This window comes from Ostrea edulis, chromosome 1 (assembly GCF_947568905.1).
Source record: "Ostrea edulis chromosome 1, xbOstEdul1.1, whole genome shotgun sequence".
NCBI classification, from domain to species: Eukaryota; Metazoa; Mollusca; class Bivalvia; order Ostreida; family Ostreidae; genus Ostrea; species Ostrea edulis.
Genome location: NC_079164.1, coordinates 36,232,843 through 36,293,790, shown reverse-complemented (window position 1 = coordinate 36,293,790; position 60,948 = coordinate 36,232,843). Strand labels below are relative to the sequence as shown.

At 35.0% G+C, this 60,948-nt stretch overlaps 4 protein-coding genes across 10 annotated transcripts in view; 1 reads left to right on the top strand and 3 right to left on the bottom strand.

The window, feature by feature from the left end:
* Positions 1–274: 274 nt before the first annotated feature.
* Positions 275–8,951, bottom strand: LOC125657970 (uncharacterized). Its single transcript, XM_056147326.1, has 3 exons — positions 8,800–8,951; positions 8,467–8,524; positions 275–707 (listed from the first exon to the last, which is right to left on the bottom strand). Exons 2-3 carry the CDS (start codon positions 8,522–8,524, stop codon positions 460–462), a joined length of 306 nt encoding a protein of 101 aa, XP_056003301.1. The 5' UTR covers positions 8,800–8,951; the 3' UTR covers positions 275–459.
* An 8,241-nt stretch (positions 8,952–17,192) lies between these two features.
* Positions 17,193–23,885, bottom strand: LOC125657984 (uncharacterized). 3 transcript variants are annotated; one of them, XR_008798074.1, is made up of 3 exons: positions 23,772–23,885; positions 22,351–22,408; positions 17,193–17,658 (listed from the first exon to the last, which is right to left on the bottom strand). XR_008798074.1 is itself a non-coding variant. In XM_056147314.1 (3 exons), the coding sequence occupies exons 1-3, from the start codon at positions 23,507–23,509 to the stop codon at positions 17,429–17,431; spliced, it is 327 nt and encodes a 108-aa protein (XP_056003289.1). In that variant the 5' UTR covers positions 23,510–23,583; the 3' UTR covers positions 17,193–17,428. The 3 variants fall into 3 exon arrangements, 1 of the variants encoding a protein (XP_056003289.1); XR_007363546.2 differs by lacking the exon at positions 23,772–23,885 and adding an exon at positions 22,734–22,754; XM_056147314.1 differs by lacking the exon at positions 23,772–23,885 and adding an exon at positions 23,471–23,583.
* Positions 23,886–46,158: 22,273 nt separating this feature from the next.
* Positions 46,159–48,937, bottom strand: LOC125669298 (uncharacterized). 3 transcript variants are annotated; one of them, XM_056147294.1, is made up of 3 exons: positions 48,887–48,937; positions 47,518–47,579; positions 46,159–47,204 (listed from the first exon to the last, which is right to left on the bottom strand). In XM_056147294.1, exons 2-3 carry the CDS (start codon positions 47,570–47,572, stop codon positions 46,861–46,863), a joined length of 399 nt encoding a protein of 132 aa, XP_056003269.1. In that variant the 5' UTR covers positions 47,573–47,579; positions 48,887–48,937; the 3' UTR covers positions 46,159–46,860. The 3 variants fall into 3 exon arrangements, with proteins under 3 accessions (XP_056003269.1, XP_056003265.1, XP_056003262.1); XM_056147290.1 differs by lacking the exon at positions 48,887–48,937 and adding an exon at positions 47,658–48,061; XM_056147287.1 differs by lacking the exon at positions 48,887–48,937 and having other exon boundaries at positions 47,518–47,647.
* A 9,815-nt stretch (positions 48,938–58,752) lies between these two features.
* Positions 58,753–60,948, top strand: part of LOC125657999 (lipoma-preferred partner homolog) — a 23,754-nt gene continuing 21,558 nt past the window's right edge. Inside the window, exons 1-4 of one of the 3 annotated variants that reach the window (XM_048889007.2) lie at positions 58,753–58,866; positions 58,967–59,005; positions 59,153–59,243; positions 60,075–60,236. In XM_048889007.2, coding sequence (XP_048744964.2) covers positions 60,098–60,236 — 139 coding nt within the window. In that variant the 5' untranslated portion in view covers positions 58,753–58,866; positions 58,967–59,005; positions 59,153–59,243; positions 60,075–60,097. Of the gene's footprint in view, positions 58,867–58,966; positions 59,006–59,101; positions 59,132–59,152; positions 59,244–60,074; positions 60,237–60,948 lie in introns of those variants that run through there. The other 2 variants (XM_048889015.2, XM_048889024.2) reach the window with 2 other exon arrangements.

Below are 60,948 nucleotides of genomic sequence, written 5' to 3'. Positions count from 1 at the left end.
GTAGGCAGCAAAAATAAAATGTATATATAGCATAAAAATATTTCAATCACATTCATGTATACATGTTTCAATGCTTTTTGATATAAAACCCTGGGAGAAAATTCATGTAATGAGTATTAGACCTGATCAAAACATGAACATTACAAAATATGTACATACATGAAGCTGCGCTCTCCCAAACGGTAGCACCGTCAACATATTAACTTCATGTTTCACAATGCAATTTTTTTTTTACAAACGCTTTGTAGAACAACTGAATTCAACTACAATCAAGTATGAATTCAGAAAGAAAAATTTATTACGCAGATCACTACAACATATGGTGTTTGCACAAAATTGTCCATGTATTTAGTTTGTTTGGTTTTTAGTCGAATCTCCTTTTCAAAATTTGCATGATATCAAGTATGTTCTTCACAATGAATAGATATAGAAATCGGCAAAGCTTCAAAATAATACAGCCTATCTTATTTTCATGAAACAGTAGAAACAAAGTGATAACAAAGTCAATATCACACTTCCAGTTATCCCTGCAGTTCCATTCCCAGAACCAGACCCTGACCCGCTTCCTCCGGAACCACTTCCTCCAGAACCACTTCCTCCAGAACCACTTCCTCCTGTACCACTTCCTCCGGAGCTACTTCCTCCAGAACTACTTCCTCCTCCTGTACCACTCCCTCCTGCTCCTGGTGTACTAGCAGCACCAAGCCCTGTAAAGCAATGAATTAACTAGCGTTGAGAAAAACACATGGTACCGAAGCTCAGTCCCTCATGAACTTCCCTTATGAATATATTTCATAGATATTCAATAACTGGTGAGGGCGATTTTCAAATTACCCATAATAAATGTCAGCAACTGCACGTGCTTTTCCGTGTCGGTGAGTATCTGAAAACATTAGTTCGTCAGCGAAAGATTTTGGGACTTATTTCCCGTCGTGTCAAATTGCTGTTTTATTCTACAATTTGCTATTTGTGAATATATAGGACTGTTGGCAAAGGTGGGGATGATAAAACAAGATGTGGTTGTAAAACTCTGGTGCGTCCGTATGAAAGCAAAGGTAAACTCACAAGGAATACACATGAGAAATATAACAGGCCTATCACTAACCATTCTAAAGTTATGACCTGGGTGAAACTTTTTCAAAACGTTGTCAAACTCCAAGGTTAATGACATAAGGTGAATATTTGGGTATCAAAATACGTCTTGTCACAACTAATAAGCATGTGAAATTTGAGAACCCTATCAATAAACATCCAAAACTTATGCCCAATGTTGGAGTTTTTTAAGAATACGTCAAACTCCAAGGTTAAGGTCACAAGATAAATTGTTTTGCTACCTGAAGAAACGACTTGTCACAAAAAATACGCATATGAATTATGAAAGCCCTATCACCATCCATTCAAAAGTTATGACCAAAGTTAATGTTTTTGCGGACAAACAAACAGACAGATAGACCGATTACGGGAGCATAAAAATCTCTCAATGTCATGACTTTGGTCTACAAAAGAGAGCTAATTAGATTGCACACACAACCATGAGATCATCATTGATCATATATATGTCCAAAAGAAATTCTGTAACGATATCAACGTCGTAGTGCAGATGACGTATCCGATTAACCAATTAAATTGCACCAAATAATTGGCGTTAAAATCTACATGTAGGGGTAATAAGGTAAATAGCAAATACCCTGGGGTATATTGAAGTGCGGGTATTATTCTTCCGATGCTGAATATTTTGTTTTATCTTCTTGATTTCAATTAGGCATCATTCAAACAGATGTATAAGGAATATTTACATACTGTGGAAAACATTAACATTAGTGAATTTCTTAATTTGTTTCCTAGAAATGAATATGTCAACACGGTAATTATATCGACAAAGACTAAATTTTGTAACGAGATAGGATTGTATAAGGTGTCTGAGTTAAGATGAGAAATTATGGTTAAGATTCTAGGGTTGTAGGATTAAGGGTCATTCCTAGAAAAAGGGCTAAGGTTAAGATGGATTGATCCTCATGTGATTTATTAGTTGAAAGTGTAAAAACTGTATTGATTTCCACTCAATATAGCTAATAACCAAATAAAATGTGTATGGTGCCACATTTTTAAAGATGTCGGACATACAATAATAGAAGTATATGTTAACATCAGAAAATCACACATTTTCGTTATACAGAATATCGATAATAGATAAAAACTTGTTGAAATGACAAATTTTAAATGTCAACAGTCTAAAAAAAAAACTAGTTAATAGAATTCCTCTGAATGATATATTTCTAATATGCGCAAATTTTAATTTAATAAAGATTTTTGCAAAATCCTATGATATCACATGTGGATCGATCAGCCTTAAAACATACAGTTACATTTTAGACACAATTTTAAGGTCTGTTTATAGTCAACGTAGATATTAGATTTATTACCAATTTGACACCGGCAATTCATTTTTTGTTGAAAATTAATGAACAAGATTGAATTTAAAGTAAATAAAAGCACAATTTATCATCTTGTGATATATCAATGCCGTAGTGGTACATCCCTCTTAAGACATGATATTCGTATATTCTTTTATTTTCCATATATAATTGATTAATTGAATATTGTTTAACGTCCCTCTCGAGAATTTTTCACTCATATGGAGACGTCACTACTGTCGGTGAAGGGCTGCACAATTTAGGCCTTTGCTCGGCGCTTACGGCCTTTAAGCAGGGAGGGTTCTTTATCGTACCACACCTGCTGTGACACAGGACCTCAGTTTTTACGGTCTCATCCGAAGGACTGCCCCATTTAGTCGCCTTTTACAACAGGCAAGGGAAACTTAGGATCCATGCTAACCCGGATCATACATATTTGAAATACGAGTATATTGCATATTATACATGTACTATCATTGCAGGAAGGTATTGTCCCTTAGTATTTAGTATTGTGATACGTTCAACTTACGACTACATTGTTTATATATTCTTTGAGTTACTGTACAGTTTAAATTGCATAAAGAGCGCTTCTTACACTGATGCTTAAAACGTTATCCACATTAGATCGGTAAAGTTGGCTACTAGTAACTGGCTACTTAAAAAGAGAAAAGTTGGCTACTAGTAGCCAGCTACTTGAACAAGGAAAAGTTAGCTACTAGTAGCCAGTTACTAGTAGCCAGCTACTAAAAGTAAGAAAAGTTAGCTACTCGTAGCCAGCTACTACAAAATATAAAAGTTATAATTACTGATAGCCAGCTACCAGATAAAGGTTAATGAGTTTGAAAATTATTATCTATCAGATTTATTTCTAAAGAGGACGAGGAGTCATATGATATTTCATGCTCAATTATCCCCAATTACATAACGCTGCAATGCAAAATACGAATAAACTTTTTCAACTGAGTGTTTATTTTAAAAATGATACTGATTGAATTCAGACCTTCATTCATTTGATATACCATCCATTTTGAGATCATTGCTACTTTTACAATTTGATTCGAGTTACCCTGAAATTTCAACATAAGTGTGAATAATGTTGTAGATGTATATTCTTTTCAGTCTTATGTTAACACCCTGTTATGTCAGCTATGTCTATATTCTATTAGGAAATGTGAAAATAAATCGATTTTTAAAAAAATATTGTGATACATTAAAATACATATACAAAACTGCATCTTAAAAGTACATGTATAATTAATATTACTGGTTATAAAATTCTACTCCTTATTTAGTACAAGAATCCATTCTAATATAGGGCATTATCAAGGATATGTCCAGCTAGCGTGGGACCCAAATTATTTTATTTAGCATTTGAAATCAATATATCCTTTATTGTTTCTAGGTATTATGAATAAACACTATTAAATGTTTAAAATCAGATAAACACGCCGATGCCTCAGGGAGCGGCAAGCATGTACAGGTGATTCTCGATAACTTCAAGAGAGCTTTTTGAAAACTTTTGAGATCCAAGGTAGAGAAAAATCCGGAAATTAAAGGTCTTACCTTTGTAGTTCAGATTTTATAGTAACCAGATTGCATCAGGGAAAAGAGTTCCAATTCATTTCCCATAGACCTCAATATTAACCTTTGGCCCTCTCACTACTTAAATATATCGATTTTAAACAAATGACCGCAAACATTTCAAAGTTCATTCCAAGTGTTGATAAAAAATGACAAAAAATATATTGGGTCCCGTGCCTTTTAAAGGCCATATTTGTACTTTTTTACAACACATAGCAATCTGCAGTAAATTACACACTTCATTTTAAGCACACCCCTACCATGGTCATTTCCGCAGTCATTTCTCGATTTTGTGCGATAATTTTTCATCCTGACAATTAATTTGAACCTCTATAATATTTCTTTCAATTCCAAATAATTTCACTCTTGATATTAGCCAATCACGCAACACCTAGACATTTATACCTCCGCTCAATCGGGCGTACACATTAAAAAAAAAAGGAAAAGAAAAGAAAGAAAAACCTAAATGCTACAAACATAGGTGAAAAATAAGTGTCTGCAGTATCTGCGGTACATTAGTCTCCCTCTTGGTACTGATATCTTGGATGTCTTGTTAGTGTTACACCTTTCCGGGTCTAAACCGTTGTCGTTACGGCATGTTTTTCTCTATTATTGTTCCGGCAAGTTGTGAAACCGATCAAATTACAAAATGAAGAAGATTTAAATTTCATGATCCCCGGGGTTGCGATTTTGACCCCAGGGCGAAGCCAAACTTGGCATATATAGTGTTTATGTGTAAAAAAAAAAAAAAAAAAAAAAAAAAAAAAAAAAAAAAAAAAAAAAAAAACCGTATTATAGATTAGATCTTTTGCCCTGGACCCAGACCCCTCGCCGTACAATAGGCGTACACATTAATTAACTCAGGCTACGCCACTGGCTCCGTATTTCGATACCCTACAATTCCAATATCATTATTCATAGGAGAAAGAAATCCAGGAGAATTGACACTGTACGGAATTTGATATTGCATATTTGCAACATCCTGGGGTTGTTTTGATATGTTGTGCTTCTTTTTTTTTTAAGGTAATTGAGTTGATTTCAACAACACAGAACGAAATTTTAAAAGAAAATTAAAGTGTCTGTATATATTTGTTCTTTTATACATCAAAATAGACATATATATACATGTATACATATTTACAAGACGAATGTCTCTTAATGACTGCACGAGCACAATCGTCACTATTTCATTTCAAATTACTTTCTTAAAATTAATGTCTCGATATCAAGTCCAAACAAATCGTAAATTTCAATAAATAGGTGGATTATATATAAGGAACCTAAAGCTCATTGGGCGTCTCCACTCTCAGCCAATGACAGGTAAAATTGGGTTGGCTAAGTGGGAATGGGTTGGAAGTGGAGAACAAAAGAATTTAATCAGAGATAGCTATAGTCTGTTTTTCATATTCTAGATTTAATTTAAATCCAGCATTTAGTAACTGGAAATTTTAAGTAAATAACAGTTTTATTCTTTTATTATTGACCTTTCTTGTGCTGATTATATCATTTGTCTTTATTGTCATTTTTGTTCACACTTTACGAATTAATTATCTTAAATTGGGACTTAACTTTGATATACTCTAAAATACAAGAACATTTTTTCTAAGTTTTTGTTGAAAAACAGCATTTCATGGCCATTGGATCTCTGAAAATGTTGACAAAGTGGGAATAAAGCGCACAGTGTAATGTTTTATCTGTACCTCTTTATAGCATTGCTATGATAGGGGGGAAATCAAAGCAATCCACACACTGGATGTATAACGGAAATAACAATCAAAATATATAACATTGTAAAAATATCAAAGAAGTCAGAGAGTAATGTTCATTCATAAAGTAAATTCATATTGAAAAGTGGATAGACCTAATGTCTGTCTCGATGAAATCTTAATGTCTTCTATGAAAAGCTAATGTCCTTGATACAAACATCCATGTTTATATCAATGAAAGGTGAAGATAACGAACAGTGATCAATCTCATAACTCCAATAAGCAATACAAAATAGAGAGTTTGGGCAATCACGGACCCCAGGATATGCCAGAGGTGGAATCAGTAGGAGTAAGCATCCCCTATCTACCGGTCACACCCACTGTGAGCCCTATATCTTGATCACGTAAACGGAGTTATCCGTAGTCAAAAACAGTGTGCCAAGAATATCGCGTCCAATATCATCATTTAAGATCCTCTGTACACTACTCAGAAAAACTTCTCACACACATTAAGAGCAATTCTCTGTAAGGACCAAAATATTGCGTCACGCACTGAAAAATTTTCCACTATAAATGTCATCATAAAAGAAAGGGGAGGGGGTTGTATTGTAATCTTAAAATAAGTACTATATCTGACAGGTTTATTTAACATTAACATTGTTAAATTCACCTACTTTTCAATATTTAAGGTTATAATAAGATAAATGTTCTATTTATTCTAATAGTGTTCCAAACATTTGTTCATCACGTACATTAAAAACAGATTGTTTAATTCATGTGAATTATGAAAAGGAAACTTTCAGTTTCTCTCTCAATCACCTCTCTTTCTCTCTCTCTCTCTCTCTCTCTCGCTCTCGCTCGCTCCCTCGCTCGCTCGCTCGCTCGTGTTATATTAGCAGTGATGATAATAATACTGGAACAATTGCACATGTATTGGAAAATGAATTTTTATTAATATTTTTTACATGCATCAGATATAAATTTCTAGTAGAAAACTTATCAAGAATTGGAATATATTGTATGCATATGTGTATGTATGTGATATTTGTGTGCAATGGAGATATTCATTCTACATGCAGTTTTAATGTGATTTAGGTTATAGGTTACATCAACTAATGTCAAGTAGCCAGACATACATAACCAGGATGCACAGTCAGAAGGAATCCAGAGTATTCAGATTTGTCAAGTCAGTTTGGAATAACCTCAGTTTAATGATTTTATCAAGACTTAAAAGTTGTTGGGTTTTTTTTCAACTTTTGTCAGTGCACAACAATGCTTTACAGTAGCATTAGGAAGCAAAACAATGTGAACTTTCATTATCTGATTATTGAGCAGAAGACACAAAGTGAAATCTTACAAACAGTACTTGAAATTCGGATTAAGTTCTTAATTTGTAAAGTTGTATGATAATTTTAGGTCAATATTTACTTTGAAAAAAAGTGGATGTAAAGCTATAAAACTGAAGTCTAATATTCAATGCTAAAAGAAAGCACAGCAAATATGCACCACTATCTTTATGTTTCCTGCACTCCGTGTTAAATCTAATAGTTAAAAGAATACATCTTTAAAACTGATTTTGTTGAAAGGGTTGCTATGGCAACTAATTTTTTTTTCAATTGATATGTTGATACCTGCAATTCTGAATTAAATTTTATTTTGAAGTTGAATTTGAATACATGTATTCTGATTGTTGAAACTGGCTGGTTTATCAATTCAATATTAGACATAATTATATTGTATATTTAAGAGTTTTGTTGCCACAGCAACCGTTTTATCAGTTATATTTTGATCTCTTTATGTCAATTTTACTGTTGAAAAATTAGTAATCAATCATTTTGATAAAATAGTCTTGTGATTATGTGCATAATAAAAATATATTTAAACTTTAATAAAGAAGGAAATTTGAAAATTTGAATTTTATGCATTTTTTGTATGTTTATAGAATTTTCGTATATGATTTGCCCACTGAGTTTATTCCATAATATGAAATACTGAGGTTAGTCATATGCAGCTATAATATGCATATTGCTGTAAGGTGCTGGCTTTTCCTGTGAATAGGTGATGAACATAGCAATTTTCATCAATTTTTGTGCACTTGACAAGGAGCCGTTCAGATGTGTTTCCATGACAACGTTAGCTGATTCGTTGTTAACGATAAAACTCAAACTTATGTGAATTTTCAGCTATTGATATGTTAATTTACCAATACTGATTTCAAAGATAGAGAAGAGTTGCTACTAATTTAGTTATTGGGCTTTTAAAAATGTAAGTTTTTACAATTATGGCTATGAATTAGAGTGCCCCCAAATGTCAAAATCCACTACCATGGTTTCCATGGCAACCATGCATCACAATAATAAAATATGTTTGATTTCTGTCATTTTGTGGGGTACTTTCTTTAATCTGTAAGTTTTATCAAAATCTGAGACCATGTGTGCCGGACCCCTTCAGAATTTTTGTGGTCATTACAGAGAATTGCTCTTAATGTATAAAGTATTCAACCCTACTATCTTCATATTAGGGTGCAGGCTTTCCTAATTCAATATAACACTTCTAGAATACCCCAGTCTATAATGTTTCTATGAAACAGAGAATTATATTATCAAATTAACAAACCTTAACAACTAATGTTATACTGCAATGAAAAACACCGTTATCAATCTCATGTTTAAATAATTTTATCAGTTTATGAATCATGATAATGAATTAGTCCTCTGATGTAAATATTTTGCCACCCAAAAAAGATTTGACTGAATAAAAATTACCTTCGTGTACGAGAATTAATGTCACCATCAAAACTGCGAAAATCTCAATTCCCTTCATCTGAAATTATTGTTTTAAGATACAGTGAATGTACAAATTTATTACTTTAAACTTTTTTCCATTTATATTCTAACAGTGAACTTTATTTACCAAATTAAGTATCATAATGTTGGAAACCGATAGTTAATTTTGTAAATTGATAAATGAAAACACTGATATATTTAATTGACAAAGTCCGCTAATTTGAATTGTGAAGTCTAGGATTTCTTGGTTAAATTTAATAAGAAATAGGGGATCGTAACATTGCAACATTGTTTTATTCTTAAAGGTCTTACCTTCGTTGATTTACTCCTGTCCGTCCGCAGGACTGACGTTCGACGTTGTCTTTTATATGGTATCGGGACCAACTGTTATCGCTGAGATTACCTGTAAATACTCTTACTGTTTTCCCCAAATTTGAATGTAATTTAACTGCCTCATTGAAACTCGCCTTTTAAAACATGATCTTCTGGAATCTAATCAAATTTGATTAAAATATTTCACTTGCATAGATGAAGATATAAAACGCACTAAAATGGACAACGATACGAAAAACAGTGAATTGTCAAATTTTCGGAATGACCTGTCCCTTCCTAAGGACGATATAATATTTACATAAAAAATAAAACTAGATAAAAAGAAAGCTAATATTACAACTAAAATACAAATGCTGATAACAAACAAAACGTCTACATATTAATGTAACGTGTGGCAATAGAAAAGTCTCCACACTTGTCTATAAAACTGATAATAAAATAAATAAAGCTATGGGCGAACGAAGACGAAGGAGAATAGCTGGTGAATAAGCTGTTTGATAACTAGACAAATAGAAATCAAAGAAAAGAATCGGCGGGGATGAGACCTCAGATACTATCGTAGACAATGTGTTCAGGAAATTAGACAGTATGGTAGACAATTTGAAATCAAAGGCGAGAATGGGTGGTCAGACTGTGTTTCAGAAGTCAAACACTTTCGTACACAGAGTTGCTAAACAGGCTCTATTTGAAAAAAAAAAAAGTATGTCAACGAAATGCAAAAAAGGAGGAGAACGTGAACTTGTGCACAACTGTCACTGCTTTTGATCTGAAAGTGTCAACTCCAGCCGTGGTTACGACATCTGTCAATCTAATTAAAATCAGATCCTAAGAAGTCTGGATTTAATTAGGTTACGACATCTGCCAGAGCTACAGATTTATATATGGAACAATATCCTTACATATTGTTGATCCCGAAGGTCTTAAATCCAAACAAATACGGAATTATCTCTAAGAAATAAGGCAATGATTGACAACGATGTGCGACAGGTTTCGACAATACCTAGGGTCTTTCTTCTGTGTGTGAGGCTTTTTTCATACTGCAAAGATGAAAGTTAATGAAAAACGTTAATTTATCAACTGATTTATGTGTGAATTGAGTTTAGCAGATAAATTTAATGAAATTACTACTCTCTTCTTCCCTTGTGAGTGTTGGCATTAGCTGGTTATATATTGTTTAACCCCTTCAAGAATTTTTCACTCATGGAGACGTCACCATTCCCAGTGGATTTTCGCTTATGCTCAGGTTTTCTGGCATTTTAGTATATGAGTTGGTTGGATTCCGTTGTATTTTAGATCAAGTGTGTGCTGTAATGTGTATTTGTGTGGAGGCACTACTAAAGAGGAAGTTGTGTACTTATTTGTGCATTTGTAATCATTCTTCCCTTGACAGAAAAGATGAATTTCCACTAAAAGTTACTCAAATGAGCAACAAATGCTATTCAAGACAAAGAAATTTCAGCTCTCTTTTTTATCGTGAGACAGGGGACACTATAAATTGCTCGGCTCTAAGTCATTCTTAGAGCTTGTTCTGCGTATGATCAGTTTTTTAATCGAGGCAGGCTACTGACAAATAAGTTGATGGTACAGGGGTTTCAACAGTCAGCCTTTCGCAAATTCTATGGTCGTTATAACAGTCTAGATGGCAAATACAACCCATCATCGAGTTAACTGCCGTCTGGCGTGTTTCATACCAATTGTTAGGCAGCTCTTGGCACATCGATTTTGACTACGGATAACTCCGTTTACGCGATCAAGATATAGGACTCACGGCGAGTGTGTCCGGTCGACAGGAGATGCTTACTCCTTGTAGGCACCTGATCCCACCTCTTGTATATCCAGGAGTCTTATTTCAACTTCAGAATACTTGTGTGTGGAATCAGAGTGATGTTTAACAAAATAATTTTTGGATGACTGATCACTAGATATGAATTATATTTCCGTTTTCCATTTTTGTTGAAGAAGCAACTGTCTATAATGTCAAAAAGTCTCGTCTTTAATTCATCGTGAGGATTTCTGTATAACCCCATTCTGTCAATATTTAACATTTGATATCTCAGTCAATGGGACGACTGAATATTAACTATCGTATCTATATTGGATTGAAAACTTCACAAAAATTCTTACAAAGAAAGGCGCGTGTACATTGCAGGATCCAGTAAATACAGTATCCTAGCAAGTTCCTATGTTTATTCCTCACAAAACTGTTGTAATGGAAATCTTCAGATGCATTGTGACATATATGCGAGAAATGGCATAAATCAAATCTGGATTCTCAAAAAACCTAAAACGTGTCAATAAATCTGATATCACAGAACGTTTTCAAAATCAACTGTTTCAACATGCACGGCTTCTCAACAAGGTCTTTCCTCACGATGAATTAGAGACCAGACTTTGACATTAAAGACAACTGCTTCTTAAATAAAAACGGAACTCTGAAATATTCATATATTGTGATCAGTCATCTGAAAAATTACATTGGTAAAGATCAACCGGATTATTAGCACGGGTACACTAAAGTTGATATTTAGAATATGTTGTTAGAGTTCCTCATTTATATGGTTTTTTAAGATCAGGTCTTCCAACACTGTTGGAATTCCCTTTGGGGAAAATCATGTTACTTTATTTGCTGGCTGTTTATGAATTCTTATGAGACAGAATTTATTCAAAAGATTCTTTACGGAGAATGAATTTCTTGCTTTGCTTTCAACTCGATATATAGATACATGGGCGATATTTTATCTATTAACATTATTCACTTTCATTCATAGGTCGATTCAATAAACGCCACAGAGTCCTCCACAACTGCTTCATACGTCTATGTTCACTAAAACATCCAAATATGAAGCAGTTGTGGAGGCCTCTGTGGCGTTTATTGAATCGACCTGATATGATTTCGAATGTTATCTGACGTGTGTCATACCTTTTTTAAAATGTTCTTGATTACGGATTACTCTGTTTACCCGATCAAGATAGATAGCTCACGGCGGGTGTGAACGGTGAGTAGGGAATGTCATCTCCTAAGCTTCTTATCCCAACTTTGTTTCCAATGTTTCCAGGGGTCCGTGTTCACCCTATTCTCACTTTTGATTTCTTAATGGGAATTATGAGATCACTGTTATCACCTTTTTCAAAATCACAATTTTCAAGTAATCTCCCCCTTGGAATAGGGTACGATTCTTCCATAGACATAAATCCTTTCACCCAAACATACTCTCGTCTCAAGTTCTGTTGAATTTGGATTACTAGCTATGAAGATTTATACATTTACAACGCGGCATTCAAATACAATTATAATTATTCATTGCTGAAAGATACCTAGGAAAATACAGTTAATTTTATCTAACATGAACTTTATTTTAAATAATTTCATGCCTTTGATTTTTTCATCGGCGAATTTGTATCACGGGTGTTATTTTTAATTTGGAAAAAATATTATTGTATGCATCATCGTATTGTTTTATGCATTTCTTGAGACTTAAATAATGGTTAAATGCTTTCCAAATACCGGTATCCTCAAAAACAAAGTTCATTAATTGTTATACCAGAAGTTCAAGATCAAGAAACAATGAAAATTACATGTATTATTGTAGAAACTTTCTCTATGGTGTTCCTTACATTTTATTTTAGATGCTTTACGAGAGTTATCAATATAAAAAGGTAAATAATCCTATAAACCATGTTATTTGTCTGAAGATAACGCCAACAAAACTTCTAACGTCTTTAACTTCTCTTTAGTATTTAAATTCATTTTTAAAATGAGATTTTTAAATATAGATTTTCATAATCATGAAAAAGTGGAGTGATCTGTGTTTAATACCATAATTTAATAAGAATACAACATCGAGGACAGGACAACGACGGACCCCAGTCAGAGGTGGGATCAAGTGTGTAGGTAGGATTAGGTGTCTAGGTGATCCAATATTGACCATCTGTTAACTTACAGGTAACCGTGGACTTATCGATCACTATAGATATCTATAAGTTGTCTTATTATTCAAAACGATTGTCGTTATTCTAGATTTACTGTCATCGCTGACACAATATGTGGACATTAATATGGACCTTTTATTCCAAACGATTGTCATTATTCTAAAGTAACAACGGTATCACCAACACAAAATATATACACTTATATGGACCTTTTATTCAAAACGATTGTCATTAACAATATCTATCACCAACACAAAATGTCTTTTCAAGGCTAAAGACGCCATTTGTCTCACATCACTCCTTTTGAATCTATCGTGCACAAGAATGAGTTTTTATACATTGTACCATACTCATAACGTTACACTTTCTTTACAATGAGACAACGCGAACATTACACACGTATCCACTGTATGGTTGAAATATGATACAAATGCATGTTTCAATATTCCTTTAAAATACATTAGTATGATAAATAATATTTGTTTCTTTCCTAACATGGTAACAAATTCATGGTATAATTAATCTTTTGGGTGTCATTTGGACTATTTTAATAGAGACATGATATGAAGTACAATTTTATGAGAGTTTTCATGTTTAGGCAACCCAACGGTTTTACGGGATCGGGCATTTAATCAGTTCAGAATAGCACATTCTGTGTAGAAGGATGAAGATCAGATGGTTTAGTATTAGTGTAGAGATACGCGAAATGTCACCTCCATTGAATTTCTACATATTAAAACTTAAGGTTGAAGATCACGTGAATTATTCATAACGGCGATGTTTTTTTGTTCAGTTACATTCATGAAAGGCGAAGGTAACGAACAATGAATAGTGATCGATCTCATAGCTCCAGTAAAAATACACCCTTGGAAATACCAGAGGTGAGATAAAGTGCCTAGGAGAAGTAAGCATCCCCTGTAGACAGGTCACACCCGTCGTCAGTCATATGTCTTGATAAAGTGAACGGAGTAATCTGTAATTAGAATCAGTGTGTTGAGAACGGCGTACCGATCGGTATGAAACTGCTTCATACTTCGATATTTTATTGAAAATAAATATTATCGGCAAACTAACAACTCAACTTTATGACAAAAGGGGTCATTTCAGCTTCTCCATCGTCAACTTCTTATATTCATTAGCAATTATCCATTATCACCTGTATATGGTGTTTATATCTCTCAACTGATTCGATACGCAAGGGAATGTTCTGTGTATGATTCATTTCGAAATCGAGCAAACCAATGATAAACAGGATATTCTACAGTCTTGTTTAAAGTCAGCCTTTCGCAAATTCTATTGTCGTTATAACGATCTAGTTTGCCAATACAACCTGTCATTGTGTCAAATGCTGTCTGGCGTGTTTCGTACCAAATGTTAGGCTATTCTTGGCACATTAATTTTGACTACGGATTACTCTGTTTACCTGACCATGATGTATAGGGCTCAAAGCTGGTGTGATCGACAGAGGGTGCTTACTTGTCCTAGGCACCCGATACCACCTCTGGTATATCCATGGGTCCATCTCTCTATTTTGTATTTCTTATAAGAGTTATGAGATTATTATGTTCACCTTTTCATCTAAGAGTTCGGGCGTTGTCTAGAGTTTTTATCAACTTTTTCAATTTTTTTTTTTTTTCAATTTTTACCACCACTTGTGAAAGTCGGGTAATACTGTCGAAAAACATAACGGAATCTGATTCATAAGTTAACTCTCTCTCCTTTGATTAATCGCATAACATTTTCATCAAATTCTTTTAAGGTTTAGTGTGTTTCCATGTAGATAATTTTGTTCCAATTGTAAAATATCGACATGTCATTCTATTACTGTTATTCAGTTAGGAAATAATTATACTATTTTCAGTGAGAGACCAACCGAAGGGATCTAAAGAATCTTAAACCTAGTCATTGACCCTGAAACTCTTCTGTGTCTTTTTAAGTCTGCATCTTTTACATTCGTATGTTTAGAGATATGAGACTACTTGCATTAAGCCCCCCCCCCCCCACACACACACACAACTTGTTACGGGGGGGGGTATAACAAAGCCTGCGCACATTCGCCTGTCACTGATCACATTTGAAGTTTAAGTGTAACGAGGGCTGACTAATCACAGTAATGCTCCACTGAACATTAGCGATATAAACAGAAACAATATCCTAGAATCTGAAGGAAACTGCAATAGAGCGTGCCTGTACCAACACCCACACGCACATTCACATGTCGCGGTTCAAAATCACAGTTTGTATTTACCGTAAGTTCAATGAACACAAATAAATATGCACAAGCTATAAATCCTTGAATAATATTCCGAAGGAATCTAAGAAATTTGTTTAGTCACAGAAGAACTTCAAACTGATGAAGTGATGATATACAGCTTAATACTGATTGGTCCATTTGATCACGTGATGCACTAGATCTGCCAGATTCTAAATATAGACCCGATAGCTACGATACAGAATCAACTTATATAAACTATATTTAATTAATAACTTAAATAACAATTACAATCAATGAACTATTGCGAATGCGATGCCATTCCCGTACTCGTATACTATGACGTGGGATTAGAAAAAAAAGAAAGATACTTTTTATATGAGGACGCCGTTTTCAGCGTAGAAGTTTTATTTTTTAATTTTGATACACATTGATAAATTATTTACCATTTGTTTGTGCAGATTATGGTCTTTTAACCCAGTTAAGTTTGGCGTGTTTCTACCAATAACGTACCTTGTTCTTTGAAAAGATATGAACTGTTTAAAGTTCAGATTGTACAACTTTGTTAATAATTTGATGTTTATGGTACTTAATTGAATAGCAATTCCAGAATTGAACTATCAAATTTTTTTCAGCTATTTTTATATTCTTTGCGATATGACACCAATGTGTCGTTCCATGGCTGTTCCGTTAATCGCTACTTACCCAAAAGATTTGAATATACATGTAGTTGACAAACGCTTGCATAAAAAGTTTTTAAAATGTAAATACATGTGTATAAGCAATAAATTATTAGTCATTGAAAGGTTATTATTTATTGTTTTATCAAAATTTGTTCGCACATACCGTTGTCGTTATGAGACTACATCTTTCAAAATATCATAATTTATGGCTTAACTTATTCATTCTTTATTTCCTCCCATGGGAGATTACATGAACAATAAATAAATGAAATTGTTAGAAAATGACACAAGTAAATAGGAAAATACATATTGTAATTAGAAATGAACAAAGAAAAAAGAAATAGGAGGCAACGTATATACATCAATTACAAGAGAAGATAACATGGTTGCTGACAAGAGCGTTGTACAGTTGATATGTAACTAATCAGAATTAAACATCGGAAAAAAGACGTAGTTTACTATGGTCATATGTGAAGTAAATTTCTGTTGTACCATGCTGCAACATTCCTTAGAAAGCGAACGTTAAAAATATGCAAGCTGGATCCGTCATAACGAGAGATAGTGTTTGTGAGTGTTCTAGCACCTAACAGAAAAAGATATATAGGTCCTGAGGACAGAGACCGCAAAGTTCGGCACTAAGTAGAATATCGTGGTCAATCACCGTATCCCACCAAGCATCTCGGGTAGCGACTGTTCCTAAACAAGTGGTTGAGATGGGCTCAAAAATGTTTGTGAAATTGTTATGAGACAAGATTTCGAAGGGAGAGTAAGGAAAGGTCCATGGTTTGGTACATGTAACAAATTTACAAATTTCTATGTCATGAACACTAAAAGGAATTTTCAAAATAGCTTGCGGAGATCTTCCTCCTGTAATGGTATTGAATTGGAGGAAGGAAGTATCTGAGAGCATCCTTTGACGTCTATCTAAGTGCAGATGAAAATCTGTGATTGCTGCTTTGACACTTCTTTTCCAAAGGCACATTGGAGGAAAGTAACTATCTTATAGATACAGTAACAGGTGCTGATGAAGAGTAAAGCGATAACATCAATACTATAATGCATAGCCTAACTCAATAGTGACGTCACATCTGTTTATAAATAATGATGGCCATAAACTCTATGTCTGCAACCGAAAATTAATTTTGAATTATAGGTGCAAAAATTTGGAACTCGCAAGCTGGGCCTGCTTTACCGCACAAATATCTCGTGCGGGCATATTTCCTGATATTGCTTATAGGAGTTATGAAATTGATCACTGTTCGTTATCTTCACCTTTCATTCAGTAAATGAGCTATAAATATCATTCTAAATTATCAATTCAGCTTCAGTGTATTTAATCTTAATAATAAAACGAAACTACCGCGCAAACACTTCGATCATTATCTTTAAGTATTATTTTAGAATGAGAATGGCTGTTTTATTTGGATGCGATGTCCTGTAGCACGATAGAGAACCCTCACTGCTACGACCTTGAGCGCCAAATGGCGTCTCAATTTGAGTGAATGATATTCCACTTTAAAGCAAACCAAAAAAAAAACATCATGGGAGAGGTTTAGAAACAAGTTTTAATGAATAACTAAAAATATTTCCTCTGTTGTAAATCCTCTAAATGTTTTAGAAAATGGAGGGCGAGATTTTTCATCATCAGTGTAACTACTGTCAGTAATGGAGGTGAAAAATGCAGGACAAAGAGAGAGTACTATACAATTTAGTATAACACATCGCTTGTATTTCACTTGTCTGTCCAATCTGTTTCCTGAACAATTTAAAACTCCATGCAGCATCACATCAATTTCATGATTCCGTAAAATCCCAAACCTAGGAATGTTAACAACGCATTTCCGGTTATTCCTGTAACACCATTATTTCCACCTGGTGCATTAGATGGTGCATTAGCTGGTGCATTAGTTGGAGTACCTGCTGCAGGAGCATTTGTTACTGGACCACCTGGTACTGGATTACCTGGTTGAGTTGTAGTAGTGGTGATCGTCGAGGTAGTCGTAGCGGTAGTTCCTTAAAGAAAAAAATACAAATGTATAAAGAGAACAGCTGACTGACATTTAAAAAAAATACTCATTGAGTTGCAGCAAAATGAAGATTGACAAGAAAATTCGGATGCAAAAAATATCCGCCGCTAAAATTTTAAGCATGCTGAACAATTTCCAAGGAAATGCAGAGGTATCTTTTATTTAACAAGAGGTCCATGAGCCTGATTATGCACATGTTTAGGTCTTTAGAAAGCATTGTATTATATTTATATTGATAATTCACAATTCTTTTACAGGAGAGAAAGGTATCACATCATAGCGTGCGTGTGTGTGCAACTGTAGCATATCTTCAAACCAAAATAACGTTTCTTTATACAATTTCATTTAAATGATTAATGCCTGGAAAGTCATAACGAGTTCCTTTAATACATTATACATTGCCATTCTAGAGTAGTACTTCATTAATGATATTTTATTAATAATGAATAAAAATGAAACGTTTTGATTAATCTTTTATTCAGAACTTTTTAGCATGTTATTAATAAGGAATTATTTTACCAAATCAAAAAATTCTCATTTTTCTCATACATAATTTCCAACACAATCATAAATAGATTCTGCCGCCAATAATAATGTGAAAATGAGTATTAAAGGAAGTGAACATGAAAAAAATATTTGTTGCATAATAAACTTAAAAGACCTGCTGAAACTAAATAGTGTGGCCTGAATCTAATTTGCTTGTTTCTATTACGATATTTGCTCATTTAAACACTCTAAGTTAAAGGTTTATGGAGGGCATCCATTACTTCCCAGTATGCATCTGTGCTCTGACGTAGGTGAGACACATTGCTGTTGTTGACTGGGTCACTATTATACAGCAGAAATTTATGGATTCATATCAGAATTGATGGATAAGGTTTTGGGGCAAAAAGAATTGAAATGAAATCTAATTACAATGCATTAAGAAAAAGAAGAAAACACTCCCACAAAATATCTCCAGCTCCTCCAACTTCTGAACTTACTCAGAAGCACTAGTACTGTCATTAGCTCTTCTGAGCCAAAGGCTCAAAGAGCTAATGCTATGGCCATTTGTGCGGTGTGCGGTGTGCGTAAACTTTTTAGAAAAAGGGCTATAACTCAAGAACCCCTTGGCCAATTTTTTTCAAATTTGTTACAGGGTACCATTGGCCCAAGGGCTTTCATACATACTAAATAAAGGGATGTGACCCTTTAACAAGGGGAGATAATCAGGAAAATACAAACAAAAGTAGTGGTTGCTAAAAAATCTTCTTCTCAAGAACCACAGGGCAGATTATCACCAAACTTACACATAAGGATGAGAATATGTTGTAGATTAAAAATTGTTCAAGGCATTACCCTGGGGCAAAGGGCATGATCTCAAGGTCACTTCAAAGTTGACCTAAATTTAAAAATTTTTTAAATTCCTTAAATCTTAGATATTTTAGTCATTATAAGGACTAGGATCATCAAATTTTGACAGTTGATGCATCTTAGGACCTTGTGTCAAGTTGTCTCAAAAGTAGGTCACGGTGACCTACTTTTTGAATTTTGCAGGTATTTATTTTAAAATTAATTTTGATGCATATCTTGGACACTTTGAAGCCTATGATCATCAAAACTTGTCAGTTGGTGGATCATGGGACCTTGAAATGCGTCAACTGATAAATAGGTCACCGTGACCTACTTTCTGAATTTTATGGCTTATCATTTATAGATATATTTTAAGTTGTTATTTCAAATACCGAGAGGTTTAGAATCATCAAATCTTGTAAGTTGATGCATCTTGAGGCCTTGAAACATATTTATAAAAAAGTATGTCACAGTGACCTACTTTTTGAATTTTGCAGATATTCAAATTTCACATTTTCAATTTTAGATGCATATTTTGGGCACTGTAAAACCTAGGATCATCAAACTTTGTCAATTGATGCATCTTCAGTCTTCGGTTTGTGTCGACCAAAAAGTAGGTCACCGTGACCTACTTTTGGTATTTGACAGCTAAATTACTATATTTCAGACACTATTTGACCTACAATCATCAAACTTTGTCAGTTGATGCATCTTGAGTCTTCGGAGTGTATCGACCAAAAAGTAGGTCACTGTGACCTACTTTTGGCATTTGACAGTTATATTTATATATTTCAGTCACTAATTGACCTACAATCATCAAACTTTGACAGTTGATGCATCTTGAGTCAATGGAGTGTGTCGACCAAAAAGTAGGTCACCTTGACCTACTTTTGGAATTTGACGGCTATATTTATATATTTTAAATACTATTTGACCTACAGTCATCAAACTTTGTCAGTTGATGGGTCTTGCATGTTCGAAGGGTTTCGACCAAAAAGTAGGTCAACTTGACCTACTTTTGGAATTGGACGGCTATATTTATATATTTCAGATACTATTCGATCTACAGTCATCAAACTTTGTCAGTTGATGCGTCTTGCATGTTCAAAGGGTGTTGACCAAAAAGTAGGTCACCTTGACCTACTTTTGGAATTGGACGGCTATATTTATATATTTCAGATACTATTTGACCTACAGTCATCAAACTTTGTCAGTTGATGGGTCTTGCATGTTCGGAGTTCGCTGACCAGAAAGTAGGTCACCATGACCTACGATTGGAATTTGATAGCTATATTTCAATATTCAGATACTAATTGGCTTAAAATCATCAAACTTTGTCAGTTGATATTTCTTGGGTTCTCAAAATGTGTAAACCAAAAAGTAGGTCACATTGACCTACTTTTTTTGAATTCTTAGGATTTAACTAAAGATTTAAAATACTAAGAGGCTAAGAATAGAAATGGTGGGGTTGTACAATTTATCAGAAGAGCGATTCTAGGCCCTTGGGCCTCTTGTATTTCAAGATTCCAAATCAATTAATTTTATTAAATTTTAAAATATTTGGATATAATTGAGGTGACTGTCATAAAAGTACTGCAATATAGGCATATAATTTATATATTTTATAATAATTGATGTACATGGACCACAGATAAATTTCGGATATGCAATTTACAGTTATATTATTTATTTACACTAATAAAAATTACATATTCAGAATCTGTATCAAAGTCTGAGGTGTCAAGAAATCCTTTATAATTGCAGTGCTCTTTAGGAAATGCTCCCTTAATTTATGTCACAACAAATGAGGGTAAAACTACTCTGATCCCCCCCAAGAGGCTGACAGCGTCTGACCTAGTTGATAAACTGTCTGTAGGCCATAAATCTTTATAGCATGCCTGCAACAGAATTGTTACTGTATTCTACCATGTGTGTGTGTAATTGGAAATATTTACACACAAATGCCATGTTATGTTTAGATTTTTTAAAATACATATGTGAATACAGAAGGTATTTTTCATTTTCGTGTTTTTCTTACTTGTTTAACAAGTTAATTCCAAGTCCCCTGAGACCCTTCCTCTCTGGATACATAAATCCATGGATAAATGTAAGCTGTATCAATTATAACAGGACTTAGACACACCATGTCAAAATATGGGTGTAGAGAACCGCACTTTATGTGTATATCCATGTAATCTGACACAAAATGTTCAAACTCATGACAACAAATTAAGACACCCCTTGAATATACATAATTAAAATCAATTGCTGGTAAAGAAGAATTATTCTGAGAAGCAATTTCTTCCTCTGTAACATCAGGTTCAAACTGATATCCCATATTTAATTCACTTTCTGCTGATGACAATTTAACGTTGATGTTTACAATTTGCCAAAAATACACAATGTGTCCTACTGACATCAGCATCAGTGCTGCCTCTAGTGGATGCTAAGAGATAACCCAGCACGGAGATGATAATTTTTTCAACATGGCAGCTCCCAAGGATTGAAAAAATTAGTTAATCTTTATGAAATATCTCCCTACTAAAGAAAGCTTCATCTTAATGATTTTCAGAATTCATTATATACATCAAAATGACAAATTTAAACCCTTTGTCACATTTTCATGTTCACTTCCTTTAAAGATATATATTTCTAAACATGTGGGGTTCTATTACGTGCATTTGAGGTATGAAGATACTTAAAAATTCATATTATCTACATACTGCAATAAGAACACAGCAATTTTTCTCCTCTCAACCACGGGTAAAGGTATTATCACAAAAAATACACATGCTTAATATAAACACTGTACTTCTTACGATTTCAAAGATATGGCTTTTTTCGAATTTTCTAAATTAGGTCAAAGGTCAATGTTAAGGTCACAAGGTCTACACAGATCTGGTTTCGTTGGAAAGGTGTTCTTACAAGAAATGCACATGCTAAATATAAAAGCAGTACCTCTTAAGATTTGAAAGATATGGCGCATATTCGAATTTTCTAGAAGTAGGTTAAAGGTCAATATAAAGGTCATTAGATCAACGATTCTAGTGTCATTAAAAAAGTAGTGCCAAAAGAAATACACATACCGAATATGAAAGCTTTATCTCTTATGGTGTAAAATATATGACCAAGCTTTTTTTGCAACAGACAGACCGACGGACAGATCAAAAACTGTTTGCCTCTGAATCTTCGATTCCGGGAGAATAAAAACAGACTAAAAGGAATCTCATTGTTCTTCAGTAATGAAAACGGGCGATTTGTAGATGAGAAATGTGGTAGGGTCCCATTGTAGAATATATGAAATCAAAATGGATGAGACATTCTAGACAAATATAAGGAAACATACCCTCGTCTACCAGCATCAATGCTACCAAGAAAACTGCAAAAACCATGACCCCCTTCATCTGAAAATATGAAAATGAAAACACTATTTTCACGATAATCATTTTTGTGTCACAAACATATTTATGTACTGTAGTTTTGATGCACCAAAGTATTCCAATACAAGGAAAGAATGTTGTTTTGTTTTGTTTGCATATCCTTTTACGTCGAATTCGAGAATTTTTCTCTCGTGTAAATACGTCACAAGCAGTATGTAAAATGCTACAAAGTTTAACCTATCGATGGCACTCTAGATCGTATCAGTATGGGTTCATTATCGTGTCATAACCTACATTGACACTAGCTCTCTCATTTTAAGGCAATTTCCGAATGACCCGTGACTCTTACTTCTTAAAGCCGGATTCTTGAGAAAGGAACCGTCACTATCCCTTTTCGGTTTGACGCGGCACCGAGAATTGAACCCAGGACCCTCTTCTCCGAAGCTACTACCTTAAGACCGGCGAACATAAAGTGGCAAGAAATGAAATATAAAACATTCGTGAAGTTTATCTGTTTTAAAACAGATAAACTTCATGAATGTTTTATATTTCATTTCTTGCCAGTTTATATATACAATATGCAGAAATAATTTAACACAGTCTTGTTCATAATGATGAAAGTCCTGCAAGGAATTCTAAAATTGCAATTAACTTTTTTGCGATACCAATATAGGATGCGTAAACATGCATGGAAGATGGGGACAACTTTTTTCGTAAATCGAGTTCTATATACATGTACATATACAGTATTTTCTTGAAATGTTAACCGTACAAATTGCTTTAATGAATATACGGATCACATGCGTGGTTGAATTGAATTCTAAAAAGTTGATCGTAAATAAATATTTTGCGCCAGACGCGGAAGCTACATGTTGATTGAAATCAGGAACTGCGATTTTCGCAGGCCTATTAACCGCTTACTGTTCTGTGATCAGCTTGATTGATTATAAAAATTGAACTAATAATCTTGGTTTTAATCTTTTGTAGACCTCATATTTTCGTTTTGAGTACGTTATATCAAATGTTTAACATTATAATTCATTAATACAACAAGACTAAAACTAAGTGGATTGAAAATCAACTTGCAAATTGAAATTTCAATCCAATGTTTTCAAGGGAGTCCATGCTAAGATGTTCCAACCCGTGCGCGACGATAAGCTTAGATCTTTTCAATCCTGAATGATGCAAAACTATTACACCATGTGTCACCTCTCCTAAGATTATCTCTATCTTATGCAGTAGTTATAAATAGTATTGAAGATATCAGATTTCTGGTTTTTCTTAAACTTTGAGAAATCTGTTGTGTATATTTTTAGTGATAAAAAAGTCATAGCTAAAACTCCTATCCTAAATATGAGATGCGCTTCTCAGGTTTTTAATATCTTACCTTTGTTATCAGTTGTTAACAGGGCTATGATACCAAATTTGTGATGTTTTATATGTTAGTGAGAAAATCCCCGACTTGTTAGCCCGGTCAATCATTGGTGAATCAAACTTAGGTTCTTCCCTTTTCTGCATACATTTCTGATTTATTATTCCCTAGTTTGTGGCAATTTCACATTCTACAGTCCTTTTTGCCAAATTGTTTTCTTTTTGGATAAATTCTAAATAAATCTGCAGATCATAATATAACTAGTTCTAATTGTAACGGGGACCGTTACATATGTTCCCCAAACATCCCCCAATTAAAAAGTGATATCCTTGTGAATCTATAGCAAATAATCAATTTATTTTAGCCTTTAATTACATGTAGTACGTTCAATATGGTAATTTCAGTACCAAAAAATGAAAGAAAGCGTTGCACGCGCATACACGTGCACGCGTGTATGATTCCGAATTTTTGTTCAGTCGTTCAACAGGCATGTGTATCATATACCCACAGTGTGAATTTCATAACGTTTCCACCAAATACAAGGAAGTTATAGCGATTTTAAAATCGTCCAATCAGAATTCAGCACACGTGCATGCACGTGCTGAGCAGTAATTCTAACCACAGCAATTTGTAAGGAGTACCAAGACACATCTAAACCATTAATATCAATAGAATTTGATGAAAAACAAAAACGTTATCGTCCTTTAAAAATTGAAGATTTGAAAAACGTTGCACGCGTATGCGCGTGTGTGTTGGCATTTTTTGCTACACCAATATATAGCTACACATATTGTCTACGTATGCTGTGAATATCATCTCATTCGCTTCATAAATAAGATAGTTACAAACGTTTTAGTATTATCCAATCAAAATGAAGCGCACGTGCATGCGCGTGCAAATTGGTAATTTTGACCATGTTAATCAGTTAAGGGTCTCAATATCTACCTATGATATGAATTTCAAGACATTTCAATATACAACAAAAAAGTTAGACTGATTCCAAAGTTAGCGTACAAATTTTGTAATGCGTGTGTACGCGCATGCGTGCGCGTGCTGGCAAAATAACTATTATTTTTCATATGTACAAATGATATACTATCATCCTATTTAGGTTTTATATCGCTTCCTTCAATATTCTGATTTTCCATTTTTTTTTTACCAAAATTGCAATGCATATCTACAAACGCTATACTATCATCCTGGAAAGTTTCATATCGATCCCTTTTGTAGTTTCTGAGAACACTACCGGACAAAAAAGTACCGGAGAAAAAGAATAATAACTAGACACTCATTACTAGTAATGAGTAGGTCTTCCGTTAGACCACTTCCGGTAAAGAACTTTCTGTTTCTACAAAAACCATTTAAATATATCAGAAAATGTGCCTTAACAATGAATGAGAAATGTATTATCGAATTTTTTACTCCTTTCTCGTAACTTCCGGTGACGACCGGAAGTACTATTCAGATGCGTTTTCCTATAAATGACAGCGACTCTTTACTGTCTATATTCCCTGAAAATTTCACGTCTCTATCTGAAAGAGTTCTCAAAAAAAGAAGTAAACCTTAAAAAGAAAAAGTAGTAGGTTACTACCGACCGGAAGTCAATTTTGAAAAACAAAATTATCAAAAGTTTGGAAGTTTATACTTTTATTAAGACATGTGAAAATCATATGAAAGACTTCAAATATAAGCGAGATTTATGGGGACAAAGAGACGAAAATTAAAAAGGTATTTTATCAAGAAACCGGAAGTAGTCGTTTTGACTACCGACAGAGTCAATATTCTTTTGACACTTTGAAAGAGACTTAATAAACTAGTATAGGTTTCAATTTAAAGGAAAAAGTTTGAAATTTGCGATTCTTTCCATCATTTCCGGTGACGACAGGAAGTGACGGTCGACATGTTCAACCCCCTACTGCACGCCTACAAACGGAGATTGATCATCCCTGAATGTTTGATGAACCTATATTTTACTTTTTCCAAGAAAAATGCTGGACAAAATTCCTTTTGAGAAACAGAAAATCGGCCATATTTTCCGACCGGAAGTGAATTTTATAAAAACAAAAAGAATTATAGCAAGGTCATTTCATAAGACATTATTCTTGAAAATTTCAGCCATCTCTGAGAAATCACTCGAAGAAATCGGAAAATCGACAATTTTTTCAAATACTTCCGCTATAGACCGGAAGTGACGGACAAAAAAATTGAATGTATGTGTACAATGGACTAATGTTAGTTGATCAACTCTACAAGTTTCAACCGTCTATCTATATTCATTATTGAGAAACTGAAAAAACAAGGTTTGAATATGTCCACCCTATTTCTCACGACCGGAAGTGAATTTTTTCAAAAATATTAAAATTTACTCTAGACATTTATAGTGTTTATAACATATGTAAATTTCAAATCATTAACTTGTTTTATGACCGAGATTTATGGCACTGAAAAATGAGAGAATGAATAGTTTTTCTTTGATGTAACCGGAAGTTGGAGTTTCAACTTCCGGTCGGGTCAACATTTTTTTGAGAATTAGAACCTGACCTAGTAAACCGATATAGGTTTCAGTTTGAAAGAAAAAAGTTTGAAATATATGATTCATTTAATCACTTCCGGTGACGACCGGAAGTGACGGCCGACATTCTTAACCCCCTACTGCACGTCTACAAAGTGAGATCTATTAAGTCTGAAAATTTGGTGACTCTATCTTTTACCGTTTCTGAGAAAAACGCTGGACAACGAAAACAGCTAATAAGCCGTATTTGCCGACCGGAAGTAAATTTTACAAAAATATTTGAGGTTACTCTAGACATTTATAGTGACTATTATATATTTAAAACTCAACTCATTAACTAGTTTCATGACCGAGATTTATGGCACTGAAAAATGAGAGAATGAATAGGCTTTCTTTGATAAAACCGGAAGTTGAAGATTCAACTTCCGGTGGGGTCAACATTTTTTGAGAATTAGAACGAGATATAGTAAACCGAAATTCGTTTCAATTTGTAAGAAAAAAGTTTGAAATTCATGTTTCCTTTAATCACTTCCGGTGACGACCGGAAGTGACGGCCGACATTCTTAACCCCCTACTGCACGCCTACAAAGTGACATCTATTAACTCTGAAAATTTGGTGACTCTATCTTTTACCGTTTCTGAGAAAAACGCTGGACAAAATATCTTGTAAAAAGACGAAAATTGGACATATCTTGTGACCGGAAGTGAATTTTGAAAAAATGAAAAATATGCCTCGAGGTACCATCGTTCTCTATAACCTGTGAAAGTTTCAGGAAAATCCATCCAACGGTCTCGGAGACGAAAGGGGAAAAAAAAATAATAAACAGTAGAATCACTAGAAGGTCTTCCGTTGGAAACGGAAGACCTTAATAATAACGAGCTATAACTGTGTTGGGATGCCAACACAAATGTCTCCGAACACCTCCCCATGTCAGAAATGCTTTTTGATGCCAGATATGCACTCAGGATTCTCAAAAAAAACCTAAAAACTGAATTTGGTTGAAATCCGACGGACTTGATTTTTGGTCGCCATTTTCTTCAATGGCGGCCATTTTGAAACATTTGAAAATTGATTGGAAGGAAATACTGATGCTAGAAATGAATTGTGGACCCTCCATTTACCCCAGAACCCAAATATTGTAGATATTTTAACATTTTGAAATATTTCGGTATATGGCGGCCATTTTGAAAATGGCGGCTCAAAAAAAAAATTTGATGGTGGTAATGGACTCGGGGTGACCATATTACCCTAGAAATCGAATTTGGTTGAAATCTGACAACCTTGAGTTTTTGACGTGTTTTGGCCGCCATCTTGAAACGGCGGCCATTTTGAAAATTTGAAAAGTTGAATGCACCCCTCCTAGTGACCCCCTATCAGTTCACAAAGTTTGAAGTGGATCTGTCGAAGCACTTTCACAAAATCGGTCGGACAAATTTCTCACTAAAGAAGAGGAATAATAAGAATAAGAAGAAGAAAATAATAATAACGAGCTATAACTGTGTTGGAATGCCAACACAAATGTCTCCGAACACCTCCCCATGTCAGAAATGCTTTTTGATGTCAGATATGCACTCAGGATTCTCAAAAAACCCTAAAAACTGAATTTGGTTGAAATCCGACGGACTTGATTTTTGGCCGCCATTTTCTTCAATGGCGGCCATTTTGAAACATTTGAGAATTGATTGGAAGGAAATACTGATGCTAGAAATGAATTGTGGACCCTCCATTTACCCCAGAACCCAAATATTGTAGAGATTTTAACACTTTCAAATATTTCGGTATATGGCGGCCATTTTGAAAATGGCGGCTCAAAAAAAAAATTTGATGGTGGAAATGGACTTGGAGTGACCATATTACCCTAGAAATCGAATTTGGTTGAAATCCGACAACCTTGAGTTTTTGACGTGTTTTGGCCGCCATCTTGAAACGGCGGCCATTTTGAAAATTTGAAAAGTTGAATGCACCCCTCCTAGTGACCCCCTATCAGCTCACAAAGTTTGAAGTGGATCTGTCGAAGCACTTCACAAAATCGGTCGGACAAATTTCTCACTAAAGAAGAGGAATAATAAGAATAAGAAGAAAATAATAATAATAATAACTAGACACTCATTACTAGTAATGAGTAGGTCTTCCGTTTGTTCACTTCCGGTAAAGAGTTTTCTGATCCTACGAAAACCATTCAAATATATCAGAGAATGTACTTGAATATTAAATTAGAAATGTATTATCGAATTTTTTACTCCTTTCTCGTAACTTCCGGTGACGACCGGAAGTACTATTCAGATGCGTTTTCCTATAAATGACAGCGACTCTTTACTGTCTATATTCCCTGAAAATTTCACGTCTCTATCTGAAAGAGTTCTCAACAAAAAGAAGTAGACTAAAGAAAGAAAAAGTAGTAGGTTACTACCGACCGGAAGTCAATTTTGAAAAACAAAATTATCAAAACTTTAGAAGTTGATACTTTTATTAAGACATGCGAAAATCATATGAAAGACTTCAAATATAAGCGAGATTCATGGGGACAAAGAGACGAAAAGTAAAAAGGTATTTTATCAAGAAACCGGAAGTAGTCGTTTTGTCTACCGATATACTCAATATTCTTTTGACACTTTGAAAGAGAGTTAATAAACTAGTATAGGTTTCAATTTAAAAGAAAAAGATTGAAATTTGCGATTCCTTCCATCACTTCCGGTGACGACAGGAAGTGACGGTCGACATGTTCAACCCACTACTCCACGCCTACAAACAGAGATTGATCATCCCTGAATGTTTGATGAACCTATATTTTACCTTTTCCAAGAAAAATGCTGGACAAAATTCCTTTTGAGAAACAGAAAATCGGCTATATTTTCCGACCGGAAGTGAATTTTGTAAAAACAAAAAGAATTATAGCAAGGTCATTTCATAAGACATTATTCCTGAAAATTTCAGCCATCTCTGAGAAATCATTCGAAGAAATCGAAAAATCGACATTTTTTCAAATACTTCCGGTATAGACCGGAAGTGACGGACAAAAAAATTGAATGTATGTGTACAATGGACTAATGTCAGTTGATCAACTCTACAAGTTTCAAGCGTCTATCTATATTCATTATTGAGAAACTGAAAAAACAAGGTTTGAATATGTCCACCCTATATCTCACGACCGGAAGTGAATTTTTTCAAAAATATTTAAATTTACTTTAGACATTTATATTGTCTATAACATATGTAAAATTCAAATCATTAACTTGTTTTATGACCGAGATTTATGGCACTGAAAAATGAGAGAATGAATAGTCTTTCTTTGATATAACCGGAAGTTGGAGTTTCAACTTCCGGAGGGGTCAACATTTTTTTTGAGAATTAGAACGAGACCTAGTAAACCGATATAGCTTTCAGTTTGAAAGAAAAAAGTTTGAAATATATGATTCATTTAATCACTTCCGGTGACGACCGGAAGTGACGGCCGACATTCTTAACCCCCTACTGCACGCCTACAAAGTGACATCTATTAAGTCTGAAAATTTGGTGACTCTATCTTTTACCGTTTCTGAGAAAAACGCTGGACAAAATATCTTGTAAAAAGACGAAAATTGGACATATCTTGCGACCGGAAGTGAATTTTGAAAAAATGAAAAATATGCCTCGAGGTACCATCGTTGTCTATAACCTGTGAAAGTTTCAGGAAAATCCATCCAACGGTCTCGGAGACGAAAGGGAAAAAAAGAATAATAATAATAATAATAATAATAACTAGACACGATCTCGTTGCGAGCAACGAGTAGGTCTTCCGTCCGATTTGTTGATGCACTCGGAGTTAAAAAAAAAAAAAAAAAAAGACAAATGAGTCCCAATTTAGTTTCCGACTTTAAGACACTTTAGATATAATCAATTTTTCATATCATAAGCTTCTGAAGCAAAGTTGCGGTGAAATTCGTTTGAAATTCGACTCTCAGGGCGAGCCATAAGGCCCGCGGGCCTATTTCTTGATGTCATTTGTTAGCCCTCTATAGACTCAACAACTTTAGTTCTATATGTCTTTACAAAATATTTACCTGTAAAAAGTTATTGAGATCGACCGATATGGACAAAAAATCGACTCTACAGGCGAGCCATTAGGACTATAGGCCTATTTCTTGATATCAATCGATAGATCTCGATAAACTGAACAACTTTTGTTCAATATGTCCTTACAAAATATTTACCAGTTACAAGTTTTTGAAATCGACTGATATCGACAAAAATCGACTCTACAGGCGAGCCATGAGGCCCACAGACCCATTTTTTGATATTGATCGATAGGTTATGACACATTGAACAACTTTTGTTCAATAATGCTTTTCAAAAAATATGTCCTTTTAAAGATATGAGGCGTCAAATATTTACGATTTTGGCCCTTAAAATCTCTAATTACGTAACATATGACCTACTTTTTGATTTGATAAGATCAAGCTCGTTGAGATGAACATTTCCGCTTCTACAACTTATTATAAAATATTAATAGTTTCTGAGATATTCTCAAAAACATTTGGACCCTTCTGAACCCCTAATTTAAAGGGCCAGCCCCTTTTGCTTGATATCGTAAGAAAGGCCTTGTCATTTTAAACATTTTTTGCTCAACAAGTATTTAGAAATTCTTTACCGTTCTCGAGTTATCTCTACAAGAAATATTTAGGGGCCAAACTGTAGCTCCCTAACGGGGCCACATAGGGAAAAAACGAAATGTACATATTGTTTAGATTATCATTCTGAACAACTTTTGTTCAATAATGCTTTTCAAAATATTTGTCGTTTTCAAGATATGAGGCGTCAATTATTTATGATTTTGGCCCTTAAAATCCCTTATTACGTAACATATGACCTACTTTTTGATTTGATAAGAACAAGCTCGTTTAGATGAACATTCCCGCTTCAATGACTTGTTACAAAATATTAATAGTTTCTGAGATATTCTCATAAACCTTTGGAGCCTTCTGGGCCCCTAATTTAAAGGGTCAGCCCCTTTTGCTTGATATCGTAAGAAAGGTCATGACATTTCAAACATTTTTTGTTCAACAAGTATTTAGAAATTCTTTACCGTTCTCGAGTTATTTCTAGAAGTAATTTTTAGGGCCAAACTGTAGCTCCCTAACGGGGCCACATAGGGTAAAAACGAAATATGCATATTGTTCAGATCATCACTCTGAACAACTTTTGTTCTTTATTGCTTTTCAAAATATTTGTCGTTTTCGAGATACAAGGGGTAAAAAATTTATGGTTTTGGCCCTTAAAATCCCTTATTACGTAACATATGACCTAAATTTTTATCTGAATAGATTTGGATTGTTGAGATGAACATTTTTTGTTCTTTGACTTATACCAAAATATTAACGATTTTTGAGATATTTGATCTAGACTTTGAGCCCTTCTAGATCCCTAATTGAAGGGGCTAGCCCCTAAATCTTGATATTTTCGAAAAGATCTCGTAAATGTGCACAACTTTTGTTCTACATGTCTTAACAAAATATTTGCAAGAAAAAAGATATTGGAGATCAAAGGTCAAAAATCGCCGAAATGGGCGAAAAATTTTGGCATCCATTTTTTCAGGTCCAGGCGAGCGTTTAGGCAAATCGCCTCCGGTAAAATTGAATCCCCCACAAAGCTTCTAAAATGTTTACTCTATCTTGTGTAGAAATTTCAAGATTCTAGCTTCAAAACTAACGGAGGAGATGTGTGGACAACAAGGCCCTTCAAAAAGTCACTAAAAGAGAGATAACTCCTGACCGGAAGTGACGTCAAGCACGAAATTTTGCAAGCAAAGTCTCGTCACCAAAAGACATCTTTCCTGAAAATTTCGTGAAAATCGATCGAGAAATGGCTGAGAAAAACGCGTGTACTACCAAGGAAAATAATAATAATAATAATAATAATAATGAAGAAGAAGAACGCGAACAATAATAGTAAGGTCTTCCGCAGGAGACGGAAGACCTTAATAATAATAATAAACAGTAGAATCACTAGAAGGTCTTCCGTTGGAAACGGAAGACCTTAATAATAAGAAGAAGAAGAAACAGAGTAAAAACAATATGTTCCCAAACTTTGTTTGGGGAACATAATAATAATAATGATGATGAAGAAGAACGTGAACAATAATAGTAAGGTCTTCCGCAGGAGACGGAAGACCTTAATAATAGAGGAAAAGAAACATAAGAATCACTATAAGGTCTTCCGTTGAGACGGAAGACCTTAATAATAATAATAAGAAGAAACAGAGTAAAAACAATATGTTCCCAAACTTTGTTTGGGGAACATAATTATACTAGATTAACACATTTGAGATAGACAAGATATGTTATCAGAAATGAATAGTTAAACGGCCTATTATCACCAAAAGGTGTTCTGATTCATAATCATGCATCGAGAAGTGAAAGATTCTGTTCCGATGTAATATTGTGGACCTTACAGAGATGAGCATCCTCTCTACTGAATTCGAAAGTACCTTTAACTGTCACACTTACACCCATATGGCAAGCCCTTTTACTATTTATTCAAAAATAAGATATCTCTTTAAATTAAAGAGATATCTCTTATTTTAAGAGATATCTCTTTAAAATGAAAGATATCTCTTTAAAATGAGAGATATCTCTTAATCTTAAGATATATCTCATTAAAAAAGAGATATCTCTTTCATTTAGAGAGATATCTCTTTCACTTAGAGAGATATCTCTTTTACTTTTAGAGATATCTCTTACACTTAAAGAGATATCTCTTTCACTTTAAGAGATATCTCTCACTTAGAGAGATATCTCTTATACTTTAAGAGATATCTTTCAATTAGAGAGATATCTCTTTCACTTAAAGAGATATCTTTTACTCTGAAAGATATCTCTTTTACTTTGAGAGATATCTCCTTCACTTAAAGAGATATCTCTCTAAGAATTCCTAGAGAGAGATATCTCAAAGTATAAGAGATATCTCTTTAATTGTTGAAAAAGAGATGTCTCATAAAGAGAAAGAGATATCTCTTTCCAATATTTTTATAACTTTGAATACTAAAGGAATTCTCCCTAAAACGGAAGCCCGCCAAAGCAAATCTTACCATGATTGGCTGGGGTGTTGCTAAAACGCGGAACGGAAAATATATTATGCAATAATGTTATGAGGAGTTTAGCATTTTGCAAAATCAAAAGGCTTATTATGAATAAGGGATGCAGAAATTACAGAGAGAACAGGAAGTCATCCTCAGAATTCACCATTTCATATTGATACAAATGTACCTCATACTTATGCATTATTACAGAGTGAATGTATTTTTACACGGTGTATTTTGTTGATGAATGTACCAACAGGCGCTTGCTTAATAATTTGCGTAGTAATTTTTTTTAAATTAAAAATATCAAGCAAGCGCCTGTTGGCACCATCTGGCTTTGTCACATTTATGTATCACAATAAATTTTAAAGCTCACGGGTCCGGTGTAGAAAAAAAGTTTTCCCTCATTTGGGATGAATCTATGCGAAAATTCGTACATTTACCGATATCCTGCGGATTAGTGTTGAAACTGAAGAGATACAGCGCGAAAGAAAGATTGAAACAAAACCAATGTTAACTAGGGTGAAGTTTACGACCAATAGTAAGAGGAATTAACAGATTTATTTCATAATATATGAAATTACTAAAAAGCTAACACAGAATTTATGCTTGAATGGAATTGAATCAATCCAAATGTTAAGCTATACAAGTATTTAGTTTAGAAATTAACTGCCAGAAGTCCTCCCTATTTAGGATTGGAGTGCTGCGGTTACTAAGTCTCCTGTTAGTTAAAAAATAATAAATCAAACACAAGATGTTTGATTTGTTGATTAAATAAGATAATGAATTATTATTGTTTTATACATATCACACCCCCTGTTGTAAGTACACACATACACGGTATTATGTGTAAATACATGTACATGTGCGTTAATGACGTTTTGCCACGGGGAGGGGGGTATAAACCACGTGTGTTCTTTTCTACCCATAGGTGTCACTGCTCGCTAACACCTCTGTCAATGCCGAAATTTCAAAATTCTCGTAAAATGCTTTGTAAATTCTTATACTAACGTTTAACTGAATTCACTAAATTAATTTATGATGTAAAATTTTAAGATAAAGTTGTTTGATCGCTTGTAAACAATTCCGAAATTGCTGATTTTAATCAAAATGAACCCCCCCCCCCCTCGATTTTTACAGTTATCTTATCTACATTAATGATTCTAATTCTTAAATTCCGTTCCGCGTTTTAGCAACACCCTGATGGCTGCAATCCCGAGCGAAGATTTTGCTTTTACCGCATGTGAAATGTACACAGGTAGCAAAAAACAAACACAATAAATTGATGAAATATGCGTGATAGACTAGATTTCGTCTCTCGGCAACTTGATAATGTTACCCCAACCATCTCTTCAACCTTTTCCGCCATTTTTAAAACACTAGAAGTATTTTGCTTAGTTAAAAAATAGCGTTACATCATTTCAATGACAATGCAACAGGGAGTAGTTATTATGATCACCGGGGGGAAAATCTAAAGAGATATCTCTTTAGGTTAAAGAGATATCTCTTTTTGAAAATTTAAAGAGATATCTCTCTAACTTAAAGAGATATCTCTTTTTAAATTGATAAAGAGATATCTCTTTTTATTTGAGAGATATCTCTTTTTATTTGAGAGATATCTCTTTAGCTTTGAGAGATATCTCTCAAAGAGAAAGAGATATCTCCCAAGCGTAAAGAGATATCTCCCAAGCGTAAAGAGATATCTCCCAAACGTAAAGAGATATCTCTTTAAACAAAAGAGATATCTCTTTTGGTTAAAGAGATATCTCCCAAGCGTAAAAAGATATCTCTCTAACTTCTCTTTAACCAAAAGAGATATCTCTCTTATTTAAAGAGATATCTTATTTTGCGAATAAATAGTAAAAGGGCTTGCCATACACCCATCTTTTAAAACTTAACAATCTAGATTTTAACAAAATTTGATTTAAAAAACGGAGAAGAAAGTGAACTTATACCCCACTTCCACTGCTGCTGATGTGAAAGTATCCACTCCAGCAGTGGACGTCTGCCAGAGCTACAGGCTGTGGAGCGATGATTTACTTCGATCTGGAACATACCGATATTGTTGACCACAAATGTTTCCTGGCGTTTCAGTATATGTGTGTGTTGGACTTCATTTATTGTATTTTTGTGGAGGCACTACTAGGGAGGGAGTTGTGTAGTTAAACATACGGTGTATTTCTGGCAGTTTCTCCTAAGTATTGTTTGTCCACGCTGGTTTCTTTGTCACGAATGTTTGCGTCACTTATGTTGTTTACATACATTTTATTGTTGTACAACCATATGATTAAACTAGTTCCCTGCTGGTTGGTGCTACACACAAACAACGGGTCAGTGGTACTTTGATTAGCCCAAATGAGCCGATTTCATTGGTCAATTGATTTTCATGTCACACTGGAGAGATTCCGAATGGTAGCGCCGCACTCAAATTATATTCACACTTTTTAAATCCGCGCCGTATACTCTTATGCAGAGTATAATGCGCGGATCTAAGAAGTCTGATTTTAATTAGATTGGGTAACGCCGCAAACTCCCCGTCGAGGCCTCATTACGTCACCTGCGAATATATTGGTTTGTAAGCAAACGATCTCCAGTAGATGGCGGAAGTTTGGGTAGCGCCGTTGTAGCTTTCTCGAATCTCACGTTTCATACTTCACTGTATATATTCGTAACGTAGTATAGTCGACTGTGACGTCATAGCTAGCGTCGTTGTTTTGAAATGAACCCTAGTCATATGCGTGAGATAACGATACAGCCCAAATCCTGGCTGTCAAAAATTGGCGCTTGTTGTGCACGAGAGAAGCGAGATCAACAGGGTACCAGTTTACCATAGGATACATGTAGAAAATGAAGTCTGAGACCCACTTTCAAGTTTGTGATGTAAAGGGGTATTTGTCCTCTCATGATTAATGAAAGCTTAATATGCTATAATTGTACGACAAATACACCAGCATTTTTCCGGTTTTCAGATGGAATTTCCACTAAAACTTTCTCAAATGAGTAACAAATACTATTCAAGACAAAGAAATAACAGCTCTCATTTTCATCGTGAGACAGAGGCGGCTATAGGGATTTTCGCCGTGACGTCAGAAATCAGTCACGTGACTTACTGGTAGGCAAACCATTTGAAAGTTTAATGGCCGAATGCTGAGTAAACACGAGCAAAACGATGGTTGTGTCATGTTGTGCAATAGACTGTGCTAATAGATTTGATAAGAGTAGTCCGAAAAGCTTATACCGCATACCCAAGAATGCCTTCGACAGCGTACCTCACGAATTACTGAAAACAAAGCTACATCGATATGGTATTCCAAGCAACATATTAAACTGGATTGAAATGGTGAAAAATCGCAAACAGCAGATGTCAAATCAGGTGTACCGCAAGGAACAGTTCTGGGTCCCATACTCTTCCTTGTCCATATATATGACATTTCAGAAGATGTAACATCAAATATCCGACTTTTCGCAGATGACTGTGTCTGTTATAGGGAAATAGACAACATAGATGATTGTAGGAAACTCCAGGATGACATCAACAAACTAGGTATATGGGCAACAGCGTGGGGAATGAGATTCCAGCCAGTCAAGTGCAACATGATGACGTTAAGCAGGAAGAGAACAAACATCGACTACAACTATACCCTGAAAAACACAAGCCTAGAATTTCTGACATCCATAAAATATCTAGGGGTACATATCACCAACAACTTGCACTGGGGAAAACATATAACGGAAACCTGCAACAAGGCATATAAGACCTTAGGATTACTTAAGAGGAACCTATCATCATGCCCTCACGAAGTAAAACTACAAGCCTACAAAGGATTAATTAGACCACTACTAGAATATGCCAACTCAGCATGGGACCCACATCAAGAATACCTAAAGAACAAACTAGAAACTGTGCAAAAACGATCTGCTAGATTCATATCATCAAACTATACATACGAACCAGGAACCATGACGCAAATACTAAACGACCTGAAGTTACCACCATTAGAGGATAGGAGGAAAAACAACAGACTTGTGCTATTCTGCAAAGGCCTACACAACCGAGCCAATATACCAACTGAACTCCTCTCGAAACCAAAACGGAAAACTAAAAATATGCATCAAGATCAATACAACAGAATTTATGCAAGAACAGACATTTTGAAATACAGCTTCCTCCCAAACACCATCAGAGACTGGAATACAGTACCCCCAGATATCATCGACAAACTGAAAGCCTCCAAAGAACCAGTAGTCACTTTCGCTGACATAGTGAAGAGTGGCTCCATGTAAATTTCTGCTACTTGACGCTCGCGCGGTGTAACAACGTCGAGAGATGTATCACCGTAACCTATCAAGATCAAGATCAAGACCCAAGAAGCCAGAATCAAGAAGAGAACTCTGGATATCTGCAATTAAACGTCAACACATCAGTGGTAAGCCATGGGAACCAGCGGACATCTTCTGTACTAGTACGTTAGTCATGAATTCCATTAGGAATTATTTACAAGAACAACTATCGTAATTATGCATTTATATTGTCCCATACTTGTAAGCATCTAATGATTTGTAGGCCTTCATAGACTCCTTTGTAAACAAAGATTGCTCAGCTTAAATCATTCTTATATACTGTAGCCTATAGTCTTTTATGAAATAATATTTCCTAATTGATTCATACTGAACTTCATGGTCAAGTCATACTGAACTCCATCGTCAATTTCATACTGAACTCCATGGTCAAGTCATACTGGACTGCATGGTCAACTTCATACTGGACCCCATGGTTAAGTCATAGTGTAGTCTATACGGGGATATATCCCAGTGAACACCACACTCCTCCTAGGCACCTCATCCCACCTCTGTCCGTGATAGACCTACTCTTAATTTTGTATTATTTAAAGGAATTATGAGATTAATCAATGTTTAAAGGAATTATGAGATTAATCAATGTTCGTCACCTTTACCTTCTCATAGTCAAGTTCATACTAGGCACCATGGTCAAGTTCATATTCGACTCTATGATCAAAGTATAAACACACCAGCGTTCACACTAAACGAGGGTCCTCGCATCATGCTGTTCTTGGGAAGAGAAGAGAGCAGGTGCCTAGGAGGAGTAAGCATCGCCTGTCGACCGGTCATACCCGCCGTGAGCACTATATCTTAATAAAGTAAACTTATTTATCCGTAGTTAAAATCAGTGTGCCAAGAACGGCTTAACAATTGGTATGAAACACGTTAAACAGCGTTTGACCCAATGGTAGATTGTATTGGCAAACTGATGTAAAATGGGGTTGTTGTTTTTTTAGAATTAATGACCGCATTCTGTCCATATTAACATTTCATACCCCAGTCAATGAGATGACTGAATTATCGTACCTATATTGGATTGCAAAACTTCACAAAAATTCTTACAAAGAAAGATACGTGTACATTACAGGTTCCAGTAAATGTTCTACCAGTCCTCTATCTTTATTCCTCACGAAAATTTTACCTGCTGTGAAGAGAAAACTTCACATGTATTGTGCACAACATATTCAAAATATGGCATCAATCAAATGTGGATTCTCGAACATTCCAAGGAATATTTAGTAAATGAAATCACAAAACTTTTTCCAAGTCAACAGCATCAAGAAGTACGACTGTTCAACACCATCCTCACGATACCTTAAAGGCCAGGCTTTTTGGACAGCTATTTCTTCAATAAAAGTAAAAATCGGAAATATTCATATCTTGTGATCAGTCATAAAATTACTTTCCTTGTGAACTCGAAATAATAGACACTACAGTGTCCCACATCCTTTTTGCTTAGATATTTTATTGAAAATAGATATTAGCGGAAAACTAACAACTCAACTTTTTGACAAATGATTTCAGCATTCCCATCGTCAACTTCCCATATTTATGCAAATTCGGTGGTCGTTATAATGATCCAGTTTGCCTATTCAACCTATCATTGGGTCAAATGTTGTCTGACGTGTGACAACTTTATGACAAACGGTATAATGAATAACAGTGATTAATCTCATAATTCTTATGAGCAATACAAAATAAACAATTGGGCAAACACGGATCTCTGGATATACCAGAGGTGGGATCAGGTGCCTAGGAGGAGTAACCTGATACCTGATTAAAATATGAGGCTCACGGCGGGTGTGACCGGTCAACATGGGATGCTTACTCCTCCTAGGCAAATCTTTACTCTGGTTTACCCAGGGATCCGTGTTTGTCCAACTCTTTAATTTTGTATTCCTTATAGGAGTTATGTGATTGATCACTGTTCGTTATCTTCACGTTTTGTTAAACATCACGCTGGTTCTACGCACAAGTACTCTAAAGTTGATGTTTAAAATATAATCGAGTTCCTCATTGGCAATATTTGTGCAGTGTTTCGAGATCAGGTTTTCCAACACTCTGCTGAAATTCCCATGAGCAAAAATTTTATTTGTTTATTAGCAGGCCTGTTTATGAATTCTTAAACAGAAATTGATTCAAACGATTCTTTTAACGTACAGGTAACCGTGGACTTATCGATCACTAGATATTTATACTGTCTTATTATTTACTGTCATCGCTAACACAATATGTGGACATTAATATGAACCTTTTATTCAAAACGATTGTCATTCTAAAGTAACAACAGTATCACCAACACAAAATGTGTACACTTATATGGACCTTTTATTCAAAACGATCGTCATTATTCTAAAGTAACAACGGTATCGCCAACGCAAAATGTCTTTGCAAGACTAAGGAGGTTATTTGTCTAACATCGCTCTTTTGGAATTTATCATGCACAAGATTATGATTACATTTTTGTACTAAGACCCGACTTGTAGCATTCTCTTCCGGTTTGATAACAACATTTGTTTATTTGCTACCATGGAAAATAAATCAATATTTTTCTACTAAAGACAGGTAGATGTAAACTAATATATCGGATACCATTCCTATAACACCATCTCCCTTTTAGAAACAGGGCCACCTGAAGCATCATGCACATTGTGTGGCTGAATTCATACTCGGACATACTTTTATTTAAAAGTCTTGTCTTCAAAAAGACAACATGATAACTTTTGATTAATCTTTTGTATTTGTTTTCTGCCACTATAGAAAAACCTCCATTTTTTTTCTAAACGAAAATAGATAGAAAACCAATCAATTGAATACCATTGCAATGCTAGCCTCACGCTTTCCATAGAATAAGACAATGCAAACATTGCGCACATTTTGGCTGTATGGTTGAAATCGAATCCAATTTTATCCTTGAGTCTTGCTTTAAAAACACATTAATATGATAAGTATTATTTGTTTCTCTCCTGCCATGGTAACAAATCCATGGTATAATCTATTGGATGCCATTGCAGTGATAGTTTTTGGCCTCCTAGACATAGAATACTGGAGACATCCGGGGCATTTACTCTTAATATTGATTTTAAAGATATGATGATAAGAAATACAATGCTATGAAAGTCTTCATGTTTAGGCAACCCAACGGTTTTACGGGATCGGGCATTTAATCAGTTCAGACTAGCACGTTCTCTGTAGAAGGATGAAGATCAGATGGTTTAGTATTAGAGTGGAGATAAGGGAACGCGAAATGTCACCTCCATTGAATTTAAGTAATAAAACTTAAGGTTGAAGGCCGCGTGAATTACCTAACAGTTCGGGTGTTGTCGGGGGGGTTTTATCAACATTTTCATAAAGAATGTTCGATTTCTTACCACCACAAATGAAAATCGGTTAATACTGTAGAAAAACGTAACTGGATCTGATTCATAAGATAGACTGATAACTCACTCCACTCATTAATCATATATTAATATTTTCATCTAATTCTTTCAAAGTTTAATTTATTCTTCTATGTGGATAATTTGTCCCAAATGTAAATCATCCACAGGTCATTCCATTACTGTTAGTCAGTTATGAAATAAGTAAACGTATCACTTATATATATGCGATCTACAAAATTTTCTCAGAATCTGCAAATAGAGGCATTTCTAAAGCATCCTAGATTTGAAACAAAAGCATACTGCTTGATTATGTATTTTAAATTATCCATATCACAGATTTCTGTTTCTGTTCCCAACGCCATGTTTAGCATAGTTAGTAACTGTTCCTTTGCAAAGTGCCCTGTCATTAGAAGTGAAAGTTACAAGCCTTTAATATGGAGGTTCCATGTCACGGTAGGCGGCGGCACGATGAATAACCTTCATGATCATAAGTGCTACATAGGTCAAATGTGACACTATAGCTGTTGACTTCTCTACATGAAACATTCTCAAATAGGACGTAAAACAACTTACAAACAAACTTACAGACGTAAAACAACAAACAAACAAACTTACAGAAGTAAAACAACAAACAAACAAACTTACAGACGTAAAACAACACACAAACAAACTTACAGACGTAAAACAACACACAAACAAACTTACAGACGTAAAACAACACACAACCTTACAGACGTAAAACAACAAACAAACAAACAAACTTACAGACGTAAAACAACAAACAAACAATCTTACAGACGTAAAACAACTTACAAACAAACTTACAGACGTAAAACAGCACACAAACAAACTTACAGACGTAAAACAACAAACAAACAAACAATCTTACAGACGTAAAACAACTTACAAACAAACTTACAGACGTAAAACAGCACACAAACACACTTACAGACGTAAAACAACACACAAAAAACAAACAAACTTACAGACGTAAAACAACACACAAACAAACAAACTTACAGACGTAAAACAACACACAAACAAACAATATTACAGACGTAAAACAACTTACAAACAAACTTACAGACGTAAAACAGCACACAAACAAACTTACAGACGTAAAACAACACACACACAAACTTACAGACGTAAAACAACACACAAACAAACTTACAGACGTAAAACAACACACAAACAAAATTACAGACGTAAAACAACACACAAACAAAATTACAGACGTAAAACAACACACAAACAAACAATCTTACAGGCGTAATATATCCCAATTATCTAAATTAAATCAGATAATGTAATCTATATTTCAGAATTAATAACGACGTTTTAGATCATCTCAAATTGGCATCATTATCCCATCATTTTTCGGACATATCTCGCGAAATTGACAAAACTTGCTACATTATTTTTGTTAGAAGCGATATAGTGTCTGACGACTTTTAAGGTCAATAAATTGAAGGACAGTGTGATTTTATGAACTCTAGACAATTGGACAGAAATTCTCTAAAGAACTCGAGATTTTAGAAATACATCTTCTATGTATTTATCAAGAAATGATTGCAGTTCTAAACATGGATTCATTTTCATTGAGCAATCGCATGCTTCTCCGGCTTCAACCTTTGCATATATATATATATATATATATATATATATATATATACATATAAGCACTAAGTTCCAACAACACTAGATACCTAAAAGTGTCGGATCCACAACATGGATACAAGGTCAAATACAAAAAATTATTCAAAGCACTGAAATGACCAACGATATATATAAGTGTGTGTGTGTGTGTGTGTGTGTGTGTGTGTGTGTGTGTAAAATAAATATATATGTAGTTTAGTCGTAGTTTTAGTTTCCTTTTGTCTCTAAATATTATATCGTCCTGAGAAAAGGACAGGTTGTCCTGAAAATTTGACAATTCGCTGTTGTTCGTGTCGTTGGTCATTTTTTAGTGCTTTTATATCCATTTTTATTTGACCTCGTATCTACTATTAGATCCGACACTTTGGATGTTGAGTGTTGCTGGATTATAGTGCTTTATATATATTTTTATGTGCTTTTTAATGAATTTTCACTTCTTTGTAGACCTAAGTTTAGAGTCTTGGTAAGCTGTTATTCGTGGCACACTAAGACATGATTTCCCAGTTATTTTTACATATTGAATATTCGGCACAAAGTCTCCTAGGAGACTCACTTACATAGTCTTCACCTGAGGTGACATGGGCCCTAGAAACGAACACATCCGTTAACAATGAAAGTTCTCAAACGTAATGCATATTTCATGTCTTGGCATGCGTGATCTGAGCATATTTACTTTGTGTCAATTTTATCAAGTCTGACGAAATAAATTTTCAGATTATAAAGGAATATTTTGAAACAAATCAATCTTATTTTCAAAAAGATTATTGGAAAAAAACCAAAGAAACATACACGTTTCCAGTGTGGGTCTTAGTCCAGAAAAATAGTATTTTGAAAGACTGTCTGGTATGCCATTTATCAATCTTTGGCTATATCTGAGGAATATAGAACTATAATAGTTGAAACCTATTTCATATCAAATTTAATAATTCATAACCAAAAGTCGCTTAAACAGTAACTCCTCATTCAACGATTAAACTCTCGTCAAACTTTCTTGTGAACGTGAAAAGAATGATCATAGCTGAATTCAAAGCGACCACATTGAATGATTTTATAATAGATTTGATAATATCCTGACTGGGTTTCCATTTTACCTGTAATGGGTTACAACTTATGTTTTTAGAACGGTATCTTATCAGGTCTACATTTCTATCAATGTTCGACAGGTTTATTTAATCAAACTTCTCTTGTTTAAACACAGATGAACGTGAAGGTATGGTTCCTTGGTGTCATAGTTTCGTAGTGGGGATTCTGTGACAATCATCTGATAAGACGTTCGAGATTTGAGCAGATTACGGGGAAAAATCAATTTTTTGTACAACCTTTATCGATACCTAATGTCTTCATTTTGAATTTTTATATCTATTTATCAAACATTGCCAATTTTGTACATGAAAAAGAGGGGATAATAAACAGTGATCAATTTCATAATTCTAATGTATTATATAATTATCATAAATAAATTTCTGAATACTCTTTATAGAAGTTCTTTAAAGTTTATAAAAGAAGAAAGAAATACGCTGCAATGGCCGACTACATCGAATACAAACTTCGTCGTTGAAATTACTACAAATGGATTATTTAGTCTACGAGAAAGTTTAGGACTTTCGTATTTTGTGTAATGATACAACATCACTTGGTTATAAAAATACCATTTAGCTCAAATCTTAATGATATCATTAAGCGTTAGGGCTGTGCTGAATCACTGAATTTGTGTTATCAACTATTATAATTGTTACATTGGTCCATGAATCTAATTGAGGTGATCTCTGTCATCTATCGTGGACAAGGGGCAGAGAACTCTGTTAACACATTCAATCAATCATACTTGCTCAAGTTAGTACTGTTTATATTTTTATGTTATTACCTTGAGAAATTTGTACAAAATGGACTCTTTTAACCTGAGTATATCACTGATTAGTGATGATTAACGTGTTTAGACTTACTAGGAATTAATTAGAATTAGTGATTATTTTAAACATGTGTTTAGACTTACTGGGCACTAATTAGTGATGATCAACATGGTTTTAGACTTACTAGGCATTAATTAGTGATGATTACCATGGTTTTAGACTTACTATGAGGAAATCTCATCTGTTTCAGCAAAATCTATTGAGAAAAGTCAATAACTAGTTTTTGATCGTCGTATTTTGAATTGATTTAAAATGGAGGTTAAATACCATCATACATGTACATTCGATGTCTAGAAAGCCCCAAGAATGGTCGTTTAACATTCAATATGTCAAGAAATCTCTAATTGTCCGTTGCGAATACATGTACTCGAAATATCAAAGTTCCTTATATTTATAAAATAAATGAGAAATGTTAACATTTTGTCAGTAACTGGGCAATATGTGATGTTCGCGCACACGATTAAGGTAACACTGGGAAAGCGTGACGTCATGTCGGAATTTGCGTTCATCAGAAAGTTGGGGTTTTTTTTTTTTATCTTTTGAATCTGACTTCTTATTGCTTTCAATTTATGGAAAATTCTGAACTGCATATATTTGAGTGAAAACCGTGTAGATATCAGCCCTCTGTGATTAGTGTTTATGTGAAATACATAACTATCACTAGGCATGGAAATACAGAGCTAGCTATTGATGAGATAAGATCTTTGTAACTCTAAATTATTTCATTATTCATTTCATGCTGTTTCCACATACACACATGCGCGAACACGCACACATACACACACACACACACACACACACACACACACATAACAAACGATGACGTGTGACTTTGTTGTTGTTATTGGGGATATGACGGTCGCCAGAAAATTAAATGAGTATTTTCCTACGTCTACAGTCCCATGGGGATCCGGGTTAGAATAGGTCCTCAATCTAATTAAAATTCCACGCGACGTATTGAAAACTGGGGAGCGGATGGAAGATCTAATTTTAATTAGATTGAATAGGTCCTCAGTTTCCCTTGCTTGTCGTAAGAGGCGTCTAAATGGGGCGCTCCTTCGGATGAGACCGCAAAAAACGAGGTCGCGTGTCACAGCAGGTGCGGCACGGTAAAGAGCGCCGAGCATAAATCTAAATTTTGCAGCCCTTCACTGGCAATGGTGACGTCTCCATATGAGTGAAAGATTCTCGAGATATTCAATCAATCAATCCTACGTCTACAATGCTTGCGATCATCACCTCACCCAATCATAATGTTTAACAAAAGCACGTTTCAATATTTACATCAACACCAGCTGAACTGACCGTGGGGCGCTTTTTAGGTCTATAATATAAGTATTTACAGCCACGTTATGGAAATTCAGAACAACAAAAAACAGGTCACGTGGGCTCTGGCCGAAAATTCAACTTCGTGAGATGAATCAGATGATTCACTTAAAAAAAAAATTATCATTGGCTTTTATTTTTGGTTTATACTATTTGCTTTATGCCTCATTGACATACGAAATTCTTACAAATACAGTGTTGATAAGATAAGAAATATACTCATATATTCAATTCAATTCAATTCTTTATTGGCACTAAAGCACATTATATAAGAATGTGTTGTTAGCCATACATAGATACACATATATATTGATACATTACAAAATATCAAACTGTTGAAAACTTATTTCTAACATTAAAACAGTCTCTGATGTATAGACAGGTTTGTTTTGTAGATACAAGGTTATGTGGATTTAGTAAACAAAATAAGGTATTAATATCTAGTAGTTTTGAATGCATTTTTCTAATATGTTCATACACAGGACAATCAAGTAAAAAATGTTTTTCATCTTCAACAATAGTTTGACAATGAAAACAAAATCTATTTTCTCTAGGAATGACAGGATTACAATATCGACCTGTTTCTACATACAACTTATGTGCACTTATTCTTAATTTGGTAAGATAAGAAACTAAATTCTTAGGAAGTGGAAGACATAAATATGGTTGGATTTCTAGTTTCATAACATCATGGTTGAATAATGTACTATAAAATGAGAGCTTACCACTTTGAGTGTTGTTAATATGTTGAAGTTCAGAAAAGAATTTATTTTCAAAGAATTTTTTAAGTTTAGGAATAAACATTTTACATTCAGTGTCAACGTTAACATTTAACATCTTTTGTATTGATATAAGTGAAAAATGAAGTTAGATTTTTTGAAAAGTCCATTCAAAGAGAAATAACTCTTGACAGTCATCTGTTTATTGTAGAATTAGAATTGATATAATGAAAACGCCAACAACAACGCTCCAAGTTCCCAAACTCGTGTTAGAAGCTGAACTGGATCCCATTCCTTTAAAGTTCGCGCCAATGATGACTGGCGGAGGGACCGGTCTGTTCTTACAGCCCATGCCACAGTTAGAGAAAACTAGGCCTCCAGAACCTGATCCTGATCCTGATCCAGGTCGGGAAGTTGTACCAGTGTGTGATGCACTGCTAGGTTGTCTTATCGGAGGGGTGGTGGTGGTGGTGGTGGTGGTTGTGGTGGTGGTGGTGGATGTAGTGGTGGTAGATGAGGTGGAAGAGGTGCTTGAGGTCCACGCAACTGTTGCAGCATTGAAAACATACAATTGTCATATTAACCTTCCAGTATACCTTCTCAAATATCAGATAATGAGAATACCAGTATTTTAGTTGTTCGGAATATAAAATAAAAAAAATGAGGAATTGAAGAACCCATTTATGAAATTAGAATTTATACGCTCAGCCGCAATGAAAATTTAACCTATTATTAGCTAGAGGCTTAATCTCAACAAATTTAAAAATCTAACATTTTCTCAAAATGTTGTTCCTCGTTTCATGTTTTATTGCACACTGAATAAGAACAGAAATTCTTCGAATTTAAATACTGATTATACCTGAAAATATCGCTAGGCACACGCACAAAAATACATCAAGTCTTCTGAATTCCATGTTCCCTCTGAAAAGTATCCACATCAACATTATAAAAATAGGCCCCTTAAGAAAAACATTTCAATTCGTAATATGAATAGCTTACGCTGTTTAGTCCAGAATTTTTGGAGTTAAATGACAATCTACCAGTTGTTTAGTATGGGTATATAAATCCAGATCTTTCTTTGTGCTACAAATAATTAGTGAATGCAGGATTGTGGGGCGTTATCGCCACAGGGTAAACAGAAATTGAGATAACATGTAAAATTTAGAACTTTCGATTTTCAATCAATGCTTTACACAAGAAAATGAACGTGCAATATACATACTGTGTATATCATGTACTGAATTGCAGAAGTATCGTAATGAACGTACTGTAAACTATAATTCTATAATGAACTCGCTTCTCAGCGCTGTGACCTGAATTCGATCCCCGTGATCGGTAGGGTATGGTGGTCGCCCGCTCGGACACGTGGGTTTCCTCCGGATACTCCGGTAATGAACCCTAGCGACAACATTTGTGCATTAAAGGAACCCATGGGAAATGAGCTTTCGTGGTTCATCCTTGGTATCTATGTATGCATATCTCGATTTATGTATGTACATGTACAGTGTACCGAAAAACATTAATTAATTAATTTTTTATTATATATATATATATATATATATAATATATATATATATATGAAGCACTAAATAATCACAACTAGGTACTGAAAATTTTCGCCCCAGCCCGGGGTCGAACCAGCGACGTACGGCACCCACCGCCTAGCAAGATTGTCAAACCAGTGCGTAAGTCCACTCGGCCACAACGACTTCCTTAAAAAAGGAAGCTTTGTTATGCTCCTAAAGCGCTACTTATACACACTGATGTAATCCCACACAGTCGCTGTGTCATTCAGTGTTTAAGATATTTTATAAGGAGAGTGGATCTCTCGATGCAATTGTATAGAATATTTAATATAAAGCACAAACAAACAATTATAACACCCAACCTTACGTTTACCCCTAGGATCTAAACGATACATGTGAAAATCAATTAATTAATATATAAAGCACTAAATAATCACAACTAGGTACTGAAAATTTTCGCCCCAGCCCGGGGTGGAACCAGCGACGTACGGCACACACCGCCTAGCAAGATTGTCACACCAGTGCGTAAGTCCACTCGGCCACAACGATATATATATATATATATATATATATATATATATATATATATATATATATACATGTATATATCACTTTTCATAAAAATCATCCACTAGAATTAACATGCCGACGAATGAGCAGCGACAAACTAAATAATGAAAGTTTGTACACGAAAATATTTACATTTCCACTATTTACACCTCGGACTCCGATATCTTTACCAATTGAAATAATACTCATTTCCTTATGAATGGGAACAATGTGTGTATGAATATTGACAAATATAGTACGACTATTTTAACAGCTGGGAATAATCCGACAAAAATGAAAGTACATGTAAAATGTAAATATAGAAAATAACGCAATATATATTGACAGATTTTGAAAACGTGTACAATCGAGGAAAGTTAGCCAATATAATGACAATTTGAATTCACTTCAGAATCCATTAAATTTTTAAGAATTTGTTTATAGCACAAAACTAATCATAATTTTAATCATAACAGACAAATCATATCATGAAGAGTAGTTCAATAAAATATGAATGAAAAGTGAAGATAACAAACAGTGATCAATCTCACAACTCCTATATAGGAATTAGGCAAACACGGACCCCCGGATATACCAGAGGTGGGATCAGGTGTATAAAAGAAGTAAGCATCCACTGTCGACCAGTCACATCCACCATCTTGATCAGGAAAGTGGAGCAATCCGCGGTCAAAATCAGTATGCATAGAACGGCCTAACAATTGGTATGAAACACGTCAGATAGCATTTGACCCAATGACAGGTTGTATGGGCAAACTAGATCGTTATAACGACCATATAATTTGCAAAATCCTTACTTTAAACGAGACTATTGAAACCACTGTAACATTAACTTGTTTGTATGTAGCCTTCCTCGATTTAAAAACTGATCATACGCAGAACAAGCTCTTATGCATCGAATCAATTGTAACGGTTGTTATAACGATCTACTTTGTCAATACAACCTATTATTGGGTCAAATGCTGTCTGACGTGTTTCATGCCGATTGTTAGGCCTATCTTGGTACACTGATTTTGACTACGGATAACTCCGTTTACCTGATCAAGATATAGGACTGACGGCGAGTGTGAACGGTAGACAGGGGATGCTTACTCTCCTTAGGTAACTGATCCCACCTCTGGTATATCCAGGAGTCCGTGTTTGCCCAACTCTCTGTTTTGTACTGCTTATAGGAATTATGAGATTGATCACTGTTCGATATCTTCGCCTTTCGTGCTCATGTAGCATACTTAAATCAATTGATCTAATTACAAGCAATTTACATACATGCTTATCTTTCATACTTATATTGCATGCTACAAAACATCTCGCACATACAAAATGACGAGGCCAATAGACAGTATAAGGAGCTGATGACAAACAGGTGAACTGCATATAATCAAGATAATAATTAAACTCTTGTCAATTCTCACAACTATTGAAGATTAAACAGCGACTCCTTGGTTGATCCCATCTCAATGACCGGTTGTCATGCCCCATTATGCCATTCTCGCGGGGGCAGGAAAGGAGGTGTTGCAATTTATGTCAAGGACAATATTCACTTTAAAACGTGGAGTGAACTTGAAACTAATGTCCTTGAAACAAAATGGATCACAATCCAGCCTCATCGTCTCCCACAAAGTGTGTCTGTTATAATCATTGGAGTCATTTACGACCCATCGGACGGACAGGATGCAGTAATGATATCCCATATCTACGAGGGTCTAGAAAAAATACTCCAAAAACACCCCAATGATGGCATTTTAATTTTGGGAGATTTAAATAAACTCAAACATCATGACCTTCAGAGGAGTTTTCATCTCAAACAAATTGTAAAAACAACATCTCGATCTCAAAGTACTTTGGATAAGATAATAACCAATCTAGCAGACTACTATGGTGAACCTTTCACGATTGGATCTTTAGGGTCATCTGATCATGAAGCAGTGATTGTTAGACCATGCACTACCAAGTTAGTGAAACCAAAAATATCGGTGTTAACATCAAGACGTGCATCAGTTAACCAGAAGATGGAGGTTACTGCTAAATTGATTACCTTCATGTGAACACCAAATAGACTTCTTCAAGATAACCATTTCAGACATTGTAGACCAGTGCATTCCTATCCGGGGAAAAGTAGTGAGGTCCAATGACAACCCATGGATTACAGCTGAATTCCATAAACTAATTTGTAGATGACAATCTGCCAGGAACAGTGGCGATATTGAGTTATACCATAAACTCCGAAATCAAGTAAACAGAGAATCAAAAATGTTTCGATCTAAATTCTACCAAAAGTCTGTTGATGAGATGTGCGATTTTGACAATAAGCAATGGTGGAAATCTGTTAAAGCTTTTTTAGGCCTAAATAAAAAGGGTGATGGTCTACAAAACCTTGCAACAAACAATTTCAGTGGTGACATTCAGCTACTGTCCGATGAAATTAACATGACCTTTTTCTCATTATCTAATGATGATGAACCACTATCAGAAATCCAACTGTCTTGTGTAGATCCCCTGCCTAATGACTTGATAATATTGATAGCAACTATTGAAAACAGCTCAAAAACATAAACACCAAGAAAACCATAGGTCCTGATAATATCCCAAACTGGATCTTGAAAGAGCTATCATATATCATGGCTAAACCAATATGCGCCATCTTTAACAGCTCACTAAGGTGGCTAAACCAATATGCGCCATCTTTAATAGCTCACTAAGGGAGGGCACTGTACCATCATTTTGAAAAAAGGCTGATGTTGTCCCAGTAACAAAAGAAACTCCCGTATGTAATCCAATGACAGCCAATCTCACTGACACCTGTTTTGGCTAAACTTTTGGAAAAGCACCTAGGTCAACATCTGAGGGAGTCCTGTCCGAATGTGGATCCTAGCCAGTTTGGTGCAATAAGGGGCAGTTCAACAACTCACGCTCTCCTAAAAATACTTCAATCAATTTATAAGGCTCAGGATGACAGCAAAACTTTTGCCAGATTTTTGCTAATTGACTTCAGTAAAGCATTCGACCACATATACCATGAAAAACTTATGGAAAAGCTAAGTAATAGTGATACCAATCCTATGATATTACAATGGTTCCAAAGTTTCCTTACAAACCGAATGCAGAGAGTCAAGATCGAGACCAAGAAATCAGACTGGGTAAAAATTAATGGTGGTGTTCCACAGGGAACTTTAAGTGGTCCAGAGCTTTTTATCCACATGGTAGCAGATCTCCAAACTGAATTTCCCAATGTCAAGTTTGTAGATGATACAACCTTCATCGAAATCCTACAAAAAGATGATATCTACTCTTAAATCTATCTTGGAGTGGTCTTCTGAAAACCAGCTTGGTACAAAAACCTCCAAAACAAACGAAATGATTATTTCATGCGGAAGAGAACAAGATATTGATAAAATTAGCATGAATGGTACAGAAATAGAGCGTGTGTCAGTGAGTAAACTACTTGGCGTTGTAATAAGTGAAGATCTGAATTGGGGACCATACGTGAAATACATAACAGAAAAGGCATCAAAGCGTGTATTCTACCTACGCCAATTAAAATATTTTTGATTAAGCGAGAGTGATATTCTTCGAATTTATAAGTCCCTTATAAGACCGATTGGTGAATATGCATGCCCGGTGTGATCCATAGGCCTCAAATCTACTCTATCAGATCAAATCGAATCCATCCAAAAGCGTGCTCTCAAGATAATACGACCATTAGACTCCTACCAAAAAGCTTTGGAATATACCCGACCTGAAAACCTATCTGATAGACGCAAAAATATATGTTTAAAACTTTTCAAGGATATGGAAGACCCATCCTATCGACCCCACTGCCTCCTTCCTGACATCCGCGAAAATCTATAAAATCTAAGAAACTCCTCAAAGTATCATTTACCAAAATTTAAAACAAACCGTTACAAGAACAGTTTTATACCCTGGTGTATACGAAACCAAAGGCATACATAAACATACATTGTACTCTGAAAGCTAGTCAGCAGACTTTTAATCCTTATTTCAGACTCATTAATGTGGTTGTTTTGTTTTACCTTATGTACGTCCGTTTATTTATATTTTTCTCCAAATATTTTTATTGTATGTAAATGCTTTTAAAATTATTCTTTGTCTTTTCATGTACATTCTTATCACGTTCATATTTTGCTAATAGTCTTGTGTTTTTTAAACTTAGTTATTGTACTTTCAACTTTTAAAGTTGCCAATGAATAAATAGCTATCTATTTATCTAAGATGTACTAGTATATCAAACATATGAAAACTTCATAATGAAAGCTTCATACTAGTACTTTATAAATATATTCAAAAAATTCATATAAACAAAGAACGATAACTCTTATTTAAAGTAATACATTTCAATCATAAAGTGAAATTGAGAAATCGATGCATATAAATTATTATATACTCGATATATGTGTGTAATATTATAATATAGGTATGTATTTCAGTGAGATTGGGGAAAGATATAGCCCAGACTGTTGAGGTCTAGGAATCTAGTCCAAAAAGTGGTCAGAAAAAGATTTCGTTTATATTGTTGTGGTCAGAAAATGTTGTGGTCAGGGAAAGATCTGGTCCATAGCGTTGTGGTCAAAGCAGACTTAGTCCATATTGTTGTGTTCAAAGCAGACCTAGTCCATAGTGTTGTGGTCAAAGCAGAACTAGTCCATAGTGTTGTGTTCAAAGCAGAACTAGTCCATAGTGTTGTGGTCAAAGCAGACTTAGTCCATAGTGTTGTGGTCAAAGCAGACTTAGTCCATAGTGTTGTGGTCAAAGCAGACCTAGTCCATAGTGTTGTGGTGAAAACAGACCTGGTCCATAGTGTTGTGGTCAAACAGACCTGGTCCATAGTGTTGTGGTCAAAGCAGACCTAGTCCATAGTGTTGTGGTCAAAGCAGACCTAGTCCATAGTGTTGTAATCAAACAGACCTGGTCCATAGTGTTGTGGTCAAAGCAGACTTAGTCCATAGTGTTGTGGTCAAAGCAGACTTAGTCCATAGTGTTGTGGTCAAAGCAGACTTAGTCCATAGTGTTGTGGTCAAAGCAGACCTAGTCCATAGTGTTGTGGTCAAAGCAGACCTAGTCCATAGTGTTGTGGTCAAGATTGGTTGTTGTATATTGTTTAACGTCCCTGTCGAGAATTTTTCACTCATATGGAGACGTCACCATTGCCGGTGAAGGGCTGCAAAATTTAGGTATTTGCTCGGCGCTTTCGGCCTTTGAGTAAGGAGGAATCTTTATCGTGCCACACCTGCTGTGACACGGGACCTCGGATTTTGCGGTCTCATCGGAAGGACCGCCTCAATTAGTCGCCTTTTATGACGAGCAAGATGTATTGAGTACCTATTCTAACCCGGATCCACACGGGGAATAGGTCAAGGAAGACTTAGTCCATAGTTTTTAATGGTCAAGACATTATCTAGTCCCATATGTTGTGGTCAGGGAAAGACCCAGTTTATATAGTTTTGTCAAGAATTGACCTAGTCCCTAAAATTGAGGTGAAGGAAAGACTTAGTCCAGAGTGTTGTGATAGAGAAATCCTTAATTCATACAGATAGAAATACGTCTATTTTACGGCTAGGAAATTTATTGCTGACCATTTGTTTGTTTTACGTCCCGTCGAGAATGTTTTCAACATGAGAAGAAATTGCTATTTATTTCAAAGGGACGTTTTTGTTTATCTTACATCCCTACGAGAAATTTTCACCCATATTTCAGACCTATGCTTCAAGCGCTCAATGCCGTGGCCGTTAGGGTTCATTAACGTACCAACGCCTGTCGCGACACAGAATCTCTCCTTTTAAGGTCATATCCGAAAGACCTGTGTTTCTCACTCGTTTTCGAAGGAACAATTACTATTTATATTTACGTGTTAGGTTTGACTTTGCCAAGGCACGAGTGGGGTTCGAACTCCCAACCGCCTGATTACGAAGCGAATGCTCCGAGCTTCCACGACGGATGGCTGACAGATATAAAAGTAGAATGTAAATATAACGAATAAACTTCATTTTTGAAAATATATGAGGGTATATGAACTGCGGCGCTTCGCGATGTAGCGCCTCGTGAAGTATGCCGGCGTAAATGGTCGCACTTCCTGACTCTCGTGTATTTTCAAAATGAAGTTTGTATTTTTATTCGTGGATTGAAAAAACATACCAATATACATGCAGATACACAGATGAACACAAGTAAAGCTCCAAGTCTTTGAGGAATGTGCCATTTTTCCTTAATCTTTTAGTCGGAGTGTTTCCAAGGTCTATACTACATAATTTTAAAAATCACACCCTCATACTTCAAATGTATAAAATGAAAGTTCAAAGTTTACTTAAGCTATATACAGGGGAGGGGGCATTTTATTCAGAAGGAATGGAAGGAGAACTTGCACTTTAAAGAAGACAGAGTATTTTTTCCCAAAATATGCTATTCCCCTATCAAATGGTCAATTCTTTCAATCTAATTAAAATTAGCTGTTTTGAATCCGCTAACGTTTGAGAAGCAATAGCGGATTCAAATTTATAAAATGAAATTTAATTTTAATTAAATTGCTATTCTCTTAGTCCTGTCTGGAACATACCACATGTTTAATGCGATTACAAACTGTTAATAGAATTTTAATCAAGTTTCAGCTAAAGTTGAATAAGCAGAAAGTAGGCATAGAAATGCAAAAGTATAATTTTAATAGATGTATAATTTTGATTTTATTATTTAAATTCAGAGTTTTTCCGAACATTTTTATCTCAAAGACACTTGCTACAAACAAACTCTTCTTTTTTTTAAATGGTGCCAATGAAAACTACATTTCTGTTTTTATAAGTAAACTGACTACACTTTACCATATGAAATGTGATTTATTTTCATGATTTTTCAATGAAGTCCAAAACAGTAAGGGGAAATTTATAGTCACATAGGGAGGTGTAATAAATTTTATCATTTAGAAATTTTATATCTGTATTTTATACAAGCAAACCGAGGCAAAAAAATATGTATTAGCACATGCATCTATTTTTTGTTTGTATCCGGTGTCCTTAGAACTACCCTCCCTACTTACATGTTTCCCAGGTCTGCATTTCCATGTTAACTTGCTAGATCAATTACTTTTGTATAAATATAAGAGTTCTAAGTGTAATAAACTTAGTGGTAAGGTCTGTTGTAACCTTGATCTTTGACCTCACTACCTAAAATTCTATAGGCGTCTTCCCTTAATGATTAACCACTTGTGTATGAAATAGGAAATCTTTCTCTAAAAAAAAAAAAAGTGTTCAAAATATCGAGTCGTAATGAGAAACATCGTCGCTGCCTACGGTTTTGAGTCCACTCGCAGGGGCGGATCCAGGAATTGTGGTTACGAGGGACGCCACTATATGAGGCAGGGAGTCTGGGGGCCGCCTTGAGGCCCCCAGTGGGTCCAGGGCAAAGCCCTGGTGGGGGCCCGGGGGGCGAAGCCCCCGGAAGCTTCTGGATTTTACAAGTTTTATAGAGCCTGAAATATGTCTCCTATTTAGTCATTTGTACTATTTTCTATCATTTTTTATAAGGTGAAATTAATAAAAATGACGCAAATTCTAAGGGTTTTTGGAAAAAATTAAAGTTCTCCCAAGAAAACAAAAGATTTTGTTACTTATTTCTCCGGGAGTGGATGAAATTATAGAGAGAATCGATTAGAAGCACCCGTGGGTAACCGACGATGAATGAGGTATGGCACACGTCATCTCTACAGCCAGCTTTCTGTAGCTGTATGTTGAAAACTTTTCCAAGATATTGTCTCATAATGGAAATGTATCAAACTTCCAAAATATATAAATTTCTTCTTTTATTAGTCAACTACACTGTACTTTGGTATGAAATATAAAGGCTTTATGCTAAAACTATTCAAGATATCATCTTCACAACGGAAGTGATCACAAACATGCAGAGAACTGGACAGGCAGAACAAATCCTATAGGTGTCTTTCATTAATCATCTACTATCGTTTGTTTAAAATATGAAAGGTTTATATTAAAAACTTTTTTAACTTAGCATGTCATAATGAAAGCATCGTGATGTTATAAAGTTTCAGTTTCGGGTCTGGTTTTAATTTAAATAGACCGAGTAGTGTCTCTATATATACTTGGTGACACATGCACATAATGCTAAATATTCTTTATCTGTAGATTGTGCAGCATAGCAAAACATTTCTTCCCAAATTAAATAGCTCCTTAACGTGTCGAGTACTTTTAAGCGTTGCATGAATTCTATTTCTAGATTTAACCGTACATGTAATTATTTTGAGCTTCAAAATAAGTGCATGTCAATTCCTGTACATGTATGGAGTAAACTACATGTATATAGAATCGCAAATTAGATAATGAGGGAGGGGGGAGAGAAGACTGTTTATTTGTATCTTGCAAGAATTAGAGAATAGAGACGGTGTCAGCTTTAGGTGAAATACCCCTAACTTTGAGCTATGCATGGCACATGCGGTAACAGTAAGGGTTCTTAATGTACCAACGCCTACCGTGACACGGGACCTCTGGGTGGGTTTTTTTTAAGGGTCATATCCAAAATTATCCCTGTCTTTCGTTTCTAATGCCGGGTGCTAGATGTGAAGGAACAGTCACTACCTATGTTAGAAGTCGGAGGGTTGACGTGGCACCAGGGTCGAGAATCGAACCCGCGACTCTCAAATTGAAGCGAACACGCTAACCTCTAACTACCACGAAATAGAAAGAAAAGAGTGAGATGGGGAAAGAGAGAGAAAGAGAGGGGAGAGAAGTGTAATAGAGAGGAAAGAGATAGAGAGAAAAGAAGTGTAATAGAGAGAGAGAAAAGAGGGAGTGGGATAGAGAGAAAAGAAGAGATGTGTAATAGAGAGAGAAAAGAGGGAGTGAGATAGAGAGAAAATAGATAGAGAAGTGTAAGAGAGAAAAGGGGAGGGATAAAAGAGACACAGAGAGAAAAGAGATGTGTAAGAGAGATAAAGGGAGGAATAAGAGAGATAGAGAGAAAAGAGAAGTGTAAGAGAAAGAAAAGAGGGAGATATAGAGAGAAAAGAAGAGGTGTAAGAGAGAGAAAAGAGGGAGAGAGAAAAAAGAGAAGTGTAAGAGAGAAAAGGGGGAGAGAGAAGAGAAAATAGAGAGAAAAGAAAGGAGAGAGAGGGAGTAAGAAAAGATAAAATTTGTAATGTGAAGATAATTTTTCACTATTTGACTTGCGTTGATGACAAATCGTTCGTTTTTACAATTGTGTCCCAACAGAATGCGAAAGGTTTAGGTCTATACACTTTAGTGGGGATCGATAATAGATTATTTTTTCTCAAAACTTTTTTTTCTTCATAAATCGAAAGAGAGCATTGAATATTATAGGTGTTCCTATAAATACCTAAAACAATGTTTTGTCTTTACAATTTCTCTCCTAGACTCACTTGATAGTCTCTTCCGCTAGAAAGAAAGGGGGTGAGTAGGAATGAAACCTATATACTACATCTGGTACCACACACACCTGAAACTTTTCATACTAGTCCTGCACAGGTAGGTGCCGCCTATCCAGCACACCTGAGAAAGAGGGGTGGAGGGGGCCGCTAAGTAACGTCTTACTCAAGTGTCACTTTAAGATTTACCCACGTTTAAAACGGGTAGAGAGTCTCATAAAGTAAAGGGGTGAAAAGAAAAGTGGAGAAGGGGATATGCCTGGACCGGGGGGGGGGGGGGGGGGGGGGACTATACATGTATATATGATTCTAGGAGTATTGAGTATTGTCGTAGATTAAAGACGAAGACAATGGATAAGGATTTAGAAGAAGCATAAATAAAAATAGAAATGTAACACAAATATCCCACTCACCCCCACCTACCCACCCATAGTGATACACACGAAAAATTGAATCGCAGTATCTAGGCTTAGCCTATACTGATTGAATAATGAAATTAGATCATACAGAGATGGGTTTTTTTCTAATTACACAATCGAAAAAGAAAGCATGACTCAGTGTATATTTATAGAGCATAAAAAAGAAAGAATGTGACAGGGTCATCACGCATTCGCCGCTCCGTGCATTTGTAATGCAATCCCAAAATGACGCATTCTTAAAATTCTTAGAATACTTTCTTTCAGACCAACCTGGTCCAGTGTTGGCAACGTTAGAGGTAAGCTGTCTGTTTTGAAAAAAAAACCACAAGCACATTAAAAACCATTATGTCAGTTTGGGGTATATTACAACTGTAAATTAACAACACATTTTTTTAGCGATCAGGTCCAACAGATCATCCATTCATAAACAGAAAGGTAATATTTTGCGCGAGTTATCGTTCTTTGCATGACTTTCTTAGCGGAAATGCGTCACGGAAGCCACTATTCCATTTATGGCAGTGATTCGGCATTGACAGATGCGCTAATTCCTCGCTTTAATGGGTAAATATCCTTTTTTTCTAGAACAAGGCAAAAACATCCACCGATTTTATCTAGGCTGAAGTGATCATCGAGGATTTAATGAGCAAAGACCGATCGGAAACGTCTTTCACAGGTAAATAGCAGGAAAAATCGCAGGGGAGGGGTAAATTTGGATTGAGAATGAATTGTGTGTGTAGAACTCCAAAATCTTATTATTGAGCAGTATATTCTAAATGATGCAACGATTTCAGTTCATTGTCTATGATCAAATACCTCTCTCTTGAGCTTGACTGTACAGGTATCTAGATATATTGGTGTTTATATATGGATTCTGACAGGAGCACGTGAGGACATCAACATGCTCCAATGTTTCATCCTCATATTTATGATGTCAAAACCTAAACAGTTATTGATGAGACTTACTTTGATCTTTAAGAAATTCTACATTTTCCCATGTGTGAAAAGCGATTCATTTTATATTCTAAAGTTTTCAGAGAAATTGGGTAAATGATCTTTAAAGTAACCACTCAAGAGTATTGCTTTGCATCATGTTTCAAGTATAACTGGGGTTAATAAATAAATTACCCCTTTTTTTTGGTATGGGGTCCTGTTAAAAAATGTGGTACTATTAGTGAATCGGAGACAATTTACATGAACACAAAGACAACTGTATTTTGTTGCACTCAATGCACGCTATTCCTTATCATGTGAAGTGAGGGTTGTCCACCTTAAGGATGTTTTCATGCAAATGCAGGAAAGAGTTCCAATTTCACAGTGCAGTTGTCATTGGGGAAATTTTTCTATTGAATTCAATTGAAAATTCATCCCACTTCAAGATGTATTACATGTTTATCATATATATTTAAAAATTTATGTTGATTAGCAAATGTAATTTGATAACATGTGACAATTATGGTTAGTACATTAAAATCATTTTTGCATTGATATAACTGATATTTTTAAGGTTGTTTAACGAAACCATAAACAATGACACAGCATGGGATTGAGAGAAGTTTTAAGGGATTAAATATAAATGACTCGCCAGGCACACAAAGGAAGATCCCCCCAGCAGTTGCTCCTAAGCCACCCAAAGTTCTGAACACTTCACCTAAACCATTCAAAGCAGGTATGAATGTTTGAGAAATATATGCCATATATGTCGTAATATACCTTGTGTACAGACAATTGTACAGTAAATTATTGTTTTGCTGATTCTCTGAATAATTACCCTAAATTTTGTCAGTTGAGAAATGACCAAGAGTTGATATTTTTTAAACCACACCTACAAAGAACCCCCCCCCCCCCTCCCCCAAGGAAAAAGTATAAGGTCGCCTCTTTATCATGTATGGAGGATATTGTGTCATGTATTGTCCTTAATGTTGTTTTTAATGTAGAGTGTTAAAGTGTAGAGAAATGTTTGAGTACTACTTGACACGCATTTTAAGAGCTGTTAAATAGTCGTTTTTCCTTCTTTTCTTTTTTTTGTCTCTTCCATGTGATGAGATAAAAAAGGTATATATGTGTATGTACCAACAGTACTGCGATAAGATAATGACAGTTGCTGTGTAGTCTCAGGGGATGTGTGGAAACATGAATTTAGCACAGTAAAACATGGTTACAGCAAACACACTTATAATGTATTCATGCTTACAGTAAAACATGGTTACAGCAAACACACTTATAATGAATTCATGCTTAGGCTAATTCAACTTAAATAGTAGATTATCATCCAGGGTCAGCAAAAAGTATGGGGCGGGTGGGAGGATTTTATTTTTTAATTTTTATTTTCTGAGAAAAATATTATAGACAAACAAGTTTTTTTTTCCCCAACAGATCCG

Coding starts and splice junctions, on each gene's coding strand:
- LOC125657970 (XM_056147326.1), bottom strand. CDS start 8,524: ATGAAGGGAATTGAGATTTTCGCAGTTTTGATGGTGACATTAATTCTC. Junction 708..8,466: donor ATTAATTCTCGTACACGAAG/GTAATTTTTATT, acceptor ATTGCTTTACAG/GGCTTGGTGCTGCTAGTACA.
- LOC125657984 (XM_056147314.1), bottom strand. CDS start 23,509: ATGGACTCCCTTGAAAACATTGGATTGAAATTTCAATTT. Junction 22,409..23,470: donor TTGGATTGAAATTTCAATTT/GCAAGTTGATTT, acceptor TCATATTTTCAG/ATGAAGGGGGTCATGGTTTT. Junction 17,659..22,350: donor ATTGATGCTGGTAGACGAGG/GTATGTTTCCTT, acceptor TTTTTCTTTAAG/GAACTACCGCTACGACTACC.
- LOC125669298 (XM_056147287.1), bottom strand. CDS start 47,602: ATGTTGATGTGGATACTTTTCAGAGGGAACATGGAATTCAGAAGACTT. Junction 47,205..47,517: donor GTGCCTAGCGATATTTTCAG/GTATAATCAGTA, acceptor ATGCTGCAACAG/TTGCGTGGACCTCAAGCACC.